Source organism: Cavia porcellus, unplaced genomic scaffold (assembly GCF_034190915.1).
Source record: "Cavia porcellus strain 051 isolate PalLab524CR breed Dunkin Hartley unplaced genomic scaffold, mCavPor4.1 scaffold_32, whole genome shotgun sequence".
NCBI classification, from domain to species: domain Eukaryota; kingdom Metazoa; phylum Chordata; class Mammalia; order Rodentia; family Caviidae; genus Cavia; species Cavia porcellus.
Genome location: NW_026947515.1, coordinates 36,203,223 through 36,266,102, shown reverse-complemented (window position 1 = coordinate 36,266,102; position 62,880 = coordinate 36,203,223). Strand labels below are relative to the sequence as shown.

At 49.3% G+C, this 62,880-nt stretch overlaps 2 protein-coding genes across 4 annotated transcripts; one reads left to right on the top strand and one right to left on the bottom strand.

Moving 5' to 3' along the window:
* Positions 1–23,922: 23,922 nt before the first annotated feature.
* Pelp1 (proline, glutamate and leucine rich protein 1) lies at positions 23,923–47,531 on the bottom strand. Its single transcript, XM_005002129.4, has 17 exons — positions 47,161–47,531; positions 43,835–43,899; positions 43,358–43,463; positions 40,147–40,296; positions 39,861–39,932; positions 29,401–29,460; positions 29,010–29,160; positions 28,692–28,821; positions 28,466–28,553; positions 27,721–27,809; positions 27,525–27,641; positions 27,273–27,420; positions 26,989–27,148; positions 26,174–26,229; positions 25,803–26,009; positions 24,199–25,701; positions 23,923–24,061 (listed from the first exon to the last, which is right to left on the bottom strand). The coding sequence occupies exons 1-17, from the start codon at positions 47,407–47,409 to the stop codon at positions 23,969–23,971; spliced, it is 3,444 nt and encodes a 1,147-aa protein (XP_005002186.2). The 5' UTR covers positions 47,410–47,531; the 3' UTR covers positions 23,923–23,968.
* A 5,060-nt stretch (positions 47,532–52,591) lies between these two features.
* Positions 52,592–60,959, top strand: Arrb2 (arrestin beta 2). Of its 3 annotated transcripts, XM_013148771.3 has the most exons (15): positions 52,598–52,785; positions 55,568–55,598; positions 56,191–56,251; positions 56,538–56,582; positions 56,797–56,993; positions 57,228–57,287; positions 57,709–57,776; positions 57,886–58,021; positions 58,232–58,316; positions 58,619–58,691; positions 58,974–59,111; positions 59,797–59,880; positions 59,973–60,052; positions 60,142–60,196; positions 60,440–60,959. In XM_013148771.3, exons 1-15 carry the CDS (start codon positions 52,763–52,765, stop codon positions 60,531–60,533), a joined length of 1,230 nt encoding a protein of 409 aa, XP_013004225.2. In that variant the 5' UTR covers positions 52,598–52,762; the 3' UTR covers positions 60,534–60,959. The 3 variants fall into 3 exon arrangements, with proteins under 3 accessions (XP_063098743.1, XP_013004225.2, XP_063098744.1); XM_063242673.1 differs by lacking the exons at positions 59,797–59,880; positions 59,973–60,052; positions 60,142–60,196; positions 60,440–60,959 and adding an exon at positions 59,440–59,790 and having other exon boundaries at positions 52,592–52,785; XM_063242674.1 differs by lacking the exons at positions 52,598–52,785; positions 55,568–55,598; positions 56,191–56,251; positions 56,538–56,582; positions 57,709–57,776.
* The last annotated feature ends 1,921 nt before the right edge of the window (positions 60,960–62,880 follow it).

Genomic DNA, 62,880 nt, shown 5'->3' with positions numbered 1-62,880 from the left:
TCTTCTAGTCTTTGTATTATTGCTGTTTGTTTCTTTGTTATTTTTAAGAAGTTTTTCATTTCATGCTCCCATATTACAAATCTGCCCTCCAGTTCAGATAATCTGTCCTTAGTTTCTTTCAAGCTGTTATGCCAGTTTTCGATAGAGTTTTTAGTTTCCTGGTAATCTCTTTGAACCTGCTTCGCGTATTCTATGCTTTCTCTGTTTTCTCCATTAAACAATTCTCCCCTCTTTTTCTGTTCTTCCATTCCACCATCTGTTTTTCCTTGGGTGGTGCTTAGCATTTCTCTAACTATTCTGCTTATGTCTAGCTTCAGGTCATTAATAACTTCATTCCTGAACTTGTCTATGAGGCTCTCGAGATAGCACTTTGTATCTATTGGTGCTGTGTCTGCTATTGCCTCTTTCTCAGGATTGGGGGCCGAGGAGCCTTTCTTGTTGCTGCCTCTTCCCATATTCTTTGTTCTTTATATATGCAAGCATATATAGGAGGCCCAGCTTCCTTCCCTGTCAGCCACAGTCTGATTGAATTGCCCCGGCTAGGTGTTCCCACCCACCGCAGCACACCAGGAAGTTGCAGATCAGGCCGCCTATGCGGGGCCCGCCCCTCCAGGTCACCTTCAGGAGCTGGGACCTGGGTTGTGCTAGCCTACTGGGTCTCAGCCAGCAGCGTCACGTGGGCTAGGCACTGCTCACCAATCCTGCTTGAGAGGGGAATACGGTGACTGAAGTCACTGCAGCGCCCTGTTCCCACAAGTCTGCCCGGTCCCAGAATGTCCTCTGTTAGAGTCTCCTAGACCGTGGAAGAGTCCCAGTTTCTCTCATTCACCAGAGGTGGATGCACAGCTCCCCGCCCGTCCCACTCTCAACTCGGTTCACCAATTCCCGTTCTCAGAGCTTCCGCGCGTCTCTGTCCCTGCCGAGCCGATGCAGACGCAGCGGTGGTGGCAGGAAACCCAAATCGCGGCTTCCAATGGCACGGGCTCCAGCTTCCACGTGGAGGCTTTATCTGTTCCTGTTATAGCACCAGGATTGCATTCCCAGTTGGTTTCTCTCAGCCCAGTTTGTTCTTGGGTCACCGGGGCATATCTCCTCTTGCTTATGATTCCTTACTCTGCACCATTCCTGAATTCTAAGCTGGGTCTTTCAGAGAGCCTCCATAGCTGCTGCTATCTGTCCGCCATGTTCTCCCCGAAGTCCAGTGACAGCATTTCTAAGACACAAAGGATCAGGAACTCCACTGCAGCTGTTACCTGGACAACTAATAGACTGAAGTGTGCTGGCTGGGGAGGGGGGCATTTTCTGTTATAAGAAAGCCTAGAAGACACTTTCTGCACTAACGCAATGTGACATGCATGAGAAAGCCCTCAGCATCCTTGCTAACCTCCTTACCGCTGTCCTTTCTAGACCTGAAAAACCCTGGAAGATGCTACAAAACTAAGTCCTCGTCCTCTGATTGACTGTCACGTTGCTTGGTGTTTCCCAGGTGTTTGCAAACTATTTTATGTTTCATTGCATCAAAACGATGCCAAAAAACGTTTACTTTCCCTTGTAGTTCATAGATATTAGTTAATATTAAACTGGCATTGCTTATTTGTGAATCATCCTTGTATTTCTGTATTTTTTGTACAGCCTATTTACCAAGAATTTTTCACTGTTAAGACTATTTCAACACTATTTGAACCTGAATAGTCAATACTTTTTAGTATTTAGTTTTATCATCAATAGAGGTAAACCAAAGCTCCAAGATTTACAGCTTGAACCATGGGTAAGGTGGGGTTGCCAGTAGCTGTGATTAGAGGTCTAGGGAAGAAAAACTTTGAAGAGAAAGATCAAGGTTCAGTCCCATCATAACAGGTGATTCGATTGTGTTTGTTTGGTCGGTAGGTCGATTTTTTGAGACAGCGTCTCACTGTGTAACTCAGGCTGTCTTGGAACTCACTGTGTAGCCCAGGCTGGCCTCAGACACACAGGGATTCTCCTCCTTCAGACCCCAAGTGCTGAATTACAGATGTGCACCACCACACCTGGTTATAGCCAGGTTCAGTTGTTGCTTCAGTAAGTTATTTGCATCTAACAGCATTCTATTACAGAATTAGTGCCAGTAACTAAGGAATTTTGGTCATCACATCATTAAAATGTGGAGTTGCCTGCAACGAACTCTCATTAATGGAGAAACAAAGATGGAGGAGAGCAAGAACTCGCCTTTCTGGGTTGGAACGGACTGACCACAGCCTACTGCATGCTAAACTCAGAACCTGTGCTTTAGCGTTGCAGAATTTGGTAGGGAAAAATCATGGTGTCAGACCGTTGGCTAAATCACACAACTTCCCATAAAAACCTAACAGAAAGGGACTCGCTTAGATTAAGGCAATTATTAAAGCCAGAGAGAAGAACGGTCTTCTTAACCCTTCTGGTCCAGCGATGGCTCCTATCTAAAAACAACGGAAAGTGTGATCCTCCGCAGCCTTCTGCTGGCAAAGGGCGGGAAGTTGGGGGCTCGGTAGGAAATAAGACTGGAGCATAAACTAAGGGGTCTCCCAAGCAGCCCCCTGAAGGAGCACCCAGAGCCTCTGTGGTCTGTGATGGTGACCTGAAGTTAGCAATGCCACTGGTCAACCAGCACCTTTTTGAGACACAGAAACCCGCATACTTGCAGGATTAGGCTGCCCCCAGGCTCCTGCTCCTGAAAGATGTGCTGTTTAGCGCAGCACTAAATGTGAGGGATAAACCCTGCCCGGAGCTCAGCTCATCCTCTTCCAGCATCAGACATGCAGTGGTCACTGCGGATCATCAAGACACAAACGTCCACATCCCTACTGAAAACCACTCCCGGTTCCCATCCTTCCCTTTCTTCTCCTAGTGTCTCAAGCCTTCTGGACTTTCCAGCTTACCTCTAGGGCCCCAATCCCTTCTGCTGGCCCTGCCCTTCCCAGGAACAGACTCTGCACTGGACTTTCTCATTGTGTCTTCTGCTCTAGACTCCGTAGGGGGACTAAATTCATCCAGGCTTTCATTTTCGATCTCAGTGACCTTATCCAAGCCAGCCAGCTCCTCCCTCAAGCCCGGGGCCCAGGGCTTGAAAAACATTCCTCCTCCTGCTGTACTCAGGCACCTGGGATGAGAGAAAGGGGAGGTTAGATCCCAGACCGGGGTGCCACACTTTCCAGTTGGCCCCTTTCCTCGGGACCCGGGCGCCATCATGGGTTGGGCTTCCCAGATGCCTAATGATGAGTATCTGAGGTGTAGCCCTCTTCATGCCAGGCACAGTGGCCACCATTATCTCCACGGTCACAGCATGGGAATTGGTGGAGGCAGCCCATGGTACAAGGTTCCTTAGCAATCCCAGAGACCAGTCCATGTAGGAAGCAGAGTCCTTGCAGATGTAGAGCCAAGGCCTAAGTATCAAAACCCTGTATGCCCCTGCACTTCCCAGCCCACTCTGGGCCACTCCCAGTCGCCTCCCTCTGGAAAGTACCTGGCTGGGATGAGTGGAGGAGTGACGCCAGGGCAAGTGAGGATGCACACGGTGACAGTGGCACTCCCGAGGGAAACACCACAGGACTGGGAGAGGTAGAGCTGTGGGGTGACAGAGCCCCACAGAGAGAAAGGCACGACAAGGAGAGCAGGAAGGACGCACAGGGACGCCAGGGTGCCAGGGTGCCAGGCACGTGTGGGCACTGACATGGGCTGGAAGGAGGGTCCTGCTGGACGGGCCCCAGCTGGTGGGCGCTGGTGCCAGCTCACGGGAGTCGCGATGTTAACATCTCAAGGCCTCTGGCTGGCACCACATTGGTAGCCACAGTGAAGAGATTTGCACCTTAGAATGGGCAAATGCTGTAAGTAGGGACCTTTTTCTGCAGAGCCAGGTATTAAGAATTCTATGAGCATTTTATGTGGGTAGGTAGACCTTTGGGAGATTTCATGGAGATCGGAAATGTTTCTGAAAGAGTCTGTAGAAGCAGAGAGGATTTGGGGCGATCTCATACACCGTGCACTTGGCTCTCAAGGTAGCGACTACTAAGGCCTCAGTCCTGGGCTCCGCCTGCCCAGCTTCAGTGACTCTCAACACCATGCTGCAGCTCACGGCCATCTCTCGCGGTCAGTCTGCCTTCTAGCAAGCAGACAGTCACAACTCCCTCCGTGTGCCTGCCGGGCAAGGGGTCAGGGCAACTCCTTGCTGATATGGCCAAGTCAGAATGTCCAGCTCCTGTGACCAAGAGCAGACTGCTGCTCTCCTGGCTTCTTCTCCGCCTTCCCCTCCAACCCTAATTACATAAAACAATGATTAATGGACATGAAAACTCAAATAAGTCCGAATACAATTGTGTTGGGAGACCTCAATACCCCATTGTCACAAAAAGACAGATCAACTAGACAAACAATAATGAAACATTAGAACTAAACCAAACTTTGAACAAACAGACCTAGTAGATGTCTGTACAGTGTCCCACCACCATCACATCAGAGTACACATTCTTCTCAGCTGCACACAGGACATGCTCCAAAATAAACCATAAATTGGCTCATAGCACATGCTTATGTAAATGCAAAGGGCCTGAAGTTATCCCATGAATACTATCAGACCGCAGTGCAATGAAATGGGAAATCCACACCAAAGGAAGCCACAAGAACTTCATAAATAAGTGGAATCAAACAGCACCATACTGAACAACTAACGAGTCACAAGGAAAGTGAAGAAGAAATTGGACAGTTTGTACAGTTGGATGATAACGACAATACAATATACCAGAACTTGTGGGACACAGTGGAAGCAGTCTAAAGAGGGAAATTTACAGCAGGAAATACCCATATCCGGAGAACAGAGCAAGCACATATAAACGGCTTAATGCTGAAGCTTGAGCTTCTAAAAAAAAAAAAGAGCAGGGTAAACCAAGAGCACATAGAAGGGAAGAAATTATAAAGATCAGAGAAAAAATAAACACGCTGGGATCTTCAAAAACAATACAAAGACTCGATGAGTCAAAGAGTTGGTTCTTTGAAGATTAAATAAAATCGACAAACCCTTAGCCAACCTTATCCCAAAAAAGAAAGAAAAGACTCAAATCCAGACTGTTATGGGTTAAGAGCTGGTGGTCAGCTTAACGCCAGCTGGATTACATCAGCATGGCACTGAGGGAGGATGCTCCACCTGAGGAAAGTTGCCAGGATAAACAGGTGGAGAAGGGAGGTGTGAAGGCCTTGAGGCCTTAACGCGTTGTTACATTGAGGCCTTGTGGGTTCTCCCACGGGTTGCTGTCTGAGCTGTTGGTTCTCCTGGAGAAGCTCTGGTCCTCACATCGAGCATTGCTTCCTGGCTCCGGAGGGGAAGACGTGTGTGCTGCTTGGTCTCCAGGATGAACTCATCACGCTGCTTCCTGGCACGTACCCGACTGTGCTTGTCATCAGAGGAGCTCGGGGCCTCCATATCACTGAGGATGGCTGTGGTGCCTTCAGGACAGCCCTGCTCTTTGTTGTGAGTGTGACTTCTCGGCTCCAGCATAGAACCCTCATCCCACCAGCACAGCTCCTTCATCCTGCTGGCATGGATTTCTGGCTTCCACCGCTGACCTTTGGGTCTTCCCGGCTCGGATCTGTAAGAGACTGGCGTTGAGTCCTTCTTGTGGGCTCTGGACCTCCATTTGGACTCGTGGGAGGCACTGTCCTGAGCTCTGGGTTTTTATCTGGACTCATGTGGGACATTGCCATGAGGTTTAGGCTCTTGACCAAATAATCTATGTTTTGGGTGTTGCGGAGAGATTTCCTGCATTTTCCTGTGTTAACTCTCTGTGACCATTATAATAATATTATAAACTCCATGTCCTGATCCTACAAGTTCTCTGTGTACAACCCCTGACTACAACACACACCATTAGGAATGAAAAAGGTGAAATCACAACAGACCCTGCAGAAATCTAGAAAATCATCTGTAACTACTTTGAAAACTTGTATTCTAATAAAACAGAAAACACAGAAGTAATGGACAGATTCCTAGACACATATGAATTACCAAAGCTGAATCAAGAAGATATAAAAATCCTAAATATCAATCCCAATATCAATATATTAAATCAAAGATGTAATTAAAAACCTATCAACAAAGAAAAGCCCAGGACCTGATGGATTCACCACTAAATTCTACAAGAAATTTAGAGAAAACCCAATACCACTTCTTCTCAAACTCCTTAATGAACTTGAAAGAGAAGCAAGACTCCTAATTCATTCCCAGAAGGAAGCTAAAACCAGAGACACCAAACCAGAGAAGGACCCAACTAAGAAAGAGAACTACAGGCCAATATCCCTGATGAACACTGATGCAAAAGTCCTCAGTAGGATAATGGCAGCAGACTGCAGCAAGTCACCAAGAAGACTGTACACCATGACCAAGTGGGATTCACCCAGGGATGCAGGGAAGGTCCAACATACATAAATCCATAGATGTAATCCACCATATTAACAGAGCCAAGGACAAAAATCATATAATCATCTCAATAGGTGCAGAAAAAGCTTTTGACAAAGTCCAGCACCCATTCATGATAAAAAAAAAAAAGCCTACAGAAAATTGGAATGGATGGTCATTATCTCGATTTGGTAAAAGTCATTTATGACAAATCAACAGCCAACATTATACTAAATGGACAAAAACTGAAAACTTTCTAAAATCAGGAACAAAACAAGGATGTCCACTGTCTCCACTCCTACTCAACATAGTCCTGGAAATTTTAACTGGAGCAATTAGATAAGAGAAAGAAATAAAAAGAGTAAATATAGGGGCTGGGGATTTAGCTCAGCGGCGTAAGTGCCGGCTTTGCAAGCGCGGTCGTGAGTTCGATTCCCGATATAATAAAAAAAAGAATAAATATAGGAAAGGAAGAAGTTAAACTGTCACTAATTACAGATGACATGATGCTCTACTTAGAAGACTCCGAAAGCTCCAACCAAAGACTTCTAGGTTTAATAAGCAAAGTCAGTAACGTAGCTGGTTACAAAGACAACACACAAAAATCAATAGCCTTCCTGTACACAAATAGCAGACTCACTGAGAGACCAATCAGAAAAACAATTCCTTTTACAATAGCATCCAAAAACTAAAATACCTAGAAATCAATCTAACAAAGGATGTAAAAGATCACTACCTTGAAAAAAGAAGATACTAGAAAATGGAGAGATGTTCTGCGCTGTTGGATAGGAAGACCCAAAACAGTGAAAATAGCCATTCTTCCAAAATTGTGATATGGATTCGGTGCAGTCCCAATCAAAATTCCAATAGCATATCCCACAGAATTAGAGAAAAACAATCTTAAAATTTTTCTAGAACCAGAGGAGACCTAGAATAGCAAAGGCAATCCTGGGCAACAAAGACAAGACAGCGGGCATCACAACCCCTGACTTGAAATTATATTAAAGCTACTGTGATATTTTTTAAAAAGTGTGATACTAGCAAAAAAACAGATCTGAAAGTCAATGGAACAGATTAGAAGATGCAGAAACCACTTCAGACACAAAGGTGCCAAACACATTCACTGAAAGAAAACCTGTTTTATCTGTTTATAAAATCTGTTTAATAATAAAAAGTGCTGTTTAATAATAAAAAACTGGCTCTTCACATGCTGGACCATGTCTTTCACCATGCACTAAGCTAAAACCTGCATATTAAAGATCTTAATATTACAACAGAAACATTAAATCTGCTGGGAGATAGAGCAGGTAGAACTCTCGAAGACATGCTGTAGGCGAAGACTTTATGAACAAAACCCCAACTGCACAGGAGCTGTCACAAAGAATCAACATCTGGGATCTCACCCTGCTGAAGCTTTTGCACAGCGAGAGAAACCAGAATGAAGATGCAACACAGACGTGGGCGAAGATGTTGGCCAGTGCTCAGAAAAAAGATTACTATCACGAACACAGAAAGAATTCAAAACTGTCTTCTCAGATTTAAAGATCTGATCCAAAAATGGGCATCTGAGATGAACACACAGTTCTCAGATGAAGAAATACAAACAGCAAATAAATACATGATGAAATGTTCAACAGCACTTGCCATTCTAGAGATGCAAATTAAAACAACGCCGAGAGGGCTGGGGATTTAGCTCAGCGGCATAAGCGCCTGCCTTGCAAGCAGGCGGTCGTTAGTTCAATCCCCGGTACCAATAAAAAGGGAAAAAAAAAAAAAAGACACAACACCGAGATTCCAGCTCACCCCAGAAAGAATGGCTGCCATCAAGAAATCAAGCAATAACAAATGCTGGAGGGCTGTGGGGGAAAGGAGCCCCCCTCCACTGTGGTTGGGGGTGCAGGCTGCTGCAAGCACTGTGGAAATCAGCATGGAGATTCCTCAGAAAACTAGGACTAGAAGTCCCATTCAACCCAGTTACTTTCCTTCCCCCCAAAATTGAAAACATCATTGATGTATGTGCACCCGTGTTACAGCAGCTCAATTTTTCTTATTGTATTTTAAAGAGAATAAAACCAAGAAAAATAAAACAGAATCAAAACAAACCAGTGTAAGTGACACTAGACTTCAAAGCAATATGAAATCAACTATGGTTACAGTAATGCCTCTTGTCTTCAAGATACTTACAGACACCTTCAGACACAGTAAAAGTCAAACAAAACAGAACAGAAAAGAACCAATAAAAATAAAGCAACGAATGCAATACAGGATTTCAAAACAAGACAACAGCAAATCTAAAACAGCTGCCAGAGTGTATCTTGCTATCCTTGAAACAGCTGCCCACGCAGCAGACTCAACAAAATCAGGCAAAACAGAACAGAACGCAAGCCAACCCACCAAAAATGAAAATGATACAGACTTCAAAACCAGATAATAGGGAGTTAACGATGGCCACCACCTTAAGAGGGAGATCCCCACAGGCGCCACATGCATGCCGCGATCCTCTGAATAGATGACCAGGCCACCGGCCCTAGAGCTGCAAGCTCAGTGAACACCAGACACCACCAGCATCAGACTGTGCTTCACTCCACAGCTGTGGTCACAGCTGGGTTTCTCTGGGTCAGCAGGTTGCTTGCGGGGAGGGGACGTTGGCTCTTCTTGTTTCCCAGCCTGTGCCCAGAAGGGACCGGGGCCTGCCTGCCCCTGGCAGGGGCAGCCCGCACATGGCACTGTTTGGCAGGAAAGGCTTGCTTCTTGCTGAATTCTTGTTCTCTTCCACCGCAGTCCAGGATGGCACTGACACACGGAAAAAGGCTGGGGTCTGGCTACACCCCCAGCCCCAGCGCCCCATGCGTGACACTGATTCATAGGGAGGGCTTGCTTCAACAGCACAATCTGTAGTAGCCAAGCCTTGGAAACAGCCGAAATGCCCATGACTGAGGAATGGGTACAAAAGATGTGCTATTTTTATACAATGGAGTACTATTTGTCCATAAAAAAGGATAAACTTGAGGCCTTTATAGAAAAAATGGATGCAGTTTGAGGTCAAACTCACAAGGGAAATAAGACACACATGTGTAAACTTTGTATTGTCTCACTAGTATGAGAGACTGAAAGAAACAACATATATACGTGTGTGTATATGTATATATATATATACCATTAAGATAGTTACACTACTGATTTCTCTGATTCTCTGAAGAGGAAGACTGTGCTGGTCTGGTTCAGACAGTTGAATGCAGGTGTCCTGTCCTCCAAGTGAATGGTGTGGTGATGCCAGCGTGCTGTGTGGGTTCCACTGCTGCCCTCTGAGTGACGTGTTTTGAAATTTTGTTTTAGTTTTTTTCTTGTTTTTCTTTGAAATAAAATTGATTTGAAGAAACAAACAAATGAAATAAAAGCTGATGGCTGGCACATGTGTCGGGGAAGAAGGCGGGTGATGAGCTCTCCAGCCTGAGGTGACAGCCAGGATGGAAGTGAGGAGAGGTGTCTCCACCGAGGCGCTGCGTGCTGACCAGTGCTTGGCATGGGGTGAGACACTGGATCCGCACGGGGGAGCCGGTGGACACGGGTGCCTGACTGAACCCCAGGCCTCAGCAACAGCAGGGCTGAGACGGAGCAGCTGCAGAGGACGTGACTGTCACCAGCTCCTGCACGCCGCCTCGCCTGGCCCACCACGGCACCCCTGCTGCAGCATCTGACATCCCAGCTCAGCGAGGTGTGGCGGGACAGGCCTATAATCCCAGCACTCAGGAAGCTGAGGCAGGAGGACTGCCTGGAGTTCAAGACCAGCCTGGGCCACACAGTGAGAGCCTGCCTCGAAAAGCAAACTGCAAGAAAGAGAGAAGGAAAGAAAGAAGAGAGAGAGAGAGAGAGAGAGAGAGAGAGAGAGAGAGAGAGAGAGAGAAGGAAGAAAGAAAGAAAGAAAGAAAGAAAGAGAAAGAAGAAAGAAAGAAAGAAAGAAAGAAAGAAAGAAAGAAAGAAAGAAAGAAAAAAGAAAAGAATAGAAAAGAGAGATGCTGGTCAGTATTTGATCTTTGGCGAGGAGCTCTGCCTGCCTGCTGTCCCCTCCCATGTGCTGTCCCGGCTCCTGAAGAAGGGGTACAGGACAGACCCAGGACCGCAGCTGTGGGTATCAGCCCCCTGGCCACTCCCAGGCTCAGTCAGGGCCTGTGGCGTGGAAGCCGTGGCTGCCCGGGGCCCTTCCCTGTGGCCCTGCCCCTGGGCGTCCTGCTCAGCCTCCGTCTCAGTCCGAGGGTGGCCTGGTGGGGGAACTGCTGTGCCCAGTGGGCTGCTGGACTTCTGCAGCCAGACGTGCTTCCTGGCCCTGGAGGCCCTACTGTCCACCCCTTCTGGGTGCAGATCACTGTCACCAGCCTCTTCTGTCTATCTACGCCGCTGTGCTCGGCCTGGGGTTCGGCTACCTCCTGCCGCCGTTGCCCGGGTGCTGGCACCTTGGCCCTGTCAGCACACTCCTGCTCATCCTCCTCACCTGAGAGGCAGCCGAGCTGGTGGTGGCCGAGGAGGCAATGCTGACCCGGCCAGGGCCTCTGTCTCAGCACACAGCCGCCAGCCGACGCCCGCCTGGCTTTCCAGAGCCTTGGCGCCGTTCCCCTGCCTGCACCAGCTCTGCCGCTGCACGGCCTGGACACCGCACTGACCCTGAGGTGATCTGCGCACCGGACCTCACTCACGGGCTTCCCTAGTGAGAGACTGTGCCAGGGTGGCCCAGAGCCGAGCCAGGGACCGAGGCTACGACACAGGCTGTGTGGTCTGGCTGGCCCAGTGGCTCGGCACCAGGGCTGTCCCTGGCCAGTGTGGTCACGGTGACGCCCTCAGCCTCCCTAACGGGTTCTCTGCTCTGCAGATCCCACCTCCACGCTGGCCTCCCTCCAGCCCTGTGAGGAGCGCAGCGGTTCCTGCCCCAACGCCAAGGGCCACTGGAGCTGGCGACACCGGCTGGCCGGGACACCCTGGCTGCCTCCTCCCTTCCTCCTTCATCAGCCCGTGTTTGCAGCTCCTGCAGCTTACCGTCAGCCTGGGGACTGCTTACCTGGACACGCCACAGCTTTATTCCGTCCCTCCCTCCCTCCTCCCCCCACCTCCTCCAGCTCTCCTAGCCCATTCCCGTTCTTACTGTATTGTTGATCTGAGCTTATGTTTGGCATGAAAGGTCTGCAGGAACTGCAGTTATCAGGTCCTGGACATGGCCTGCCATTATCCTACGGATGGACTTTCCCTTCTCTGCTCCTCCCCGCTCGCCCTCTCCCCTTGGGCCACTCCCCTGTTGCATGAGACTCACCTGCTTGTCCTGGTCCATCTGCCCTTTATAATCCATTCAAACGAGAAACACCACACGGTGTTTACGCTCGTGTCTGCTTGGTGTCACTCAACGCTATTTTACAGGTGCACCCCCTTTCCACCGAGGTGTCTGACCCACCGTTATTGACAGGAGGGCGGCACTCCATTAGGTACAGGCAGCGCGTCTCCATCCCGTCCTCCGGGATGGCTCCTAGGCTGTTTCTGCATGCACTGCCGAAGTATGATGTCTTAAGCTCTTCGGGAAAGACACGAGGTCACGGGGGCTTCTAATTCCAGTGCTTTGAGAAATCTCTATACTGAGATCCATAATGTCGTAGTAGTTTTCATTTCTGCTAACAATGTGACTCTCTTCATCACAGCCTCGCTAGCATTTGTTATTGTTGGATTTCTTCATGATTTTCATTCTTTCTGGAGGAAGACGGACTCTTAGTGTTGTGTTAATTTGCATTTCTTTAATAACCAGAGATGTTGAGCATATTTTTAGGTATTTGCTGAACACATATATTTTTTCGTCTGTAAAGTATGTTTCTCTTGTTCATTTCTTGACTATGCCTTTAATTTTAGGTGGTTTAATTATTTTTATTTTTGTGTATTCTAATATCAGTCCTCTGAATAGCGAGGGAAATTTTTCCAATTCCATGGTTTGTCACTTTATCGACTGATTCTTTTGCTTGCAGTGGCTTTTCATCTGGTATAACCCATTTGTTAATTTCTGCTGTTATTTCTCATGCAATTGAGATTCTGTTTACTTTGAAAATACAAAAATACTTCCCTGGCCAACTGTGGAGGCACATGCCTGCAATCCCAGCACAGGGAGGCTGAGGGAGAGATGCTGGGTGCTGGAGGCCAGCCTGGACTACCATGGCGAGACCCTGTCTCACCTATGTCTTCAAGTGTTTTACCTATTTTATCTTCCAGTGGGCACAAGGTTTAGATCTTTGATCTATTTTTATTTTACTTTAGCATATGGCGAGAGACAAAAGTCCAGTTTCAGTCTTCTGTGCACAGAATATTGTGCCACTGTGCACAATCCCAAACAGCTGAATGCATCTTGGAGCTTCTGCACCGTGGAATCCGTCCCACTGAGCCATGTGTCCGTTTCTCTCCCACTATGAGCCATCTGTGTCACCGTGGCTTCCCACTATATCTTGAAGTCAGAAATCGCTAGGTCTCCTGCTTTGCTCCTGTTGCCCAAAATTACTCTCGGCATCCAGCTTCCTGCCAGGCCCTCGTCTGAAGCCCTGTCTGGTCCCCAACAGACACGTGGGCGCTGGAGGCAGTGGCCTGCCCCCAGCCCCACCCCGGCTTCGGGTGAGACCTGTGAAGTCTCCGCGCTCCTGGTGGTGGGCAAGCCTGGTGGTGGGCAAGCGAAGCGAGGCCAAAGTCGTCCCAGACTGGGGAGTCTGCCCGCCTCTCCCCATCCTGCACGGCGCCCTCCTGCTGTCCCTGGTGGCCCGCTGCTGCCTATGGACTCCATTGTCCAGTTCAGCCGATCTGGTGTCAGCCACAGGCCTGAGTCTGCTGGCCATTTATTTTGCTACACAGCTAAGAGCGACTTGGCCATATCCTCGGTGCAGAGTAGCTCAAACGCCGAGGAAGTCCCTGCCTCAGTGGGTCGCAGCTCCCACACTGGGGCTGCAGGGTCTCCTCCCCGGTTGCCGTAGCTGTCAAACAGGTCTTGCTCTCTGCTGCCACCCGGTGGTGACGCGGTGCCTGGCGCACAGAGGAAATTGGGACTTCCCTCTATCTCTAGAGCTGGCTGGCAGCTTCCTTCCTGGGTTTCGGTCCGGATTTCTGCAGAGCCAGAGGGGCGGGCACTTGATTAGCCCCATGCATCAGGACGCAGGACTCCGCAGGCAGCTCGCCGAGGCTCTAGGTGAACAGCTAGCACCGAGTCAAGATACTCAGAGAAGGGGTTTCGGGGTCTCCCACCTCCAAGCGCCTTATCCTGCAGCCCGTCCCAGTTTTGCTTTTGCATAGGAGTTCCCGGTGTGACATTGTCCTCCACGGGACTTAAAGGGTGAGAGTACTTGCAAGACGAGTCTCAAGGCCAAGGCAGCGCCTCATGGTGCACAGCCCTGCCTCTCTGCGGATCCCCCTGCCCCCAGCTTCCATGAGGACAGGGCTGTTGGCCCCTAGGCTGGCTGCGTCACGGGGACGCAGGACTGAAGCATTTAACCTAACAGAAGAAAGGAAATTCATTCCCAGCTCTTCCACATTGGTGTCTAGGAGTTGGGCAGGGTGAGAACCTCAATGGGTCACCCAAAATAGATAACCACTGGGCTGGGCTAACCCCTGCCGGGGAAACGGGACTGGTCCCCAAAACTGCCTAAACCCAGACCTTGGAAGCTCTACTCACCCGAGTTGATATCGCACCTGTTCTTACCCGGACTAGGAAGTTTTGGGGAAATGGAGGGGCCTCCAGGTGTCTGTGCCCTAAACCCCTTGCTCCGGCCTGCTCCACTCTGTTCTCGTAGGACTCGGCTGGTGAGGACGCTGCCCTTCAGCCCTCTCCACATCAGCGCTCCCCACTGGCTCCACAACCTGTCTGGGGCTATTTCAGGACCAGAAGTGGAAGTGTGTTTCCGCAAGCCTTTGCCCTTCTCAGCCCCGCAGGGTATCTGTGCCGCGAATCTAAACCCGGCAGCCTGCCTGAGCCTGGGAGCCCTCTTCTCAGGGCTTAAGCGCCATTTGCAATAATTAATTGGTGACATAAATATTTTATGTTGTGTGTGAGCCATCAAGAGTATGTTTGTGGTCATGAAATTAAAGGGTTCTTTATATGTTATGTATCAGAAAACTGCGGGGTAATTCTAAGCTAACAGCAATAGTACAAAGGTTGGGGCTACGGCTTAGTAGCGAAGTATTTGTCTAGTACACATGAGGCTCCAGGTTCAACCCCCAGCACTGCAAGAAGTAACTTTTTTCAAAAAGGTAATAGAAGATGAGGTAAGTCAGTAAACATATTTCCATAAATACTGGCTGAAATATCACAACACAAAAAATACAGCAAGGAAAATTTGTATTATTCTAGCTTTGCATTCACTTAAAATAGGCTAAATATAGAGAAATTCAATGGGTCAGTTTTCAATCTAGCCCTATTGCATAAAGTCTGTGTGTGTGTTCAGTTCTCCTATGCAAAACATAAATCATGCCTTTGATTCAAACTGGCTGTAAAGTTACTGCGGTTCTGGCCACCGGGAAATGATTATATAAACTTAAACATGGCTACAACACATGGGGAAAATGAAGTTGCTAAGATCTGGATCCATGGCCCAGAAAAAGAAATGCAGTACTTTGTTGTTATTAATGTCACAATCTGAAAAAGGCTTGGTAACTGCAAAAGTTTCCAGTGAAATTCCATGATGACATCATTTGAAAACTGCTATTTAGGGTTGGAGGTGCAGCTCAGGGGTAAAGCGTGCCGGCGTGTCGGGGCCCTGGGTTCAATCCCAGCGCCACGTCCAGAAAAAGGACGGACGGAGGGAGAGAGGGAGAGCAAGAGGGGAAAGGAGGTAAGGAAGGGAGGGGGGAGAAGAGACGTGGAGAAGGGAAAGCGGGGACTGATCACACTCGGTCACGCAGACAACTTACACGGAACTAGATGTTTTCAGTTATTTCAAGTTAGATTAATGTAGGCTGCAGTTTAAAAGTAGAGAATGAATTAAAAGGCTTAGGCCACCCAAACTCTTCTATAGCATGATGAGTGTGTGGAACTTTGAAAACACCTCAGGTTTAATACGGGGCAACCTGGTCACAGACTCCAAGAGACAACACAACAGGAAAGCCACCTGGGGCAAGCAGTGGACACCTGCACCCAGGACCTTAAAGTGGGGAAATCCCAAAGGCAAGGACTGCTTGGGTGACTCAGTGAGACCTCGCCTTCAAACAAACAAAGGGCAAGGGATGGCAGCTCAGGGGAGGGAACCCTTGGGCTCACTCCCCAGAACCACAGAACCACTCAGGAATGCTCTAGCCAAAGACAATACGTCAGAAGAGAGAGCTGGTCAGACCAATGTCCATCAGGGAACCGACAGGTGTCACAGCAGCAGTATCTGTGAGGGCACAGCCGGAGTGGGAGCCGTGGCCACCCTTCCCGCAGCAACCCGGTGCACGGTGCAGTCAGTGCAGATCTGCAGTGGCCCCAGGGCCCTTGTGTGGGAGGCTTTGGGCGGGCTGGAGGAAGGGGTCCCTGAGGGAACACCCTTGAGGAGGACTCCGCGCGACTCGTGAGCAGTTCTGCCCTGCTTTCATCCCTCCCGTGATGCGGGGCCCCTTCCCACCCGAAGGCAAAGGCGACCGCTGACCGCGGGCTAAAACACGGTGAACCGACACAGAGCTTTCTTCAGCTGGACTGTTTCAAGTATTTTTGTCACATGAAAAGCTAATATGGTAAAGGGACAGAGCTGTACAGAAGTCTCCACATCCGGCCTTAAACACACGACACAATATATCAAACACATAAAGTTTAGCATCTGCCATTTTTTATTCCAAGATGATACATCAGCCACTCAACAGGCCTGAGGAAGCTGCTTTGAGAACCAAGATAAGGAGCTGCTTCTAAGTGCCAGGAGACAGCGCAGATACTTGTAGTTTTTTCCTTTAGAAAGAATGACTGAACACAGTTTAATGCACTGTCCTAAAAGGAAGTTTTTAAAACACATTTACACACACACACACACACGCACATGCACATGCACACAGATAGCAAGAGCAATGACAAACAGATGAGGGAGCCAGCAAATTCTGTCACCTGGAATAGTCAGGTGATAACTACTTTAATAGACTGCAAAAAAATGAAAATTAAATGGCGGGAGGAAGCACATCTGGGGTCACAAAACTCCCAAAAAAGGAAGCCAATTCCTGGCACAAAGTCCTGAAAAGGCTCAGAAAACATAGGCCCCAGTATCTTAGATGACAAAAGGTACAGAAGACTGGACACTGGGAAATTAGCTGAAAATCTCTAAAAGTAGTAGCTATAACCCCAGAGCTCTGTCCCTAACCTGCAATCAGGGATTCATCTCCACCCAACCTTTGGGGAAAGTATATTTTATGTTCCAGGAACGCTAGCCAGGCGTAAAAGACAAAACAACATGCTACGGGCGGGAAATCAGCGGCACACGCGACTGCCTGTGAGCACAAGGTCCTGAGGCTGATTCCTGTAACCCCTTCCTCCAAAACACAGCAACGACAAAACCCACAACATGCCAGACAAGAGAATTCCCAGTCCTTAGCCCACCCAAACTTCAGCACCAGCAGTCAGGGTTACACCCGCCAAGTGACAGTGAAGATTCTCCTGCCTTACAGATATAACCCCAGCAGTGCAGAGGCTGAGTTCAAAGCCAGCCTGGACTGCAAAGTGAGACCCTCTCTCAAAAAAACAAAAGAAATCACACAGAAAGGGAACTCGGAGAAAATACAGAAAAAGGAGCAAAAGAGATCTTTTTTTAAAATTACATTATTTAAAAAAGGTAAGATACTGCAGCTACAAAACAGAACTATGGAGAGAGGAGGGGAGAAAAGAGAACCTTATTGGAGAGCGAGGAAGAGAAATAAACATTTGAAATTAAAAACTGAAATTTCCAAAGAAGCTTTGGAACAAAAGTTAATGAAATCTCCCAGAAAAAAAAAAATAAATAAATGAAAAACAAGGGAAAAATGAGAAGGAAAATTAGGGAAACATTCAAAATTCAATAATCTAAATACACAGTAGAAGTTCCTAATGACACAAGGAAAACACCGTGAGGAAAAGTTATGATACAATTTCCTAAAAATAAGGGAATATTAGTTCCAGATGGATTCAAACAACAAGTGTCAATACAATATATATAATCAGACCTGGAACAAAACAAACCATGAAATATAAAATGCTGGGGACTAACAAGTGGCCTCCTACAGAAAGCGGGGCAACATGGCATCAGACTTTCTGAGGGTGCTGCGGGCGAGGGGCACGAGAGACCCCAGGAGTAGAGGTCATTCGTCCAGCCGAGTGAGCCGGAGCCCAGCGCAGGGGAGGGGCAGGTGTGGGCCCCTGGGAGCTGTGCTCCACAGCCGTCCTCCAGCTCCCTGGCTTGCAGGAGTGCGAGCGGAGGGCGCCCAGGTCCAGGGACGTGCTACAGCCCAGCCATTCTTCATCCTGCAGTAAGTGGGGCCGGGGATTTAGCTCAGTGGTGTAGGCACCTGCCTGGCAAGTGCAAGGTCGTGAGTTCAACCCCCCCTTCCACAAGCTGGGACAGTGACGTGAGGTCACTGAATGGTGATACATCTAGTGGACATTTCTCAACAAGACTTGTTTTTCTCCCTCCTGCCTGAAACCTCTTATTTACTGGGACATCAGTCTATCCATGTTTGCAGATAGCAGACACTGAATTTAGGGCTTTGCTCTGAGCTACATCCCCAGCCTGTTTTTCTGGTTTTTGAGACATGGTTGTAGGAAGGCTTTAAACTGCCTGGGTGGGCTCAAACTTGTAACCCTGTCTCAGCTTGGATTCTAAGTATGTAACTCCTCTCCAAGTTTTCTGCTCAGCTTGGAAGGTCTCTGTGGTGTCCAAGTGAAGTGTAATCGAGTTCTGGACTGAAACTGCTTTTTACCCCAGTCAGCTCCCCAGATCTCCAATCCTCGGCCCCCATCTGTGGCGGCTTTTCCTCCAGGTGCTGTTTACCCAAAGCTTCTGCAGTGTTACAGATGTTACAGATCATCCCCTCCCGTGGAGAGGCATCTGTGTCTCCTCAGTGTCCCTGCCTGCCTGTCCAGCGTGAGCACAATGAATGCTTCTGCAAACTGCCCCTTTTAAAAACTACTCCCAGCTTGGCTCCAGGCCCTGTCACCTGCAGATGACTCAGTTTCCAGACACCTGCAGTGTATGTACTAAGGGCAGACTCCTCATACCGAAGGGTGACAATGAATGAATGGGGATGTGGGACGGGGGGGCCTCCGTCTGAGAAGGGCAGAAGACTGAGAGTGCCCAACCCACGCGGCTTTGTAAGACTCTGTGAGGGTCCGTGGAACCAAAGTGTTCGCGTCTCCGCAGCAGCTGGGCCAGGCCTGCAGGCTGGAGGTGGCTCTGGCACCGCAAGGCCGCTCAACACGCCAAGCCCCATTCCTGCCTCCTGCCCAGGTCAGCCCTCACCAGCCTCCCAGCTGACCCCTGCACATCTCTCATTTCTTGGGCTCCAATTCGCCTCCACAGGCAACTAAGGCTGATCAGAAACAGAACAAGTCACTTCCCTCGTAAGGGGAAACCTGAAAGGAACCCTCACTTCTCAGACAACCCAAACTGCCAGGCACAGCTGGGGTGGCCCCAGACGCACCCAGCTGCATCCCCGCTCCCCCTCTCCAAGGTCACCGGAGCCCCAGACCTCTGTGAACGCCTCTGCTTCTGCTATACCACATCCTCCTGCTGCATTTATACAGCCCAGTGTCCCACAGACGGCATAATCCCACCTCTGTGGAATTCTACCTGCTAGCTTTTTTCCAGTAGTGCAAGGCCAGGTTTCTGTTTTTTAATTTTCGTTTTTTGAGACAGGGGTCTCGAGGTAGCTCAGGATAGCCTTGAATTACTGATGCTCCTCCCCCAGCCTCCTAAGTGTTAGAGTTACAGGCATGTAACATCACAACCTGCTCCAACCTTTGCTATAAATGCTGGTGGGAGTGCAGGGAAAAAGAACCCTTCTCCACTGTCGGTGGAAGTGTAGACTGGTGCAACCACTACAGAAACCAGTGGGGAGACTCCTCACACATTTAGCACTAGAGGTCCCATGAGACCCAGCTGTTTCTTCTTGGCATCTTCCCGAAGAATGAGAAGCACAGCACAGTGATACGCGCACCGCCTGCTTCACAGCAGCAGAGCCTGCAGTATCCAACTCTTGAAAGCAGCCCAAATGCCATCAATCAACCAACAAATGGATAAAGACTGGGGATTTTTATACAACGGACTCCTACTCTGCCATAAAGAAGGATAAACACCCACTTCTAGTAAGAGTCCACCTTGAGATCACACCCTTACGTGAAAAAAGTCAGACACACATGCGAATACCACACTACTTCACTGGTGTGAAAAACCAAAATTTTAAAATAAGGACCAAAATGTGTAATAGATAATCTGAAACAGGAAGGAGGCTGGGGATTTAGCTCAGCGGCATAAGCGCCTGCTTGCGCGGTTGTGAGTTCGATCCTCGGTACTGATTAAAAAAAAAACTATGAAACAGGAAGAAAATATTCAAATGGGAAGGGGAACTAGGGAGGAAGAAGAGGAAATGCAAGGAAGGGAAAAAGAAAAAATGATGAAAAAAAATAAGGGAAAAATGGAAACGAAGCTTCTGTGAACGAGGGGGAAAGGGCGGAAGGGAAGGCAGAGGGATGGGGAAAAAGAATCAAGATCTACTATGTACAGATACAAACTCACTATGATGAATGCAATCATTTGTATACCTAAAATGTTTATTGGTACAAACTTAATTTTTTTTTTTTTTTTTTTTTTTTTTTTTTTTTTGTCTTTTTCATTTTTACCGGTACCAGGGATTGAACTCATGACCGCCTGCTTGCAAGGCAGGTGCTTATGCCACTGAGCTAAATCCCCAGCCCCCGGTACAAACTTAATTTTTAAAAATCCAATTTTGGGGTTTTTTTTCCAAACCGCCTCCCAACTTTGTTTCATGAATACTTAATAAAGTGATTTATAGTTAAACTACGTACAGTAACTGACCAGAGTCTGAAGCACGCTCTAAGACACTCTCTCCAGAACTCGGATTTGCTGCCTCCTGGAGGCGATTACTCCTGCTGAGTAACCGAGATTCCCAGCGGTCACTGGAGCTGAGGAGCCTGCTGAGGCCCATGTGCTGGCCTTACTGCCCCCTGCCAACCCAAACCGCTGGACAAACCTGGCGGTCCCATCTGCACTCGGCCCTGTTCTGTCCCTGCCGTTTTCCCTGGATCAATCCAAAACACTCGTAACCACCTGCCTTCTCAGCAGACATTAAATCCTATCGCAAAGCACAACAAACCCTGCACACAGCAGAGCAATGGAACAGCGCAGAAGAAACAGACACAAACATGCAGAAACCGAGCTTATGAGCAAGATGCGAAGTGACATCTGAGTGGATGATAAAGCCGGATTTGTACTTCATGCTTCAGGCTTGGGGAAATTTCAAAAGGATGAAAATTTTTTAAAAACTAAAACCATTAAACCAGTATGAAGAGAATGATTTGGGGATGACCACATGCAACGTATGTACCGCTTCACCCCGACTGACGTACTTTAAAGACAAAACAGTATTTATTACAAGCCAGATGCGGTGGCGTGCAGTCCAGGACAGCCTGGGCTACATGGTGAAGGTCCATTTGGAAAAACAAACAACACTGATTTGCCATTTGACATCCTGCCATGCCTCACAATAAACGCTTGGCAAAGATGTGGGAAACATCAGCAGTGGGGGCAAACTGACATTTAACAACAGATATACATATGTTCATGACAGCAAAAGATACTCTAAATATCCACGGCCCAAGGACTGAATCTTTAAATTATGGCGTAGTTTTAAGTAGCTGTATTAAGGGAATGAGGAAGCTCAGTATGAAGTGAAATTCAGAAATCAAATTTCTGCCCATTTCATCTCAGAAGTTTCATGTGGAGCCCAGTTTTCCGCCGCACTGTGGCAGGGCATTCCCAAACGCACCCTGTGAGCACACAGCCCCGGCCAGTCCTCCTCCAGCACCTCCTGTCCCCCCAGAGAAGCCACCGGCCCCTCCACCCACCGGTCCCTCCCCAGCCTCCCCAGCCCGCCGGCCCCAACACCCAGCGCTCCTGCCTCTCTGCACTTGGCCTCGCCGCGTGGCGCAGGCTGCCTCCACCTCCCCCCAAGTGCTGCTTCACAGGTGTGTGGCACGCGCACCGCACTCGCTGGGCCTCTGCCGGACACCTCCCCAGAACCCCGCGGCTCGCAACCTGTCTGTATCCACCTCCCCTTCCCAGCCTTTCTCACACACACACACACACACACACACACACACACACACACGGCTCCCCTTAGCTTGGGCACACTGGGCAACGCTGAGGAGCAGCACCACCGAGCAGGACTTCCACCCGTCCCTCCGGCCCTCCAGACAGCTATGCGATCTCACTAGGGCTGGGCAGCACTTTTTGCCCGTTTTGCTCAGCACTGGGCTTGCTGCTTGGAAAGGCGTCCACTACTGTGAGACTGCCGGCGTGTCTCTGGTCATCACACTGCAGTCACCGAAGACAAGCTAACTCCAAGGGAAGCCAGGTAGCCGGCACCACTGTACCCACCTCTGCACTGTCTCCGCAACCCCTTGTGGAGCCATAGTTACTCTGAGATAGACACATACGTACATGCTTATGAGATATATGATAGTGCCTACTACATAATTACAAACTTTTTTTTCCCTTTTTATCAGTACCAGGGATCGAACTCACAACTGCCTGCTTGCAAGGCAGGCGCTTATGCCGCTGAGCTAAATCCCCAGCCCCTCTACTACATAATTAGTACTCAATAAATGTTTGCTTAATGAATAAATGCCCTCAACAGTGAAAGCGATTTCTGAGTTAACTGATAATACACCGACTTTGTGTACTACGAAAATGAGAAGACTATACATATTTGCTTGTAAACACACAATATCTCTGCAGAAACAGGCAGCCACCTCTCAGCCACTGCTTGCGGGAGAGAATCTGGGTGGCTGAAGACAGCAAGCACAGCTCTCAATACACCTTTTGTGTCTCTGGGCTCTGAGCCATGTGAATATATCATCTATTCAGAACAAAGCTGGAATTGGAAACATTCGCTGTATCCCTTGCCAGGGTCAATGTATCTATAGTTTCCACTAACCGGGTTCTTTCCCTTCTGCAAAGCCACTGTTGCGGGGGTTCTGACGCTTGGGCACCTCTGTCCTTGCAAATGATAAAAAAGCGGTGAACAGTCTTTTCCACCTAATAAAAACTTCCTCTGGAACTCAGGAAGGCAGAGAAGCCTAAACAGTTTGGGAATAACTAGGGAAATTTGATTATTGTAACATATACAATACAGACGCTTCTCTGTATCAGTAAGTTCATCATCAGTTTGAAAATATTTTGAAAAATGCACTTAATACCCCTAAACCACTGGGCACGGTGGTACACACCTGTGACTCCAGCACTTGGGAGTTTGCCGCAGGAAGGTCACCGTAAGCTGGAAGCCAGCCTAGAATACACACTAAGTCCAAAGCCAGCTGAACTACAAAGCAAGACCCAGTCTCAGACACCTAACCCACCAATTACAGCTTAGCCAGGCCTATCTTAAATGTGTTCAAAGCACATTATCCCACACTTGTGTCAAATCACCTACAATTCCTGTTTTGTGACAGTGCTCTCTCCTGTAGTTCACTGAACACCATGCCGGAAGCACAAGGCAGAATGCAATTCTGACCGTCGGAAGCCACTCACCGTCAGTTTAAAAGCAGATGGCAGCCTACACACGGTGAAGTCAAGCCACCATCACACCGAGTGACCGTCAGTATTAATGAGTCACTCCTGCTTTCTTAGACTTAGCAAGGCATTGTGATTGTGTTCTTAGCTGAAGAATTTAGGGGCAGAAAGGCCAAGTCTGCGAGTTACTTTCAGTCTCAGAGAAATTAGAAATACCTGTCTCCATACAGATACAGTTACCCAGACATACACGCTACCCTGGCTGAATGCCTGTTAAGGAATTCAGGCAGACACTGCACAGTACACCAGCCTGACATCTTTTTTAAGAGGTTGGAATTTCTTAATATGGTAAGTTTGGGCAATACTTTTTTAAACCCTATTAAAGTTTCCAAAAATTAGCTCAAATGCTGCCCCTACAAGAAGTCCTTCAGGAGGTGTGCAGTTAGGAGACATGACTCCCTTCCCCACATCTCCAAAGCACTTCACTTCCGTTCACACACTACCAGGCCTCCACCTCGAGCCCATGGCCCTGGTCTCAGGCCTCCGGGCACGGCCTGCCCTGAACCTAAGTGCTGAAGTGGCCCACACTGACCGGAAGAGACCCAGATCTCAAGAGTAAAGCAGGAGAGCCGAGGGCGGGTGCTCCTCTGGCCACCGGAGACAGCAGGCAGTCAGGAGACTTCTGGGGCCACCTGGAGGCCACAGACACCTTGGAAACCTCAGCAGCCACCCAGGTTCCCGGCTGGGGACAGAGTGTGGCAAGAGTTGGAAGCAGCAGCAGTATCTCAGGACGCAACTTTATTGGAACAAGGCGATGGGTGGAAAGGAGCTAGGAGTCAGGCTCCGCGGCAGGCAGTGGCTTCTCGTCATCAGGGGGACAATCGATGAAATCAGCCAGCATGGCAGCAGTGGCGTCCTCCTCCTTTTAAGGACAAAGACATGAGGCTCAGAAGGGTCTCCCCTCCCCTCCCCTCCCTCTCCCGCGCACAGAGGAGCAGGCCGCAGCTTCCTAGCCCAGCCCCGGCCGTCCGCTCGAAGGTCCGCGCCCTGCCCACTCACCTTCTCCTGCACAGCGGTGGCCTCTGCCACCGTCTCCAGTTCTTCCATGGGCGTCTCTGGAGGAGGTGGCACCTTGTCTCTGCCGCCCTCGGTCTCCTCCTCCTGCAGGGCCGGGGGCGCAGAGGGCTCTTCCTGGGCTGGCTCTGGAGGAGGTGGCCCTGCCGAGGGGCTCTCCCCGCCCCTCTCCACCTCCCCCTGGGCGGGGAGCCCCTCAGGAGCCAGGGTGGGGGCTGTCTCGGCAGGCCCAGGCCCCTCTTCAGTTCCGGGCTCCTCCACTTCCAACAGCAGCTCGGGTTCGGGCTCCGGCTCAGGAGGCACTCTGGGGGACTCCGGAGGGGGCAGCGCGGGAGGCAGGGTGGGGGGCGGTGGTCCACTCTCCTCCTCTACCTCGGCCCCCGCCGGACCAAACTCCAGGTCTTCCACCTCTTCCAACTCTTCTTCCTCTTCCTCCTCCTCCTCTTCCTCCTCTTCTTCCTCCAACTCACCTTCCTCCTCCTCAAACTCTTCCTCAAACTCCTCCTCCTCCTCTTCTTCTTCCAAATACTCTTCTTCCTCCTCTTCCTCTTCCTCAAAGTCTTCCTCCTCCTCCTCTTCTTCCTCCTCCTCCTCCTCCTCTTCGTCCTCTTCCTCTTCTTCCTCATCACTGCTGTTGATATTAATAACCGTCAAGTCTTCTTCCAAGGCTGGGGGTCCTGCCCCTCCAGGAGTTCCTTCAGGAACCAACTGGGGTGGTGGAAGTGTCACAGGACCAGGGACGGGTGGAGGCGGGGGCGGAGGGAGAGGTCCTGGGGTGGCAGGAAGTTCTTCAGGCTCTTCCTTGGCTGGCACAGGAGGGGAGGCTGTTGGTGGCCCGGCAGGGGCCACGGGGGGAGGACTGGTGCCTGAGGGTGGAGGTGGGGGCAGCGGTGGTAGCCCCTCGGGCACAATTACCACGCTGTCATCAGAGTCACTTTCCAAGGAGATCTCCACATCGGATGCCTCTTCTTTATCGTAGTGGACAAAGGCCGGCCTGGGCACTCTCCCCCCAAAAGTTTCATCTGGGGGTATGGTGGGCGGAGGAGTCCCACTAGGGGCAAGGACAGGGTCCTCACTGGAACCCGCACGGTGGTTCTCAGGGCCAGGAAGAAGCCGAGGAGGAACAGAAACCAGGCCCGGGACAGACAAACCAAGGTGATTGGCCGTGGCGGGAGGCCCCGGGCGTGCTGGGGGCACAGGGCCTCCAGATGGCATGGGACCTGACGAGGGCATGGAGCCCACAGAGGGCACTGGACCTACTGAAGACATGGGTCCTGCAGCAGGTAACGGGCCTGCGGAGGGCATGGGGCCCACGGAGGGCATGGGGCCTGGGGGATGGAACGGTGGGGCTCTGAATGGAGATGGGGCCTCAGGAGGCGGAACTGCGGAAGATGTGGGACAGGGAGGGCCCACAGTTTGGAGGGGAGGAACTCGGGGGTGGGTCAGAGCAGCACAGGTCACCAGTGCTTCTGAGCAAAAAGAGGAGACCTGTGGAAAGAAAAGACAAGCATGAGCATTAGCCCTGCAGAGAGAGTGTCACGGGCCTGGGCCTGAGACCCCGAGGGAACTGGGGCACGCTCAGCACTTACCTCGAGGCTGTGTTCTCTCTGGCCAAGGGAGAAAGCCTGAAGAGCACAGGAGAGAGGAGGCGGGCAGCGAGGAGAAGGGGCCAGGAGCAGGGCCAGGAGCAGACGGTAGAGCTCACGTCGGCAGCAGGAGCTGCTGTACGGGGAGCTGCCCAGGACCTCACCCTGCTGAACTCCCATGGCCAGGGGGAGGACCAGATCATGCAGCCTCTGCAAAGTACACAGAACACACTGAAACGTCATCACCTCAAGCACCCAACCGTTCTCCAGAGCCTCCTCCCAGGTTTCAGGGCACCCCCTTCTGGGGTACACACCCCCGGTGCACACAGCAGCAGCCCCCTCCCCAGGCTCCGGGGAGACCAGGCCCCACTAACCCTGTGAGTCTCCTCCTTGATGAGTGGCCCACACATTAGGATGGTCCGACTGAGGCCTGCGGAAGAGAATGGTGTGTAAGGGGCAGGGCACGATGGGGCATGAGGAGGACGAGGCAGAAAGACCCCAAGTGTGAGCTGGAGCTGGACACTCAGCAAGACTTTCTCTTGAACAAGTGCTGCAGACGTAGCTCAGTGGTGAACTACTTACCCAAAACGTAAAAGGTCTGGTTCAATTCCCAGGACTGCCAAGAAAAAAAGAGAACAGAGGAGAGGGCAGAGGAGAGGGGAGAGGAGAGGGGAGGGCGGACCACTGTCAGGAGCACACAGCCCACAGGGAGTGTCCAGCTCAGTCAGAAAGGGCCTCCACTATGCAGGGCTGCTGCCAATACTTAAGGGGTACACTGGAGGCAGGACATTCCACACACGCATTTACACACTTGCTGAGAGCGCTCCCCTTCAGGTGGGGTAGGACAGTAGGACAGAGGAGAGAGACCCAAAGCAAAGTTGCCAACTGACTACACAGCATCTGACTACTAACCTCATTTACAGAGCAACGGCTGCACCGGAACAAGAAGCCCCCTGGGCAGCCTGCCCATCAAGGAGCGGAGCCTCAGAGGCCGGGGTTTCCCCCAAGGGCTAGGCCTACGCCTGGCGTAAAGAAGGCACAGGCCTGTCCCACCCCGTTTCCACCGCAGATCCCACGGCTGGTTCAGCACCTTCTCCTAACCTCTGCCGCCTCGTGCACACCCTCCACGTCACCAAATGGCCTGGAGCCGTAACCCTGGCACTACAGGGTGCACAGGAGGCTCACCCACCTCTCAGCGCGGCCGCACACACGTCGCTGTTGGCATTGCTATCTCCTTTCCGCTGGCTGGGTGGCGCCACAGCTTCCCCCATGTCCAGCTTTAGCTTCTTGGGTGCACTGGGCTTCCCTGTTTGCAAACCCCCATCAGGGCTCCCCCGAGGACTGCGGAGCTGATAAAGAGAAATACACACAGAGGTACACAGAAAAGCAGGTCAGTGAGGAAAGTGTTTGGCAAGGAAGTATATTAAGACAGAGGTCAATGAAGCCAGGGGTAGGAACTAAGGTGAGACTTACCTTAAGGGTATCAGCTGGTGGGGAGATGTCACTGAGCAGGTGAGTGAACAGAGCCTCTCCTGAGGCTCCTCCCTGAAGCACCCCTGCCGAGGCCCCGCACACCTGTACCCACAATTCCAACACAGCATACACCTTCGTCCGAATGGTGCTGTGGTGTGAAGAGGGCAGATTATGAATGGAGAGGCGAGGTGCTGGACTCCTGACGGGTCTGCATGCTTTCTCATCCTTTCTGTATTGCCCCTTCCCGATTACCTGTAAGGCCTCTCCTGGCCTGGAGAGAGGGTATCCCTGCCAATGCTCCAGGCGTTGAGGACCTGGGGGAGCAGGCGGCTGATCAGGGCTCCAAAGCGTAAAAGCCGGCCTCCACACCTGGGGGCAGAGATGGGATGGTGACCCTCACATCGGCATGCCCCAGATCCTTCTTCAGACCCTGCCCGAGTCCACTCACGCGAGGATGAGAGCAGAGAGCAGGTCCAAGGCTTCCAGGTGGATAGAGGGTAGCAGCAGCAGCCGCAGAGGCCCATCTCCAAGCAAGCTCTGGAGAAAAAACCAGCAACAGAAGGGCTAAGGGAGGGAGCGGACTGCAGCGACAGCAGCACAGCCGGGGCAGACACCTGCGGCTGCACACTGCAACCCTGGGCCACGGCTCCTCATCAGCACCGCCTCACCTTCCACGGCGGTCTCGGCTGAAGGGAAGGGAGACGGCCGAGTCTCTCAGTGACAACTCACCTGACCCCCAAATTCACCCTGCCTTCTGGAAGCAATGGCCACAGTGGTGCTGCTCTGCACGAGCTAATCCATGACGGCAGGAGGCAGGGAGTCACGGTATTGGAAAGCAGCAGTTCTTGTTTTGCTTTTTTTTTGGGGGGGAGGGGTGAGCTAGCCTCTCATTCTCGAGCTCCGGCTGGCCTTGAACTCACAGAGAGCCTCCTGACTGAGGCTCCCGAATACTGTGATTTCTCTCTCTCTCTTTTTTTTTTTTTGGGGGGTGGGGGTGGGAACCAGGAATCAAACTCAAAACCTCACACTTGCCAGGCAAGCACCGTACTACTGAGCTACATCCTTGGTGGGACCCCCAAGTACTGGCTAAGAACTATCTTATCTGAGACAACTTCAGGGATGACACTGAGGACATTCAGGTTACAGAGCTTTCCTAAACACCCAGCATCCATACAGAGACAAAGCCCACTCACAATATTCTTGCTGCTGACGCTGAGAATCCGGCAGATGAGATCCAAGACTTCCTGCACCGGCACGGACACAGGAGCCTCAAATTCAGAGCTGTAGAGAAGCAGAGCCAAGACCCTCAATACAGGCCCAGCAAGACCTTGCATGCCCGCTTCCCCCTCCTTCCCAGGATGACACGAAGCTCCCCTCATCCCTCCTGCTCCAGAGCAGGTCCCTCCAGCACCCACACACCTGAGCATCAGCCCCAGGCAGCGGGCCAGTCCCGAAAACTTCTGCCGAAGCCGGAGGAGGACGTGGGCATCCCCTTCTTCTGAGTGGGAAAGCAGCATCTCCACTCCAGGGCCTTCGCTCTGCACAGGAGCTGGGCAGCAACAGAACCACCGTGTACCCTCTAGGTCTCTCTCCAGTCCCGTCTCAACTTGTGGTAGGTGACCCTGTATGTGCCCACCATCTTGCCTGGAAACCACCTGCTCCACCTGTCTGGGCTGCCCTCCCAGCCTCTGCTGCCCAGCCTCCAGTGCATTCTACTAACCACCAGCCCTGGCCCACCTGCTTCTGCTCCCTCGTACAGGGCCCCCAGCAAGCTGTGCAGCGAGGCCAGCAGGTTGTGCAGCTCCTTCTCCCAGCTCTCTGTGTGCTTCAGGCCCTGGGAAAAGCCAGCCCCTAACGAGGGAACCCTGGAGTAACATTCACAGGCCAGCTGCCAAGGAAGGGCAGACACCCGGTCAGGTGGAACCTGGCCCAGCAACAGGGCCCCCCCTCCACCCCACTAATGCGCAAGACATGGCGATCAAAGGGAGGTTAAGGGATTGTGAGGCAGAGAGGCCCAAAGAGCAGAAGTCAGGACCGGGGAATGGAAACAGGGAGGGAGCTAAGAAAGAACCATAACCAGCGCTCCCAGCTAAGAACCCAGTTCCGTCCCTCTCCTCCTTCCCTTTACCTGCTGGAGCTGAGGGCTCAAGGAATGCACGCGAGACAGGAAAAACGAGGCCAGCTTGCCCTAAAGGAAGGGGGAGTAAGAGTCTATGAGCCAGTTCCCAGGCCAAGATGCACCTTCCATCCGTCCCCAACAGAAGACTCTGCCTAGCGGCTTCCTTCCTACACACAGGAGGGAAGCACGACACCTCTGCTGGGCGGGCAGGAGTAACCCAGCAGCAGAATAAGGACACCCTTCATTGTCAGCTCTGTGCCTGAGCTTCCCGTCTACGAGCAAAAGGCCCAGTGAAGCCACACACAACTGTGCTCCCTCGTGCCAGTGTTTTCACGATGACTGTCACCTACCTCCCTCAAGCCAAGAGGACAGAGTCCAAAACACAATCTCATACTCCCGCTCCTACCAGCTTAGACCCTGGAAGGAAGGTCTACACTAAGAGGCGAGGACCCACACAGAGGCACGAGGACGGGACACGAGCAGGACAGAACAGTCTGCTGGAACAGAAGAAAGGCAGCACATCTCAGAGCAGCACCTGCCAGTCAGCAAGCCTTTTTTTTGCCTGCTATTAGAAGGTCTTGGAGTGAAACTGTTTATAACCTAAGAGACACAATTTGTTTGGGGGTAAAATCACAGTGGCTTGTGAACACAGAAGGAGAAAAAACTTACATCATCATTTTGACTAACCTAGAAATGAAATGCAGAGTCCGTTTCAAAGGTGAGCACAAACAGCGATCGTGTCAGCAGTAGCTGGGTCCCACGAACTCCTGATTTTGGTTTCACATCATACCTGCGAACTTGTCTTTAAATACCTCCCACACACATCACTAACTCCTAAGCACAGGGCAGGAGGCGGTGGTCATGCGCCCAAGGCTGGCCGGGCTACACAGTTAGGTTCCAGGCTACTCTGATAGAGCAAGACTCCACCTCAATAAGCAACAAACAAAAAGAAAAAAGGCAGGAACAATGGTTCCAGCAGCCACCTCTAGATCGGTGGTGACCTGTGGCTGTGCGTGGCCTTGGGTCCCCTGTGCGTATAAAAGGTTGCATCAGGGCAGGCCCCACGACCCAGGCAGTGCCCAGTTCTCTGCTTCCTTCCACCTCCTTAACATGGGTGACTTAGATGTGTGCCTTACACAACTTCGTCATGAAAACCAGCTCTTCCTAAAGGATACAACTGCGAGTGTGTTTAGGGGTGTTACATAGCTGACCATATTAATGTTTTTGGTTGGATCATTGAACACAACTGTTTGCAGTCTCTCTGTTTGAATGTTCACTTTGTATGCTTTGATACTGAGACTTGAGCAACTATCTCTAAGATGATAATGTATAATCTATTAACTGGTGATTTCTTACTGTTTTTTTTTTTTTTGTAGTTCTGTATTACTTGTACCCTTACACCGCTTTGTTCTGTTTTGTTTTTTCTCTTTTTCCTTTTAAATAAAATTTAAAAAAAAGAAAACCAGCTCTTCAGATCCAGCCCACACCAGACAGGCCCTGTTGGTCCTCACACTCTGCCCGGCCACAGTGAAGACCACCTCTCAGTCACGTGACCTCCTACAACGCTCGCCTGATGGTTTTAAATCCAGTAATTAGCACCGTCCAAGAGAAAACTATTAACACTGAATTCAATAAAGGTACTGGTCCACGGGTCTGGCAGGGTGTGTGCATGCATGTGACTCCCCTCACGCTCCCTAACCTCTGCAGATGTAGTTCCCAGGTAAATTGTGTACCCTGTAAGGCCACTGTAAGTAATAAAATTACTTCTAAAAATTTGTAAGTAGGGGGCTGGGGATTTAGCTCAGTGGCATAAGCGCCTGCCTTGCAAGAAGGCAGTCGTGAGTTCGATCCCCGGTACCGATAAAAAGGAAAAAGACAAAAAAAAAATTTTTTTAAGTAATAAAATGCAACCTCAATGTCTCTCCTATCACTGAAGGAATGCTTTTCAACTTAAAGATCCTACATTAGACTGGGTGTAATGGCACACACCTGTTATCCCAGTACTCCTGAGGTGGAGACAAAACACTACTGTGAATTCCAGGTCAGTGTAGGCTACAAAGTGAGTTCAAGGCCAGCCTGAACTGCACAGCAGAACCCTGTCTCAGAAAGACTAGAGGGAAAATAAAGCAAGAAAGCAAGAAAGCTCCTACATTAAAACAGAGCCTTACCATTTAATGTTAATACACATATATATTTCAGTAAAACTATTTTTAATAGAACGAGTTTCCTTGTAGTTCCTATGCATTTTGTATTATGAATTTTTAAATAGTACTCTTGAGAAGGGTCCAGGCAAAATAAAGAACACTGTACTATAGATATAAGGGAAGATGGATTTCTATATTCTGAGACGTAAGAGTTAGGGAGAGCTGGACGTGGTGGTGCATACCTGTAATCCCAGCAGTAGGAAGCTGATGCAGGAGGATTATCACGAGTTAGGAGCCACCCTAGGCTGCACAGCCTGAACTATGAGACCTGGCACTCCCCCACTCAAAAACAGAGAAGCAGGGAACAATGCTGAGGGTAGGAAGGGTTAGACTCCAGATCACAAACCCAGACAGGAAGCAACAATGAGGAAAAACACAGATGATGCCAACAAGCATGCAGACCAAGGCCTTAAATCCTGGGCTAGGAATAACTTTATTCTGGGGACAGAAGCATGCGGTGCATAAAGGAAAGCCTACGGAATACTGACCAGCTATGGTGCCAGCCCTAAGGCAAAACATTTAGAAAGGAAATCAGGGGAGAAAAAAATGGCAGCTTGCTAGGGGCTGGGTGCAGAGTATCTGCGGAGAAATCAGATCAGATGCTAAAACATGACAACATGGAGAGGGCCAGATGAATGGATAACGATTCTTATTAACCAAGGCAGTAACCGAAGGGAAAAATAAGACTAGGAAGAGGAAGGAAGAGTGCAGGTGGAGAGCTGAAGCCCCACATGCTCATTGCGCTGTACTAGGCACGGCCGGACATCCAAGGTCGCACTGAGACCGTGGCTGCTGATAACGGGAGTCTGTGAATCCTGGACATTCAAATAGTGACACTGCCAAAATTTCTGCTCAGTGATCCAACAAAAACTTAGTTAATATGGTTATCAGTCCTACACACTTGTTTTTTATCTTAAAGACGGTAAGATTAAACATATCAAAACAGAACAAAACAGTTCAAAAAGAAACAATTTAAAGAAATACAGATTTCAAAGCAAGTCCACTGGAGATCTTCACTGTCTACCTAATTGTCTCTAGTTTTCTTCCAAACAGTTGTCCCCATCTTCGCACACATTGAATACATACTGAACATTATAGAACTAATCAAATCATTACAGGATGGTGAAGCTTTTTAAGTCTTCAAGACCTGACATTGAGGAAGACACTAATGACTACCATAATGTTTCTCATTCTCTTCGTAGTAGCTGTCCTTATCTTTACTGAATGCTGAAATTGAACTTAAGAGACTAGACTAATATCACTGTGAACAGTGATTAATAGTATTACTAGATTTTATATCATAATGCTACGGAATAGCATTGGGTTTGTTAGTGTCTCTTCTTCAGAGTATCTGTTCATTACATCTTACATTATATAATCTGTTCCCGTAAATAGTTTAAAAAATTCTTCCCATGTGTGAATTTCTGCATGTATATCTATCCTCTCTGTATTCTGTATTATAGGGAAGAACAAATCATAACAAGATGGCAAAATACATTCCTAGAAAAATATGCAATGAAAAAGACACGTAAGACCACAATATTAGGTGATCTACCATCTGGGGGTGTCACATTTGGGGGCTCGTCCGGGATTACTCCAAGAGCCCCCTTTTCTCTTTTTTGCCCCTTTTTACCCTCCCTATTCAGCTAACTCCCATGGAATCCCCTTACTGTTCTTGGCTTTTGACCGCTGCTGCTTCTAACTGTGAGTATCCCTTATTTCATTCTGATTTCAATTGTGCGCATGAATTTGATGGAGTGGAATGCCCTCCAATTTGGGACCCTCGTAGTCCACTTGAATTTTGATTTGTACAGGACAATTGGTTTCTTAGTTTGACATAGACTGTTATCCTCTGTAAGAACGATCTTATGTGGCCTTTTTGGTTTTACAGACAACTGTCATCCTTTCGGCTATGCGTTAAGTGATAACAGTTTCCTACTAGATCCCAGATGATCTGCCAACCCAGGAGAAAGAGTCTTGTGTCTTGTTGTCCTGTCCATTGTCTTTTTCTCTTTTTGTGTGCTGTCTTCCTTTCTTTTGACCTTTTTCTTTCACAAGGAATCACAAGAGACAAAAATGGGACAAAGTACATCCATCCCACTAACTCCACTGAGTCTAGTCCTGGAACATTTTAAAGATTTTAAAAGGAGAACTGAGGGGTATGGGAAACCTGTTCACCCCAGGCGCTTGCAAGTTTTGGCTTCTTTAGAATGGCCTCAAGGTGTTCCTGAGTGGTCCCCCATCGGGAGCTTTGACCTGGAAATAGTGCAAGCAGTCCAGAGGTATGTTTTTGGTCCCCTGGCCCATCCTGATCAATCTGTCTATATCTTAATATGGGTTGATTTGATATATGACTCTCCACCTTGGATTAAACGTTTTCTTAAAGTTTTTAATCAACAACAGTCTGAAGACGCACCGCTCCTGACACCTTTTAAGAGAAACCAAAACCTCAGGCGAGCTGCGTCCAAGCAGCCTCCCCCGCCTGAGAAACCAACTGCTCCCCTTCATCGGCCGGAGCCCCTTATAAGCCAACCCCTCACGGTCTGACTCCACTTCCACCTTATGTCCCCTCCAGGAGGTCCCCAAACACCATGACCCGGGAGCCTCATATTTATCTATGCCCCTTTCTCTGACCTTTATAATTGGAAGGGACAAAATTCCTCATTTTCTAAGGACCCAGAAAATCTCATTAGCCTGCTAGAATCTATTTTCTCAACTCACCGCCCCACTTGGGATGATTGCCAGCAGATTCTCAGGGTTCTTTTCACAGCTGAAGAATGGACTCACATCAGCACCCTAGGACAAAAGGCTGTCCTAGACCCTGATGGAAACCCGATGACTGACCTCTGGTGACTGGAACACTATTTCCCTCTTTCCTGCCCTGACTGAGATCCCAATTCCAAGGTACCTTAGGCGGCTTTAGCCCAGTATCGCCAGCTGTTTCTGAGTGGCCTTCGTGGAGCAGCCAAAAAGCCCACAAACTTGTCCAAGGTGTCAGAGGTAAGGCAACTGGCTCATGAGTCCCCTTCCATGTTCCTGGAGCACCTTCTAGAGGCCTATCGACTTTATACCCCTATAGACCTGGTCCGCCTGAGAATGCAAGGCATTATTAATATCGCCTTTGTCTCCCAGTCAGCCCCAGATACAAAGAGAAAATTGCACAAGTTAGAAGGCTTTGAGGGAATGCCTATTAGTCAGCTGATAGAAATCGCTCATAAGGTCTTTGATAATCCAGAGAACTGGCAGGAAACAAACAATAAAAAGTTACAAAGGTGTTGGAGCTCCTTTGTGAAAAGGCTGTAACACCAAATTCAAAGAAGGAAAACTAACAAGGAGACAAGGAGCAACGAGCCTACTGTAAGGAGTTGGGGCACTGGCGAAAGGACTGCCCAAAGGTAAAGGCAAAACTAGACTTCCTTTTCACCGTCAGGACCTCCTTTATTTTCTTCCAAAGGAAGCTATCCATGTAAACTAAAAGGCAGAAGATTCTAAGAAGTATGAGATTTAGAGAGGATGTTAGAGGAGTAATGAGTAAGTGCAAAAATGGTTATATGAAAGTGAACACTCCAAGGGCCACTGAAGGTGGTACGGCTGGTGCAGTCATGGTAACGAGCAAAGTGTATTACTTAACAATGAGATAAAAGCATTTAGTGTTGAGATATTAAGCTCATTCTAAGATTGTCTGATCTCCTGTGGTGTGTTATACTGTGGAGACAGAGCCAAAGAGGTAAGAGCCAAACCCAAGAGAGAGACCTATGAACTACAGTTACTACAGAGACTCAGATTCTATGGAAACAATGCCTGGATCCGCTTATTGCCCTGACAAAAGCCCTCAAGCTAGCCCAAGGTAAGTGCATAAACATCTATATTGATAGCAGATATGCCTTTGCCGCCACCACGCATGTCCATAGGGCTATTTATCAAGAAAGAAGGTTACTAACCTCAGCAGGACAAAAGATTAAAAATGCTCCTCAGATACTAGACTTATTGGCAGCAATGTGGCTGCCTGAAAAGGTGGCCATAATACACTGTAAGGCCCACCAAAAAGGAGATAATCCTGTGGTAAAGGGAAATAACTTGGCAGATGCAGCAGCCAGGGAAGCTGCCTTAAAATCAGTGGGGACTGAGACTGTGCTTGCCCTATTGCTGATGCCTCCAACCTTGTCTGGACCTGTGTACACCAAAAATGACCTCTACTTGGCAACCCAGCTTCAAGCAAAACCTGACCTCCCTGGGGGTTGGTACCAATCACCAGACAAAGAGTTCTATTGCCAGAAGCACTTGGCCGAGAACTCATCGGACAAGCACACCAAGCCACCCACTTGGGAGGAACAAAGCTTGCAGAACTTTTTCGGGAGAAATTTTTTATTACTCTGCTGATGAAATTGACACAAGCTGCAAGCCTTAAGGGCCCTCTGTGCCAACTGGTAAATGCCAAACGACAACTTTATATGGAGACCAAATGTTTCCTTGGAGCCATCCCAGGAGAACATTGGGAGATTGACTTTACAGACATAAAAAGCCTGAACTGCAGGGGCATAAATACCTCTTAGTAATGATTGACACCTTTACTGGTTGGGTAGAAGCTTTTCCAACCAAGACAGAATCAGCTCTCATTGTACTAAAAAAGCTCCTTTATGAGATTATCCCAAGATTTGGCCTGTCCATATCTATGGGGTCCGACAACGGTCTGGCTTTTATAGCCCAGATAACTCAAAAATTGACACAGACATTACCGATTAATTGGAAACTCCATTGCACGTACTGACCTCAAAGTTCAGGACAAGTAGAGAGGACAAATCAAACTTTACAGACTATGATAACCAAGTTGTCTCTAGAGACTGGAGAAAACTGGGTAAGTCTCCTTCCATTTGCCCTCCTACATACCTGCTGTACCCCCTACATGGCCGGAGTGTCACCTTTCGAGGCACTCTATGGGAGACCTCCGCCACTCATTCCTATGATCTCTGAGGAGAAACTGGCACATTTAACTAACCAAGATCTTATTAAGTCCCACCAGGCACTCCAGCTGGTTCTGTCCTCTATCCACCACCTATTCAAATTAAGACTCTGAGCCCACAGCTGAACCAAGGGCACTTGTCCTCATCAGGCATCATCATCGAAAGTCTCTTGAGCCTCGCTGGGAGGGACCTTTCACTGTGATGCTTAGCACCCCCACTGCAGTGAAGGTGGCCGCTAAGATTCCTTGGATTCACCACTCCCACATCAAAGTAATTCAGGCCACAGACAAAAAAGGCATCGAGTCATCCCAAGATAAGTGGACTATACAAAAGACTGGTAACCCCCTAAAGTTAAAATTAACCAAATGTCCTTAATTGTTCTGGCTATTATGACTCAAATTGTAACCTGTTTTATTTTCATAACTTTCTCACTAGGGGTAAACCATAACTCAAATTATGGGACATGGGTCATTACTATTTTACAGGAAGAAAGTTAGTCTCAAATACAACAGTCCATGGGATTATATCATTGGATCCTTGTGTTCTACTTGGTTCAGACAACATAAGAGAGGTAGACTCCCTATGGGGATGGCAATGCATTTTGGGGGTTGGAAAATCAACATGAGAAAGCAATTATGTGGGACTACAAAAGGTCAAAAGACTTTACAGTCTACACCTTGGTATCTATGCCCTCATGCAAATTCAATAGTGGACTGGCCAGCAAGACAAGTCAAATATTTCAATGATTATTGCTCAAAGAATCCAGAGAGTGAATTCTTTTGCCCATACTGGGGCTGTGAAACCATTTCCAACTGGAATGGTCCAGATGCCAATATGAAATGGTTCCTTCTTAAACAATAAACCAAAGATTTGGCTTATTGCCTTAAAATCAGCGGGGAATGTTGTAACCTGCTAACCAGTTCCTTTTGCAGCCTTGCTGTTCTGTAAAGCACCGAACCTTCCCCATCCCCAACTGCTCCATAAAAGATGATAAAATTGTTTGTCCTGATGGAAACATCTGTTCCAAGAAATGACCCACCACAAAAAACCACAACCTTGTACTTATGTTAAAAACATGTACGTACGTAAAAAGCCCCCAGGTCAAGCTGTACCCAAAACTATGCTTGAGAGCTTTCCAAAGGACACCCACCAACACAACCACCCCCCTCACTTTGCTGTTTTTGCCTTCAAAAGTTTCAGACTCCTTCGCTTCGGGTGCTCAGTCTATTAACTGCCTGACTGACACCGCTGGGTACCAGCTAAAATAAAGCACTTCTCTTTTTCTATTTTTTCTGTCTTGTTGTTTTTGAGAGTTGCCGAAGGGGCATTAGGGGCGGGGGACCACTCTTGGAGTCTTGAGGTGCCACACTCTCTCCATACAGCATCTTGTGGTCATCTGCTACCATTCTGTTGTGCCATTGTGCTTATGTTTAAGTAACCTTTATTTTAACTAATAATGGCCCCAAGGCACAAGAGTAGTGATGCTGGCAATTCAGATATGCCAGAGAGAAGCCATAAAGCACTTCCTTTAAGTGCAAAGATGAAAGTTCTTTACTTAAGAAGGGCAAACTTGTATGCTGAAATTGCTGTGACCTATAGAAAAAACAAATCTCCTATCTATGAAATTGTATGGAAGGCAGATAAATAAGGGCTAGTTTTGCTGCCCAGTTGAACCTGAGTAACGGGAACCTGGAAAAGTGAAACTTGGGGGAGGGGGGCTCCTGTACTGTAGCACCTCTTTTAAGTACTTTAGGACAGTAACTACAGAGGGCCTAGCAGAGTAGGCACCCACTAAACACTGGCTTCCTTTTTCCTGAAGAACTTACTTTCTTGATTTGGTCACAAAACTAGCTCTACTTTCAAGACAATCTGAATGGCAAACACTCCCATAAATGATAATACCAGCTAAGCATGGTGGTGCTTCCAGCACTCTGGGAGGCTGAGACAAGAGGATCACAAGCGTGAGTCCTGCCTGAGTAACTCGCCTATTTAGCAAGATCCTAACTCAAAATAAAAAATTTAAAAAGGGCTGAATATAGAACTCAGTGCAAACACCTTGGGTTCAACTCCAGAACAGCAAATAAATGAATATATAATAATACAGAGGGCCAAGTGCCATTAATGACACAAGTCATGAAAAATCAATTTAATATAGTTGAGTTCGTGGCACACACTTATAATCCTAGCCGCTCAGAAGAATGAGACAGGAAAAAGATTCTATCTCAAAATAAAAAGTAAACAGGGCTGGGGATGTAGCTCACTATTAGAGCACTTGCCTAGTATGCACAATGCCTGGGTTCAATCCAAAACACAGGTTTTGCTTCCATCTGGGTAAACAGGTGCCCGGGGGTCACTGACCACAATGGAGTATGGTCAAATAAACAAGAACATCCACCCCAGGGGATCTCAGGTACGGATGACACAACAAGCACCAAACACACCCATCAGAAACGGCTGTGTAGCTCCTACTGCTTTAGTAGAATTATAAACCATTCGGAACTGTTACTGCATCTCCTTGAGAATAGACTTAACTCTCTTACAAGTTTTTCCCTTGCCTGCCCCACACACACCCCACTGTCTGTAGGTGAGCTGTAGGTGCCCCACACACACCCCACTGTCTGTAGGTGAGCTGTAGGTGCTGCTGAACTCTCTGTCACCTTGTATGAGTCACCAACTCATTGTGCTAGAGAAACACTAAGTCAGAAAGCCTTCCTGAAAGAAGCTATAATCGCTTCAGAAACAAAGTAAAACAGAATGACAGAAACATGGGTGGGTCCTTCCAGACTCAAAGCAGGCAGGGAAGAAAGAAAAGGAAGACTCTGTGGGGTACAGCTGAGGCCACGGCAGCAGACAGACACAGCTTCTGATGCCCTCTGATCTTCAGAAAAATACTATGCTGGTTTCTCCATCAGTGAAAATTAAACAGGTGCACCAAGGAATTACCACTGTAACTGCTGAGAAAGGTGTGTAGAAATCTCAGGAACGACCGGCCAGTTATGCTGGGGCAGAGTCCGGGAGACCCAGACAGAAGGTTCAAAAGTTTGAACCCATGCTGCTGGCACAGCACCTGCTTGGCAAGCACAACGTTCTGAGTTCAATATCCAGTACCAAAAACAGAAAAGTTCAAGCCCAGGCTGGGAACTTAGCAACTTCATGAGACTCCGCCTCAAAATAAACAACGAAAAAAAGGGCTGAGGGTGTAGTTCAGTACGAAGGCCCTGGCCCACTCCAGGCTTGGCTTTAATCTGAGGTAGGAGGGCGAGGAAGGCTATGTTGTAGCAGAAGAATTTCCATGAATACTTACTTTAAGAGAACCACAAGCCCGAGGGAAATACGTCATACAAGCCTTCATTCCTTCCAGCGCTGACTGCGCACACTGTGGGAAAAGAGAACGTCACACAGGAGGGCGCTCCCCGACCCCACACCTGTCCATCTTACCACCATCCTGAAAGTCCCTCTCTACAGTGCGCAGTTTGGGCCCTTCCTCTTCCTGCCTCCCTGATTCTATTCCCCACTGGCTTCCACTGTATGATCTAGCCCCGACAGCACGAAGGAGTCGTCACAGGGTAGAGGACCGGTAAGGGTCTCACCTCTGGTCTGAGGCCCAGCAACGACGTGAGAAGGCCAGGGAGGTGGTTGACAGAGATGTCCCGAGACAGTGCAGGAAGCTGGGCTGCGTATCGGAGCAGTTCCTTCAGGACAGCCACAGCCAACTCCATGGTGGGTGGAGGATCCTGGGACTAAGCAACAACAGCCCTGCTGCCAACCTCACCTTCACTGTCACTGACAGGAGGGACTGGAGGCACAACAACATGAGGCTTTTGAGAAACACGGGGTTAAGGTCAACAGCACCATCAAATCCACTATCTCTACAGAAAAAGCACAGAAAACATGTTCTGAAAGGAATGTATTTGTCTACAAAAAAGACAGGTGTTCAGGATTAAAGGTGTCTAGGGTCCCAGGAATTTTGGAAAAAAAAGAAACAAAGCTGCAACTCAAAGAGCAGGCTAGCTGGAAGATCTAAGGGTTTTCTGATCCTCTCATCCTCTCTTTGCCAGCTGTCAACGGAGAAGGGCACTTTTCAGACTGAAAACTAAATCTAGGCCACAATAAAACTGTTCCCTCCCTCCAAGCTTGCTTTGAGCAGACTCACCCTGCCCTCCTAATCACAGATGACTGGTGGGGTTGGACATAGAAGGAAAAGTAGTATTAACTCAGGAAACAGCACTTGCCATGTGCCACATGCCAACAAAAGAAGATACTTATTTAAAAAAAGCAAGCAGGGCCAGGGATGTAACTCAGCAGCACAAGCACCTGCCTGGCAAGTGCGAGGTCCTGAGTTCAATTCCTGGCACCAAAAAAAAAAAAGCCAGAGAACCTATAAACTAAAAACAGGCCCTCAACAGTGACCGGCAATTCCGCGGTTCTCTGTGGCAAATTCTTTGCTACTCAAACCTTCTCTGTCACTTCTAAGTCCCAATTCCTCCCACCACTGCTACCTCTGTGTGGCCTTGCCTACGAAAACTGAAGCCACCTCAGCTTGCTTCTCTGTCCAACTGTTCCCATTCTCTTTCTTCTCCTTTACCTGACCATAAAGTACAGAGCACCTTAAAACTCCAGTCATACGGGATTCACCTTGATATATCATCCTCATCCTCAATTTAACAGCTAACTAAGATTCCTTTATAAACCAGCTGAACAGCCAAGTGTGGTGGCACACATCTGTACCTCAGCACTCTGCAGGCTAACGCGGGGCTCACCACAGGCCAGTCAGAAACACAGAGACTCTGTCTCCAGAGAAAACAAAAAGGTCGGCTGGAGCCCCACCCGCCCATGGCTCCATGGACACCTGGACACCTGGTCACCTCCAGCAGAGCACACTGGGGATTTTCACTGCAAGGCTTCTGTGGAAATCCGAGGGCCACCCTCGTGGTGGTATTTTCCCCCAACCCCTCTGAGCCTGGCTCTCGTACAGTATTCTGAAGGCCACAAGTCACACGAGTGATACCCTCTCCCTAACACTAATCAGGATCAGTGCTGCCTCCTCTGCCTCTGTGTGTCTCCCAAATCTGTTTCTTTCACGTAGTTCTCTTACCGCCCTCGTCCAAAGTACCACGAATGCTCTCCATCACTTTAATAACCTTCTACAGTCTCTGCTTTCACAACAGCCAGAGTGATATTTTCAAATGAAAAATGATACTGCATTTCCTTGTCACTGCTGCTATGGGTTGTATGTACTCCCCCAAAATCATGTTATGATGAAGCAACAAGGCCCTTAGCAGATGCCACCCCCCATATTGCACACCCCAGATTCTAGACTTCTGATGACACCTACTGAAAATCTCTGATCCACTGCTCTGAAAATAAAAACCAAAATCCTTAGCATGTCTGAAAAGACCATACCTGACTAGCTCCCCATGCTGCCTAACGTCAGCTCTATGTCTACCTAACCCTTAGCCAAATGGCCAAGCTCCTGGTCTGTCAGAGCTGGTGCACTCCTAGAACACTTTACAGCCATTTAACTACTGACCAATTTATGAAAGCTCTCCCTGAACCCTGATCCCAATCTCCACTACCGTGCTCCAGACAGGATAGATTCTTCAGATACATGCTGCCAAGCTACACTCTTAGCTACCACAGAACCTGCTTCATCTTATCGGCTCACAAACACATTTATCTTTACTTAAATGAAGTACCTTCCATCAAAACAAAAATCACCCAACTATGGACAGTGAGTACCTATTTTTGCATGGTCCACAGTGTGTGGTTAGAATGGGTCTTTTTTTTTGCTTGAGACAGGGTTTCCTTATGTAGTTCAGGCTAGCCTTGGACTCAAGACAACCCTGCTTCAACCTCTTGAGTGCTGGGAATACAAGCATACACCACCACGCCCAGCTGACTGATAACATATATTTACATATTCTACATGTATTTTTTTGTACTGGAGATCAAAATCATGATTTCGTGTTTGCCAGGCAGATACTATGCCACTGAGCTATATCCTCGGCCTCATTTTTGTATTTTTAAAAGAATGGAAAACAGTATGCAGAAACCATGTAGTTCATGGTCTAAAACATTTGTTATCTGTAAGCAAGCACTTTACAGAAAATTTCCCAACTTAAGCACTATGACAACAAGGTCCCTGGACATCTTACCACTGTGCCTGGAACTTAACACACAGCTGGCTCCTTGAGCTCAGAAAACGCTCATGAAGTAAGTGAAGAGGTCATCAATGTAAAAACATAAGGGAGCATGGATTTTAAATGTTAAAAGAGAAATGAACCCAAACAAAAGAACTTAGACTTATCACTCATTAGAATGAAGAAGTGAAGCTATCTAAGGTCACAGCATGTACAGTCAGATGAACTGAAACAAGTCAACAAGTGAAAACATTAAAAAGTTCAAAGCGATGTTTCTATGTGATGATTTAAAAGTTCAAAAGGTCCCAGCACTTGGGAGGCAGAGGCAGGAGGGTCCCCACAAGTTCAAGGCCAACCTGCATTAGAGGTGAGACCGTGTCTCAAAAAAAACCCAACAAAAGTTCAAAAAAATGTTACTATTCAAAACTTATCCTCTCACTATCAAGAAATTACCGCTAGGGGCCAGGAACATAGCTCTGCAGCGCAGCACCTGCCTGGCAAGCCTGAGATCTGAGTCAGCTGTCGGTACAAAAAAAACAAAAAACCTAACCTTTAATCATTCTATTCTCAGAACTAAAAGTCCAAGCCACAAAGAACAGAGCAGTGCTACGATGGGGGACTGAATGGGGAGGTAGGTAGTGATAAACGGTAAAACCCTTACCTGCAATACCTGCTGAATGCTCCGAAGCCAGGAGACACAGTGCTGCTGGAACATGTCCGTGGGACTCTCCCCCACCAGTAGGGACAGCAGACACAGGCCCTCGAACCTGACAACCAGGAAGAGTAACACCAAGAGTAATACCAATACCTCACAAAAAAGCCGGGACTGTGCGTTCATTCTTGATGGGCCACAGTGAAACTTGACCCTAAGACTCGCTGTGATTCCTTCCCTCCTGAAACACCAGGAGCAACAAGAAAGGAAGGGAGCAGGACTAATCCCCAGTGGAAAACACATAATTTAGGAGCTGCAAAGAGTGTGTTTGATTCAGGTGAGCTCACAAAAGAATGAAACATCCAACCCTCCTGAGAATTCAGAAATCTCTTGAACCCATGGAGGGGTAACAATGGAGAGACAGATGCACATACAGCCCAGTTCCTAATGGAACATCCCCCTGGGGAAAAATGCTGTAAGACTTACCGAGTTTTCATGGAACTGAGACAGGCATTACTGAGATTCACTAACGCCCCAACAGCAGAAAGGTTCTGCAAGAAAGAAAACAGCAATGAGCCCAGAATAGGACAGCAGAGACAGAGACACAATTCTCCAAACTCTCCCATCCTGGTGCCTGCAAAGCCTTTCTGAAGTTATACCTTCTCTGAGGTCAAAGGTTAGCCCTTAAGGCCTTTAACCCCTTTCCTTTTTCCCTATGACTAACAAACCCAGTAGCCTGTCCATCAACTGCTCAAGTTCTAGCTTGCCTGGCCCCATCTCCCATGTCCTACCTCACAAATCAGAGCTAACAGAGGAGGGCCAAAATTCTACAGGTCTGCTTCACTTCTGCAATGCTAGACAGCACCATGCATAGAGAAAAACACCCAGAAATGCTTGAATGGACACTGAACTCTTCCCTACCCTTCCTTCACCCCTAAAAAAATCTTCCTCTTTCTAATCCTACTCTTGGCTTCCCTACTCCCTACTCAACCGGAGTCCTCCCTCCAATTCTCCCTTCTCTCATGTGCAAGAGGCCCCAGGAAAGAAGTGTCCTCACCAGCTCTCCCCAAGTAACCTCCCTGTCACCTGAAGGACCAGACTCCTCTGATGGTCTTCCACCTCCCTAATGGCTTGTGCCCCTTATCCTTTCTGAACAGTTATTTATGCAAGGGGTCAGGCAAAGGAAGACAAAAATAAGTAAGTAAAATAAATAAGATCCCTCCTCTGCTCTGATGGAGGGAAAGTCATTCATTTACTCAATAAATATATACTTAACACTTACTTCCTGGGAGACTTTGTTTTAGGTGCTGAGGCATACTTTCTAGCTAGAGGAGACAAAACATAAACTGATGACATATATACAGATTAAGCATTCCTAATCAGAATGCCCAAAATCTGAAATGCTCCAAAATTAAAAACATTTTGAACGCTAATATGACACAAATGGAAAATTCCACACTTGACTTACTATGACAGTATTTATCAACACACAGGTGCACGAGTTTGTTCATTGTCTGAGAGAAAAAACCCTAGCAGCCCCCTTCAGTTGTGATCTATCTTCTCCGAATGCTTACCTTATTCCTTTGTACAAGCCTACCAAAAAGCGTAATAAAATGCAGGTGTGTGGATTAGTCAATGGCAGCTTTCTCACAATGCTGTACAAAAGACCAAGACCTGTGTGGATTATTCACTGTTTTCCTGGTTTGTTTTTGCTTGTTTTGCATTATGAGATATACAGATACTGTTGAAGATGTCAAAAAAAAAAAAAAAAAAAAAAAAAAAGGTTATACCCCTGTGGGTATACTGATTAAAAAAGCATGCATGTTTCCCTCTAGCACAAGCCAATGAGCATGATAGTAGTGATAATGAAAATATGTGAAGGGTACTTGCCAGGCAGGCACTGTATCACTGCCCCGAGGTCCCTGTCCCCAACCCCAGTCACAAAAACAAACAAAAACCCATCCAGCAGCATGCCTCAAGATGGGCATGGTGATACCTGCCTGTAGTCCCAGCTCTCAGGGACGCTAGCAGGATTGCTTTGAATTTGAGTCCGGCCTGGGCTACACAGTGAGTTCAAGGCCAGCCAGCACTGCACAGCAAGACCTTGTCTCAAGAAAATTTTCAAAATTAAAAAACAGAATGCCTCCTCAAACTCAGAGGACCTAATTCCTGGTGAGAGATACAGCTCATTATCAAGGGCCTTGATCCAATCCCTAGTGCCAAAAACAAACAAACAACAGTAGACAAGGAGAGAGTCCTTGGGGACTCAAACAAATAATAATCAGAGAAGTGGGACTCAGCCTTTACTCGAAAAGACTGGCAAGGAATGTCTAGTGTAATAAAGACAACTCAGAGTGGTATCGCAAAACCCAAGGGAAGACAGGTTTTGTTTCTTGTCATACTCAGAATCAAATCCATGGTCTTGTATTGAACAAAACCCCCATTCCTTTTTATTTATTTTGAGACAATCTTGTTAAGGCTAGAGGCCAATTTGTAAATTTCCTTTTTCAGTGGCCTGAAGAGCTGGGATTACATGTGAGTATCACTAGGCTCAGCTTTAAAATAATGTTTAAAGGAAGGAATGATCAACTGTATCAAATGATACAGATGGGTCAAATAACATGAAACCTCAAATTTGACCATGAACTTCTTTCTTTTTTGGGAATTGGGAAGGGTGGAGCTTGAAACCAAGGCAAAGTTGGATAGGAAGGAAACAAACTGACAAAATGTGGTTAAATTTGGATGATAGAAACAGCATAGGATAATGTGGTTTGAAGTATTGGTGTGTGCCTGAAATTGCCTCTAAAGTTTTTGGCAATTATATTCAAAAACATATATAAGCGCAGTTGTACAAGTATGGGTAAAGGAAGTTGTATATAATGTATGTATAAGAAAATTCTAAAAAGTGTGGAATAGGAATCAGTTAAATCATAGGTGATCAGCAAAGTTTTCCTAGAGGCATTAACAAATATGCAGAGAATTGGAGGGGTCTAGGAGGCAGTTCAGGAAAGCATTCCAAGCAAAGAGCAAGCATAAAAACTTTGAGAAAAACAAGTCCCCTTCTACCTGCCACCACCATACCCTAACTAAAGAAACAAAAAAAATTTTTTGGTATTTTTTGAGACAGGGTATCACTATGCATTGCACGCTGGTGTCGAGCTCACAACGATCCTCCTGCCTCAGCCTCCCAACTTTCGGGATTACATCCGCCACCACACCTGGCAAGGATTTTTAAAAGCAGCAAGTAGGACTTCATTGTAAAAAGTTCAGTTCAGTTACTGTGCAGAGAACGGTGTAAGAGGACAAACTATGAAGAGACCAGTTCGAAGATTATTACCGTAATCCAATATAGAAACTGCACTGAGGCTGGACACCGTGGTGCACACCTGCAATCTCAGCACTTGGAAGGCTAAGGTAGGACGAGATCACCACCATGAGATCACCAGTAAAAGCCTGGTAAAATTTACATTTTGAATACGTTCACTAACCCTGTGAAAATTATCCCTAAAACAAATTATCTCCAGAAAGAAAGAGGCTGAAGATCATTTAGCTAACGAGTGACCTGGCCTTTAACTAAATATATTCCTGAGTACCTACCTGCCTAAAAATAGAGAAAGGGGCCCTAATCTCTTCCCTGGAGTAACGGCGGATAAAAGACAAATACGTGACTCTCGTTCGGAATGATGGCTGCCTGCTCTCAGCTGCCCTCCCCTCACCCTCCCCACTGCAGCTTCAGTACAGGGTAATCAAGCCCCGCGCACAAGTATCCAGCCAACCTTGCCTGAGGGCTGGAGGTAGAAGCTCCGACTTACCTGGGCGCCGCCCACAGTTCCATGCAGCCGCAGGAGGCACATGAGCCCAGGCAAATGTGGGGCCGAGCAGACTGGGGGATGCACAGGAGCAACACTGGACCCCGTTCGTGGCTGCAACAACCCAGAAACGCTCTCCAGCAGCAGCAGGCGGAGACGCGGGCCCGAGCTCATCGCCGAGAGACCCCCAGCCCCGCCAGGAGCCCCAGCCGGGGAGCCCGCCGAGGGTCCACTCAGAACGGCTGCCGCCATCTTCCCCCAGCTCTGCTGGTGGCGTGGCGCGATGACGCAAACACACCGCGCCCGACGCCTCTAGGTGAGCGGGCGTGGGGAGGGGGCTGCGGTCCTGCGCACTGTGCGAACGGAGGTGGGTTCCGGGACTCAGGCTGGCTGAGAGGGAGCATGCGCGTCGGACGTTAGCTGGGATGGTGTGCTGGAGTGGTCGACTGGGCGGGGCGGGGCGGGAGGGATTAGGGGCGGGGAAAGGGGCGGGGCCATGAGGCTGACCAGTGGTGTCTGCGGGCACGTGGTTTGAACAAACGGCGCGGAAGTCTGAAAGATTTGCCCCAAGTGGAGTCCTGAGACACCTCCACTGTAAGCTTAGTCATACCTAAGGAGCTGAGCCTCCGTGTTAGAATCAGACATTTTAAGCTACATTTCCACCCTGGGAAACGATACAATATACGCGCCCTAGAACGAGTTCGAACATCCAGAGGCATCTAAAGTAAAAATAAAAACCCCCTCTGACGCCCAAGGACCTCCTAGGTAGTACGCTTTCCAAATACTAGTCTGTACACAGACTCGTTAAGTATAGAGTCTATTTGGTAAGAATATGGTATGCGCTTGGCTTTTTTCGTTCAGAGTGGACGTCTTAAACTGCGTAGTAAAAAGGAGATGGATGTGCCATGATTTAATAGCTCGATTGGTGATGGCCACTATTTGTACGTATTGCTTGTTAGATTCAAATCCCAAAATCCTCTTCCAAGTCCGGACATTCAGCTTCCAAAATACACTGAACCAACAGGCTAATGTTCCTCACACCTCTAGGGCCACTCTGATCCAAATGACCCCATGACCGCTCTCTCTCACTTGGCCTCTTACAGTAATTTCTTACAAAGCCCTCTTCATTGCTTTCTGCCTCCCTCTGGTAATGTGTGGTACCTATGGCACAGAGCAGCCAAAAACGTGGCTTTTTCTAACGTAAATCGATTCTTGTTACTCCCACCTTAAGACCTTCTTCAGTGGCTTCCAAATGTGAAGAAAACCAAATCTTACCTCTCTTAGGCCCACTAAAATACACACAATCTAACCCAGATCTACCTCTGACCATAAAACATACCACCACTAGGGCAGGCTCAGTTGACAGGAAGATCCTGCAACTCTAGGTCAACCTGGGCTACGCAGTGAGTTCAAGATCACCCTGCACTCCACAAATTTACTTCCTTATTTACTGAGTTGGTTTTTGTTATTTCCCCTTGAGGGAGTGTCTTACTATTTGTCCTAGGCCAGCCTTGAATTTATGTTGATCCTCCTACTTCAGCCTCCCATGTGCTGGGATTACAGGCATGTGACACCACGCCCAGCTGATGCTGGGCCCTTTTTAATATATTGACCATCTCTGTGTCTAAAATACAAAGTAAAATACAGACTCTGTAAGAGAGTCCTCATCTTCATTATTTTATTCCATCACCAGGACCAATGCTTCCCTACACATAAATAGGCGCTCAGTAAACATTTGTTGAGTTGATTAAATAAATGGCTTTGGATGAAGGAGAATGCCTGTCTTTTGCTGCCATGGTAATTGGTTTTTGTTTGTTTTGTTGCTGATGTTTGTTTTTGCAGTGTCAGAGACTGAACCTAGAATCTTAGCCCTGAGCTACATCTCATCTCTTTTTTAGTTTTTGAGACAGAATCTTGCTAGATTGTCCATCCCAGGCTCAATCTTACAATTAAAAAAAAAAAAAAAACACCTTACACTCCTCCTGCCTCAGCCTCCCAGGGTGCTGGGATCACAGATATAAACCACTACACCTAGCAAGAATGCCTGTCTTTAATATTGATAGGTACTGGCAAAAGCCCTCTAGAAAGATTACATTAATTTATACCTCTGCCAGCTTTAGTATAGTGCTCTGTACCTTATCTACTGTCCCAACACGAACTTTATACTTTTCAATTTGTAATCCAAAAAAAAAATATTTGTAATCCAACTAGTTAAAACTATCTCCTCTTGGGGCTAGGGATTTAGCTCAGTGTCATAAGTGCCTGCCTGGCAAGTGTGAGGTTGTGAGTTCAATTCCTAGTACCACCAAAAAACAAAACAAAACAAAAAAAACTGTCTCCTCTTTTTACCTTCCTTTCCCTGATCCTTGGTGAAATAAAAATCACTATTTTTTTAAAAAAGGGTTAGGGCTATAACTCAGCAGCACAGCACTTGCCTGGTAAGTGCAATGTCATGAGTTTGATTCCCAGTACCAAAATAATAATAATAATAATAATAATAACTTTTCATATAATGTACATTTGTATTTTTTTTGGGGGGGGTACCGGGGATCAAACTCATGATCTCGCACTTGCCAGGCAGGTGCTTATGCCACTAAGCTAAATCCCCAGCCTCTCATTTGTATTTCTTTGTTATTATCTTTGTATGTCCTTTGTCTTTATCTTACTAATTTTTAGGAATTATTTGTAGATATGAGAAATTATTCTCTTGTATGTGTTACCAGGGTTTCTACCAGTTGTCTTTTTTATTATTATCATTATTTTTAAATCTCAGTCTTTTGGAAATTAGGTGTGATTAAGGGTTCAGATTCTGAAGCCAGACTACTGGCTTTGCTTCTTACTAGTTTGCTTCTTACTAGTTGTGTGATTCCACCAATTTCTACCTGTGCCTCCATTTCTTCATCTGTAGAATTAGAATTATCATAAAGGCCTTAACTCCTAAAGTGATGTTAAAGGAATTGATATTGAAAAATGTTTAGAGCAATATTTTACACATTGTAGATACAATAAAATAAAATGTTGGCTATTGTTACTTATAACCCTGGGATTTGATATCTTGGAAGGCCTTCCTTCACACCCAAAATTATTTTATTTTTCTACCTAAAATTTTCTTTTTTGGGTTTTGTGTGTGTGTTTGTTTTTGCTTTTGTTTTGAGACAGGGTCTCACTATGTAGCTCAGGCTAGCCTTGAACTCACTGTGCACTCCAGGCTGGCCTCAAACTCGTGTCAGTTCTCCTGCCCTAGCCTCCTGAGTGCTACTGGTGTGTGCCACCATGCCCTGCCTAAAACTTTCAAAAATGTACTGTATGTATTTAGATCTTTTATTTACTGGATCTCATTTGTTTAATATATGAGATATTCAACCTCTTTCCCCATTAGATAGACAGTTGTCCCAAGCCTATTTAGTGATTATACCGTTCTTTTTCCACTAACTGGACATGCTACCAAGTGGGTCTGTATATGGACTCTGTTCATTGCTCTTTTTAGTTTTATTGTGCTAATAACCCAATTTTAAGTATTGTAACATAATAAATTAAGACCAGTGCCTTCTTGATCAATTAGGTTTTTAGAATTGTCCTGGATATGTTTGAAAGCTGATTCTTCTGATTATGTTTAGAGTCAGAATGATATGGGGGAAATAAATGTAACTCCCAAACTGCCAGATGGCATATACACCAAGTTTACGTCCCCCAAAATCAGAGAATGAATTCTAAGCAACAATGGAGGTTAAGAGTAGGAAATATTTACTGAGAGACAGAGCTCCTGAAAGACAGAAGGCCCGAAAGTGGGCTGCCAATGAGCCCACTCCTCAAAGGAAGTTTTACAATGCAAAATCACAAGGTAGGTCTAATATGGGTTAAAACTATGATCAATCAGTAAGATTGCAAGTAGCTATTTAGGTAATAATGATACAGTAGGTCATCTAGCCAGTGTACATGGAAAGAACAAGGACCTTTTCAGAAGAGATGGGTCAGGAGGTCTGGCCAACCCTGGAGATGTCTGTCTAGACTTTATTGGACCAGGTAACACCAATTATAGAATATTGCTGATCCCCTGGAGACCCATGTAGACCTGGTCATTTTGTCTTTATCTTGAGACCCGTCCTTCAACGGATGCATCTCTAGCTAGTTATAATGTATCTTTATCCTCTGCAGTGACTCCCTTGAAGGCCAACCCCTGTCTGTCTATAACATTTCTACCTAACCTGGCTGTCTACGAAGTGTTCTCCTCCCCATCTTGGTATTTGATGTGGTGTTGAATTTAAAGATAATGTGGGAAAAAATGATATCTTTCTCATGTTGGGTTTTCTCACCCAAGATATTGTGTATCTTTTTCTTCCTGGCCTTCTTGAATATCTTTTTGAAATTGTATTTATATTAGTATCGCCTAATACAGTAGATTTGGCCAAGCATGGTAATTCATGCTCATAATTATTTTCTAAAAAGGGGTGGCTCATCAAGCCACTCCTCTGCTTTAAAAAGCCACTCCTGTTTCCAGGGGTCTGCCTGCAAGAAAGAGCTTCAGTCTCCTGCTTCACCTGGTATACGAAGAAATCCTCGGTAACATGTTCTGGTCCCTCTCAGCCTAATAACCTCGCAGACCCTTCAGAACAGGATGTGCCTTGCCTTCCTTTCTCTTTAGGATGCTTTTTCTCTGCTTCTGTTCATCCTTCATAATCACCGTCCTCGAATTTCCTTTCCTCTACACAGCCTGAACTCCTTCCACCTCCGCGATGGCCTAGTGTTTTTGCTTCCTTTGTCTTCTGAGTCACACCTCCATTACAGCATTCTTGGGCTGTTTATATGTGTCGCCTATATTGGAAGGCAGGGGCCACGGTAATTCATGTGTGTTTGGGCATAGTGAATATATCAGGTAGGATGGATAGATGGACTGATGGATGGATAGAAGAGTGGGGTCTGCTGGGATAGGTGGGTACAGATGAGAAGTCAGAAATTGTAAAAAGAAATGCTGCGAGAATAAAGATAAACACCAGAGGGAGCTAAGATACCACGACAAAACGGGACGTTCTGGGCTGAGCGTGTGAGCGACGCACACTGAAGCAAGCATCACGCAACTGGAACAGCTCACCCACGTGTGCATCCCTCCTCGCCCCCCTTTCCAGACTGTGTTTGAGCTCATTCCACAGCCCCCACCGCCCCCGTTGCCTCCACCGCCACTGAGAAAGCAAACAAAGGGGAGGGGACCCCTGCAGGGCTCTGGATGCCGGGGTGCCAATCCGAAGGCTCTAATCGCCCGCAAGGCGGGCGCCTTCGTTTAAAGAGGCCCAATCAGATTCTTAGGAGTTGCGAGGGGGCGGGGCGATGGGCGGGCAGAGTGCGGCGGAGGGCGGACTCCCCCGGCGAGACCAAGGAAACCGAGGCGGGCGGAGCCAATCACCGCTCTGGTCGGCGGAGAGAGGGCGGGCAGCTCCGGGGCGCGCGCGATCCGGCTGACGCATCTGGCCCGGGTTCTCTAAAACCCGAGGGGAGAGGGAGGAGGAGAAAGAGAGAGGGCGCGCATGCCCAGTGGCGCGGGGAGGAGCAGGCTGCTAGCTGCGGGCCAGAAAGGTGCTTGCGAGCCGCGAACCGGTCGGGCGCGCACGCCATGGGGGAGAAACCCGGGACCAGGTAAGGGAGGTGGGGCCGCGCGGCGGGGCCCGGGCGGCGGCGGCGGCTTGTGGAGGGTGGTAAGCTGGTCCCTGGACAAGGACGAGGAAGCCGGAATCCAGGCTCCGGACCCTTGGGTCCCAAGGGGGCAGCCATCCGGGGCCGCACGCCTAGGTCCTCGAGGATAATGGGGAGGGGTATGAGCCTGAGCCTGGGCCCCTGCAGAAAGGGAGGCCCGAAAGGGATCGCGATCTGGACGTCGGGATTCGCACTGGATGAAGGATTCGGACGACTGGGTTCTCCCGTGCATGCTGCGATGCTAGGGCGGAGGAAAGAGCAGGTGGCTGGCCCCGAAGGGTTGTAGACCGGGAGACTGGATGCTAGAAGGGGATCCTCCCTAGACTAGTGGCCAACCAATGGAAAGCCTCCTGTGCAATACCCTACAGGCATGCAGGCTGCTCCTACCTGTCCCAAGGGCCAAGTGGCTCTTACTTGCAAACTTCAGCCTCATCTTGAGGGGACGGAGTGCATAGCGACCCTCCTGAAATTGGGCCTTATCTGTCTCCTCCGGGGGAAAGGGGGAGGTAGTTTTGTCCACGCACTCCCCGGATGTTTTCTGTGCAATCGAGGTTCCTTCCTTCCACTGAACCCCGAGTTCTCTTTTTTTTTTAACTTTAGCAAAATCCACTTCCTTTTGGGACCCAACCCCCCTCCAAAGGGTCAGGGGTAAGTGAGACTCCCAGGAGAGCAGGAGCAAAGAAAGAAAAGGTTAGGGTTGTATGCTTCAACTCAGAGAGATTCAGCAAACTCATTTACTCTGCAAAACAACAGATCAGCCCTACTACTCCCCACTCCCAAAATACTTAGAATCCAGGTTTCTGAGCATCAGGAGGACCAGTATTGAAGGGAGATGATCAGAGGGAGGTTTGGCATCTGGATTAGGGGTTGAACACCCCAAAGAAAAGGGAAGTCGCTGACTTGAGGGAGGCCCCAGTTTTCCGTTATGTGGTTCAGGGAGGGCAATGGAGTGACCAAAGAGAGACTGCTGACTTGGCATAATTCCCTCCACCCTCATCAAATTCTGGGCCACAGGAAATGGAGAGAATAGCAGGAAGTGCAAAGGGGCATCTGTTTCAGCTTACACACACACACACACACACACACACACACACACACACGCAGAGGGCACCTCCCTAGTCATTCCCATACTCAGCCCTTGGCTGCTCCTCCCTAGGCTGGCAAGAGGTGTCTGGGTTGGGAGCTGAGGCGCAGGTGCCCTGTAGTTGCTCAGAGTTAACCCAGAGCCACAATCCATTTGGCCAACTGATTGTGACTGCTGCAGCCCTCTGCCAGGGCTCCTCAATGGGAGGAAACAGTGGGATAGAGGAAAACCCCAAGTGAGAGGGAGGGGGAGCCTGGACGATGCCATGGCAACCAGCCTCCAAGTTGGGACACAAGGTAGGGTGCCCCCATGTCTGTGTCTACACTCCTTCATTGGTTGAGGACATCTGGGGACCTCCATACCCTTTGCTGTAGACCTCTGGACAGCTTGGCCTTCAAGGAGAAAGGGCCAAGTGAACTTGTTGTAGCAGAAACTTGGATAGTGGGGTTGGAGGAGGGATGGGACACCTGGCAGGATGTCAGTTTCTGGTATCTCGGGACTCTTTCCAGGAACTGCTGGATGGAAAGGAGTAAGATACTGTTTGAAAGGACAGGTCCACAGTGGCCAGGCCATCAGGGTCTCCAGACACTTCCCTAACCGCCCAGCAATGAGTAGAGTCCAGGATTAGATCCTTCCAGCAGGAGGAGTGGGGAGAGGTTAGAAAAACTCCGTCAATCTGACAGATTATGCCATGTACAAAGGTGGACCGTGCAACTGTTTAGTGGTTAGGGACAGAGACTTCAAGCCAAGAACTGCCTTGAGTTCTACCATTTATGCGTTCTCCGTGATCTTAGACCAAATACTTGCCTTCTCCGTGCCTTAGTTTCCTCCCTTGTAAAATAAGGATATTAGGATCTGTTTCGTGGAGTAACTAAGGGTTACTAAGAGTACTGACTGAGATAACACATTGAAATACTTAGGACAGCTGGGCATGGAATAGTCACCCAGTTACCTGTTTACCATCTTCTTCATCGAATGGCTGCCACTGTGCCAGAGGTGCCTGAATGAACAAGACCTCTGAGCTTCAGTCCAAGAAGAAAGACAAATAACACCCTTGGGTGCTGTTATACCACAAAGAAAAGATAAAGAAGATGTGACAGGAACCCAAGAGAACAGGAGGGCCAGAGATCTGGGCTGGGTCTGCACCCTAGGAGTGTTATCTGAGCTGTGCCTTGAGAATGAATAGGCTTTTAAACTGCTAAGTGTGAGGTAGGCACAGCTGGAGGTATAGGGCTGGTCTTTGATAGCACCTATGATGGAAACCATTTGAGGGGCAAAGGCCGAGGCTGTTGGTCTCCCATACACCCCAGGTGGCACTGGAACTGGAGGTCAGAAAGCTGGTTAGGTCTGACCCCAGTCCTGCCACAGCCTGCCCATTTTAAGTTCCCTCTGGGAAGATCCCTGATGGATCTTGGGTCCGCCAGCGGCCATTCCCGTGGAAAGATTCATGAGGGTGACTTAAAGACAAGAGAAGCCTTGGACTTTCTGGAAAGAAGGGGAGAGGGGAGAGCTGGGCAGAGGCTCCAGCCAGAGACCCAGGGTGAGCTCTGCCCTCAGGCTGGGGTGGGTAAGCTCCTGGAGGGGCAGTCCCTACTGAGTGTGAGAGACCTGTGAATGAGCTTTTCCTTTCTGTTTTATTAGGGTCTTCAAGAAATCAAGCCCTAACTGCAAGGTGAGTGGCCTGCACGCTTACCCTTTAGCCCTCCATGGGCCCTACCAAACCCAGCCTGCCCCTAACCATCTCCAACCCCTAGCTCCCCACTTCCTGTGACAGCTAAGCGCTGACTTCCTTCCCTCCTGAAGCCCCTTGCCACAAAGGGTGCTGTCAGCCGGAGCCAGCCACAGGGCTGGGTGGGGCAGGCCTGAGTCCCTCAGACAGACACAAACCCTGTGCCCAGCATATAAACCTCTTAGGATGCAGCTGGGAAAGTTAACAGCCCCTCAGGCCTGGCCTGTTTATCCCAGAGCCCCCTGAGGGACCCAGTGAAGGGAGCAGCTGCTCTCTGATCAGTTCCAACAGGTGAGTCCTCCCTGAGGGGACAGACACACACCCCTACCTGCCTGGGGGACAGAAGTGGGAAGAGAGAGATGCAGGAACCACCTAGAGCTTGGCTGGGTGTCCGGGAAACCCTGCCGCCCACAGCTGACAGCGGGGAAACAGCCCTCCCTGATGGCCCAGCTGGGGAGAGGTTCGGCCCCTTCCAGGGCTCTGACCCTTGTCATTGTCCTCCCCAATGTCCTCCATGACCCCGTGACTTCCTCAGCTCACCGTGTACCTGGGCAAGCGGGACTTTGTAGATCACCTGGACAAAGTGGATCCTGTAGGTAAGTGTGCCCAGAAATGGAAGCTCATCCCCCAAGAAGCAACAGGCCTGAGTGTGGTACACACCAGTAATCCTGGCAATCGTGACACCCAGGTAGGAGGATCACAGTGTTCAGCCCAGCTGGACCATGTAGTGAGACTCTGTCTCGTAAAAAAAGAAATAAAAAAAAAGCTGGGGATATAGTTTAGTATGAAGGCCCTGGGTCTGATCTCCTGGACCTCAAAAATAGAGGAAAAGAGGGATCTGGGCCCAGGCAGAGGAAACAGGCCTGTACATCTCTTACCTAGATGGAGTGGTGCTTGTGGATCCTGACTACTTGAAGGACCGGAAAGGTACTGACCCCAAGTTCCAGGCCCTTAGGGAAGATGGGAGGAGTAGAGTCAACGGGCTGGCACTAGAGGAGCACCCCGAAGAGATGAGGGGATGAGGTGGAAGCCCGGAGTAGGATTCAGGAGAAGTTGGCGGCTGAAGGAGCTGCGGCTGCCTAGTACTGGAGGCGATGAGGAAGGGGTGCTCCTGACTCCTCCGCCTCGCCCTCCCTTCCAGTGTTTGTAACCCTCACCTGCGCCTTTCGCTACGGCCGTGAAGACCTGGATGTGCTGGGCTTGTCCTTCCGCAAAGACCTGTTCATCGCCACCTACCAGGCCTTCCCCCCTGTGCCCAACCCGCCCCGGCCTCTCACCCGCCTCCAGGACCGGCTGCTGAGGAAGCTGGGCCAGCATGCCCACCCCTTTTTTTTCACAGTGAGGATGCCCCCGACCTTCTGCAGGGGAAGGGTCTGGGACCTGCAGGGGGCGGGGGGCACCCGGTACAGGCCGATCGGGAACCTGCGTTCAGGAAGCCCCGGCTCAGCCTCCTCCCTGGGGCCCTTTCGTCTTCCTCTCTACCCCTCAGGTGCCCTTTCTTAAGCTTCTCGAGTTGGGAGGAAGGCTGGAGGTTTCTAGGAGGACTGAAACCTCCCTTTTCCTTTGCCACAGATACCCCAGAATTTGCCCTGTTCTGTCACACTGCAGCCAGGACCGGAGGACACGGGGAAGGTACTAGAGGGGGGCTTCAAGGGTGGTGTGTGGGCAGAATAGGTCCCTGCCCTAAGAACTGAGGGTAACTGCAGGAGCGGGCTGAGAACAGGGAAATGTCTGTGTGTAACGCCCCCCCACCTGGCACCCACACCTACGGCCGTGGGATGCATGGTGGCCACTGCACGTGTGACACTGCCTCCTGCTCTCTTGTCCCACATGCACCTGGGCACGGGGCTGCCCAATGCAACCATTAATAAGCTTCTGCCAGCTGCCAGCTGCCAGCTGCAGAGAGGCAGCGGGGGAGACAGTCCCTTTGTCCATTACACCACTATGGGGCAAGATTTCCTGAACGGGAAGAGGAAAGTGAGGGGAAGGAAGAGGGGGTGGAGGTGATGGCGGAAGCCCTCGCTAAGACGTGGCCTTTCCTCCCCTTCTCGAGGCCTGCGGGGTAGACTTTGAGATTCGAGCTTTCTGTGCCAAATCACTAGAAGAGAAAAGCCACAAAAGGTGAGGGGGGCAGCCCCCTGCTGGCTTTTTGGAGGCCCAGGCCCCTGTGGGAGGTGGGAGCTGGGCTCTGGGTGTTGGGGACTGACCCTGCCCTGCAACCCCGCCCCAGGAACTCTGTGAGACTGGTGATCCGAAAGGTGCAGTTTGCCCCAGAGAAACCTGGCCCCCAGCCCTCAGCAGAAACCACACGCCACTTCCTCATGTCTGACCGGTTGCTGCACCTTGAGGCCTCCCTGGACAAGGAGGTGAGCCGAGAGGATGACAGAGGTGCCCTCCAAGGCAGGCCAGACCTGGGGGTGTGGAAGCCACAGACAGCTGATGTTTTCAGGGCTGCCTCCGCTGGACGTGGAGTTGCTGTGGGCTTGGCTGCAGGGATGGGGTGGGGGGCAGAGCCACGCGTCTGGCAGGGAGCTAGTAAAGATACATAATTCACATGGTGACCCTCCCTTTGAAAGCTGTATTACCATGGGGAGCCCCTCAGTGTCAACGTCCATGTCACCAACAACTCCTCCAAGACCGTGAAGAAGATCAGAGTCTCTGGTAGGAGGTGGGGGTGGAAGGGGCTCTTGGGGGAGGGAGGTCCTGCGCAAGTGGCTTCCGCTGCGGTGACAGCCCAGGTCACGTCCCAGCATGGGAGACCTCCCAGAATGCAGGGCATCCAGGCTGCCGCAGCGGGGTGCACCAGCCCTAGTGTTTACTGCAGGGAGCGCTGCGCCAAGGTGGGAGGTGCAGGGGTACGGGGAGGATGGGACAGAGCCAAGAGGGATGGGCTTGTACTGTGGTGGAGTGTGGCGAGGTGATAGTCTGCACTCCATCCAGCGCTGCTCGGCCCTGCCCCACAGTGAGACAATATGCAGACATCTGCCTCTTCAGCACGGCCCAGTACAAGTGTCCAGTGGCCCAGCTCGAACAAGAGTAAGTATCGACACGGGCCTGGACCCCCATATGAGGAGCTCAGAATAGGCCCCGGAAAGTAAGAAGTAGCAGCCAGAGTCAGCCGCGCCATCTCACCAAGACAGCATTCCTGCTCCTGCAGGCGGCTCCAAGCACTTGATTTTCTTGAGCAGCTTGAACCTGTCCCCCTGTAACTTGTGCCCAAAACAGCAGCAAGGGGCGAGGTAGTGTTTGGGGATGGCAGGCTGCCCTGTCACCCAGTCGGCCCCTCCAAGAGTGTGTCCCTTGGTCCCCGTCTCCCAGTGACCAGGTGTCGCCCAGTTCCACGTTCTGTAAAGTGTACACCATCACCCCACTGCTCAGCGACAACCGGGAGAAGCGCGGCCTTGCTCTGGACGGGAAACTCAAACACGAGGACACCAACCTGGCTTCCAGCACCATGTGAGGGCAGGGCTGGGGACCCGGGGGGGAGACAGACTTCTGTTGAGGGCCAACCGTGTGCCAGCTTCTGTCCTAGGTGCCAGAGAGGTATTAGTGAACAAAAGAGGCCTCCCAAGAACCCTCACTCTCTAGGGGAGGAAGAGAGCAGGTGATCATGAAAGGCTAAATATTTGGCGACTACGGGAGAGATGTTAAGGAGGAAAAGCCACCCGAGACCAGCCTGCGGATTTTCAGATGGAGCTGTCAGGGAACCAGAGGGAGAGGCAGTGTAAATAGGGAGGGAAAGGGTTTCATCAGAACAGTGAGGTGCCACTGTGCCCTTGGGCAGGAGCAGCCCCAGCGGTGAGAGTCACGAAGGGCTGGCCCTTGTCTCGGCTGGTGCCAGGGCACTTGGCACACACTGCCACCACACGCACAGTAAGCTGGAACCGCAGGAGAGTGGGAGGAGGTAAGGAGAGCAACACACGCAGGGCTGTCAGTCAGGCGAGCTGCTCAGGCAGGTTCTGCCTACTGGACACCCTGATGTGGTTCACGGCCATGGCTGCTCAGCTGATGCCGCTGGAGCCGAAGGCTGGTGTGAGTTTGGAGCTCTACCCTGTACCCTGACGAGAACCCTGGGCAGGCTAGGTGACCGCCGGGCGGGGCGATGGACCCTGACCCAGCTCCCCTCAATCTCCGACTGCAGCGTGAAAGAGGGGGCCAACAAGGAGGTGCTAGGAATCCTGGTGTCCTACAGGGTCAAGGTGAAGCTGGTGGTGTCCCGAGGCGGGTGAGTGCTGTGGGCGCTTGGTGGGGGTCCAGGGGTTCTCGGGCTCTGCCTCATCACCGCTGTGCTCTTCACGGGGCCTCTCCCCTCCCCAGGGATGTCTCCGTGGAGCTGCCTTTTGTTCTGATGCATCCCAAGCCCCATGACCACATCCCCCTTCCCAGACCGCAGACAGGTAAGCACCGAAACCCCAAGCCCCTGCAGGGAGGGCCTGGGGAAGACGCTCCTCCTAGCACCCACCCTCCCTTCCCTCTCCTCCCACAGCCGCTCCAGAAACGGATGTCCCTGTGGATACCAACCTCATTGAGTTTGACACCAAGTAAGGAACCCATTCCCTCCCCTTCCTGCTTTGACCCTCTAGATTCCCATGACATTCAAATCTGCTCTCATACCTCCTGGTTCTGTTTTGTTTTCTTTTCGGCACGGAGGGTAATGTATCCAACCGGACGACTTAGCTTATGAGGCTATCACTGCTCCTTCTTTGTCCCTGGGCAGGGTGAGGTGCTCTGGGCAGTCGGAAGGGACAGAAACCCTCACATCATCCCTTCTTTCCACCTTCAAGCTATGCCACAGATGACGACATTGTGTTCGAAGACTTTGCCCGGCTTCGGCTGAAGGGGATGAAGGACGATGACTACGATGACCATTTCTGCTAGAAAGCAGGGCTGGAGACGGAGAGGACGTGCTTGGGGAGTAGGGGCAGGACCGAGGTCCCCACGTTGTCGGGGGAAGGCCGGCTCCCCAGCCTCTTCCTTCCCCGCCGCCTGGCAGCCACCCCTTCACTCCGCTTCCTCCTCCCCCACCAGCGAGACGCGCACTGGACCCTCTGCTTGTTGGAAGTGGGCATTAACCTCGACTACAGCTGAGCCTGCCCGGCCCTCGGGGTAGCGAGCTGTGTTCATTCAGTCTTTTGGAAGGAGACACTGAAAATGAGCCGTGATGACAGGGAACGGGGGAGAAATCGCCACAGTCAGCCTCCCGCCGAGACACTCCTTAGCCTCGCGTCCTTGAGAGGACACCCTGTGGGGGCAAAGCCATTTCTTTCTGAGCATAAAGAAGAAAATAAACCTTTTTAATAGGCATGTGTGCGTGTTTCCTCGGTAGCATGGACAACGCTTTTCTGCACCCACAAGGCACATGACACACAGGTTATCATCATCGCCTTTTTTAAATTGAATTTAATTTTTTGTGTGTGGTGCCAATGATTGAACCTAGGGCTTTGTGTGCACAAGGCGAGAACTCTCCCGCATCCCCGCCCACTCACACAGGCCATCAGTAACTGTTTACTAAATGACTAGTGTGCCCGTGTTCCAGGGTAAACACCCAAACTTGATTCCATCAGTCCACATCAGTGGTACAGCTTGGTAAAGCCATAAAGCAAACTTAGTCATTTACAAGAAAAATAATAACTGACTTCTCTGCAGTCTAGATGCTCCGGGGAGCTGGTAAGCCATGCTCTTTCCTGTTGTGGCTGGTAAGACACGACCACATTGTAACATGTTGTGACCAGATGGGGTTTATTCCACTGTGCTCGATGGTTGCTTGAGCAGCCCGCTTCTGGCTCAGTGGGACCGCATCTGCATGCCTCGCCAGCCAGAGGCCACACGAGGGACGTCGTCACGGTGTCAGGACTTCCTTCCTAACACAAGCTGCGGCTCCCGGTAGCAACACCTCAGGTCCTACCCACGAGTGCGTCTCAGTGCTGCTCTGGGAACACGCATCAGGAAGGCCCAGCCCGTGCCGGGGCATCGAGCACTCAGACGCTCCTCCCCTCCGCCACCCACGGCTACTCCGGCAGCTTCCCTTCACCTTTAAGCCTCCTTTACCCACTCTTTTTCCCTCCATTCGTCCTTGATTTGAGTTCTTACTATGTACTAGATGTAGGACAGGGACATAGCAGTAGAACCAAAATGAACAAAATTATCCTCTCATTCTAAGGTCTGTCCCAAGGAGAAGTGTAAGTACTGTGACTGGATTAGGGGGGCACGGGGTGACCCCAGGAGGATGTAACCTTTAAGCAGAGAACTGACCAATGGAGATGTAGGAGATCACGAGTAAGGACGGGCCTCCTGGCTCACAGCAACCCCCTGTGTTCAGGCTAGAAGGGACAGTGCCTTTGGGGACAGAGACCCGGACTGGGTCAGATAGCCCGTGGTCCTGAAGAGCTAGTGAGCAGACAGGGAGCCCACGTAGGCTCCCAGCCCCGGTTCACCAAACCACTACTTATCCACAGGCTTCAGTGCTGCCAGAGTGCCCCTGACCTCCAGGAGCAGCTTCCTCTGCCCATTCTGCATTTGTCATTTACCCCCTATAATCCAGCCCTCGAGCCAGGTATGTAACACATATCTGTCCTCCAGCAATCAGGAGGCTGCGCAGGAAGGTCCGACGAATTCAGTGCTCACCTGGGCTACACAGGGAATTCAAGGCCAGCCTGAACTACCTAACAAGACCCCAGTCAGTCAGCCGTTCCAAGGCTCCAGCACCCCAGCCTCCCATGACCTCAAGCCCATGGAACTTAAACTTCAAATGAATTTGAAACCACCTGGAGGTACAATAAAGACCCAGTTTCTGAGTCGGAGGTTCCATAAAGCACTGGTGGACCTGGATACTCAATACATATCCTTGGGAGAGCAATGCCTTTGCAAAGAAACTTTGGATGTCTTCTACGCATTTTTAGAAGGGAATACATGCACATGGTTTCTTTAAAAACCCAAACAATAAAACAATGAAAAGAAGGTCCCTGGCTGGGGCTTTAGCTCAGTGGCCTAAGTGCCTGCTTGGCAAGCATGAGGTCTTGAGTTTGATCCCCAATACCAAAAAAAAAAAAAAGAAAGAAAGAAAAAAAGGCCCCTTCTGCCCCGTTCTCCCCTTTCATTTCCTTCTCCCAGAGACACGCACTATCACCCGTGCCTTGCTAACCTTCCTAACAACCGTCATCCTCCCCACTCCCCACGTGCAGGGCTACACATTCACTCCTTTACCTTAAATACACAAGACAGCATA

Bases quoted from the DNA above. Each gene is read 5' to 3' on its own strand.
- Pelp1 (XM_005002129.4), bottom strand. From the start codon at position 47,409: ATGGCGGCAGCCGTTCTGAGTGGACCCTCGGCGGGCTCCCCGGCTGGG. The intron at 29,461-39,860 runs GTAAGTATTCAT...CCCTTCCTTTAG, and splicing joins GGGCTTGTGGTTCTCTTAAA to GGCAAGCTGGCCTCGTTTTT. The intron at 27,642-27,720 runs GTGAGTGGACTC...CTCTGCCCCCAG, and splicing joins CTCTCTGCTCTCATCCTCGC to GTGTGGAGGCCGGCTTTTAC.
- Arrb2 (XM_013148771.3), top strand. From the start codon at position 52,763: ATGGGGGAGAAACCCGGGACCAG. The intron at 56,583-56,796 runs GTACTGACCCCA...CCTCCCTTCCAG, and splicing joins CTACTTGAAGGACCGGAAAG to TGTTTGTAACCCTCACCTGC. The intron at 58,692-58,973 runs GTAAGTATCGAC...CCCGTCTCCCAG, and splicing joins GTGGCCCAGCTCGAACAAGA to TGACCAGGTGTCGCCCAGTT.